The sequence below is a fragment of the Emydura macquarii genome, unplaced genomic scaffold (genome assembly GCF_026122565.2).
Source record: "Emydura macquarii macquarii isolate MOO-44397 ecotype Brisbane River unplaced genomic scaffold, CSIRO-AGI_Emac_v2 contig_3390, whole genome shotgun sequence".
NCBI lineage: Eukaryota > Metazoa > Chordata > Testudines > Chelidae > Emydura > Emydura macquarii.
Genome location: NW_027133527.1, coordinates 7278708 through 7333477, shown reverse-complemented (window position 1 = coordinate 7333477; position 54770 = coordinate 7278708). Strand labels below are relative to the sequence as shown.

Genomic DNA, 54770 nt, shown 5'->3' with positions numbered 1-54770 from the left:
GCAGCCGCACGCGGGGAGTTGTGCTGGGGGGAGGAGAACAAGGGCTCGACCTCTCCCATAGACCTGCCCCGGAGCCGAGCCGAGCCGCCCGGGGCCCCCCTTCCCCCTGTTACGGGGCCCAGGAGCGGCTCATGGCGAAGACGGGCACATGCAGTTGGATTTGGTTTGCAATAACGTGCTGGGCTTTGACCCACCACTTTGTTCTCAGGGGGAGGAGGATGTGCCAGCCCCCAGCCTGCCCCCCTGCCCCCAGCAGACCTAGGAGCAGCGGAGCCCTCCCCAGGCCTCTTCTAGGTTCAGGGGAGAGCATGGGGCACAGGCAGCTACTCCCGCTTCCACAGCCTGCCCTGGCACCCCTGGCCGCTGGCCCTCTGCTTTCGGGAACGGAGGGTCACGCGGCTCCTTGTCTGGGAAGGTATTTAGTGCGTGGTAATTCATGCTAAGCCCCCGATCCGTCTCACACCAGCATGCATACCGTCCAGAAAGAGTGTAGGAAAAAAGAGTACAATGGAGGGTTTTAAAAAAACACTAATTAGATTTTCTTAATTACCTGCATGGACTAGGAAGTGTTGTACTTGCTACATGGATTTTTCACAAGAACATCAGAGCCCTCAGTCGTGCAGTTGTCAGGGTGACCCAGCTGCTCAAATTCATCCTGAAAAACCAAACACTTGTATGTTGCAGTAAGAATCCCCACCTGCCACGTGTATCTTGGCTTCTGGTTTTTATATCATATACATAAATAGATGGCTTCTCACTGCAGCTGCTGGCACATGGAGTGAAGAGGCAACACGTGCCCACACCGAGGGAGTTATTTGGATTTAATAAATCAGTTGAACTTAAAATCAGAGTCACTGTGCACACTTATGTTGCAAGTGCAGAATTTGCTTTCTATTAATATTCCTTAAGAGCCACATGAAGTTCTTGGCATGTGCAAGCACTCCTGCCAACATTCACCAGTGCGTACGCACAAGGTGTACCCAAATGAGCACAGAGCCAGCCAGAGCAAACTCTGTTATTTAGTTCAAGCAAAAATTTTGAAGTGTTAACTCAGCTAAGACAGCAAATGTGTAACTCAACTAATTCAGATTAGCCAAGTCTGAAAAACTTGGCTGCTGCCCCATCAGAGAGTATTACCCTCATATGATTTGTTCTGATGAAACATCACACATACCACTAATACGCCGATAGAGGTTTCTGTCCCAGGCATGGCATAGATACCCAGGTCTTTAAGAAACGGGAAACTCTTCTGTTCTTGCAGCATAAGCCTAGCCTCAGCGGTAGATGTGAGGTAGGGAATATAGTCTTGTTGGCTGATGTCCAGAATTAACTTCAGCCCTGCAGGCACCAAACACAATATTCAAAACCCAAAACATGAAGTGCAGAATTTATATATAAATGTGAATCTTTAGAGGAACTCTCTTGCTATGCATTGAAATCCCTCTCCACGGAGAGAGGAGAATAGACCCATAATCCTTAGACTGACCAATGTTACACGTTAATGCTTTGAACGGGACGTCTCCATTCCGGCCAACGTGTGGAAAGGAAACACCTGATTCTGTGGGCGTTTTCCCAGGTACTCAACCTAAATGCACTTTCTCTTACTCATTCAGTTATTCCTACTTATACCCAAGCCTTGATTGGGGTTCCTCCATGCCACAGTAATACAAACTACAACCACCGTAAGGACAGGCCAACCCTTCTGCTTACATCATCTTTTATCTGGAGCCACCTGCTGCCAAGAGCACAATTGACGCTGGACTGACAAGGCTCAGCTGAAGAAAGCTAGTCTGGGTGAATGGAGAAGCACACGTGAGGTCTTCGTAAATGTGCCCATTACTGCTCTTCAACAGCTGCGAGAGCTACTGCTGCCCCCCCACCCCGGGGGTCCAGCTACGAAGAGACAAACGGCTCGGCATGCGAGTGGCTCAGGCCTCCCCCACCCCCATCGTGGCACCGGCCCCAAGTGAAAAAACTGCACCTGCAAGTCCATACCAGGAACTGGCCCAGGAGCCGTCAGCCAAGTTCTGGGCCCTTTCCTCCTGGCTGGCTGCCCCCCCATGGCTCTTTGCTCAAAGACCAATAACATCTGTGGCCTGGAAACAGAAGGCAAAGAGCAGACACAAGAATCCCAAGTGTTTAATGACAAGGCAGAGAGGGTGAGAGAGGCACCGGGAGAGATTCCCCCCTCGCAGACTGGGCGAAATTGGAACAGCACGTACTTTGCCAAGAGGTGGGGAGTTTGTTACTGCAGAGACGGCGTGTTCAGAACAGGCGTTTGCTACACAGGATGGTTAGAAAGTATCTCAGGCAGTAGGCGGCTGCTCTCTCATGTGGTTAAATAAGGCCGGGAGCAGGGAGTTGAATTGTGAAATGTTTGGGCCTTAAAAAACTTGGGGATAGAGGAAGAGTCAGGCAGAAAAATATGTTAATAAATTGGAGGAGCAGAAAGCTCTGGGCCAGAAAGGACCAGCTCACAGTCTGACCTCCTGCATATCCCAGGCCACCACACCCAGCACCCGCCTACGAAACCCACCAACCCCAGTCAGACCAAACTACGACAGGCCGCAGGCGATGACAGTAGGATGTGCCAACGCCAGGAACGGGCCTGTGGGGCCCCTGCCACAACAGGGAAGGGAGTGAGATAAAGCCGGGTAACCCTGGCATGGGACTCTCACTCACATGCTGCACAGGAAAGCAAATCCTCCCTTCCACGCCCTGGTCACTGCCAATCTCACTGGCGGTGCAGGTGTGAATTCCTTCCTGACCCCACACACAGCAGTCAGCTAGCCCGCAGCACGTGAGCAAGAACTAGCCAGCCAAGCCCCTGAGAGAGAATGCTCAGTGCTGCTCAGTGCCACTTGGGGCCCTGGCCCACCCCCAACCAAAGTCCCATCTCCAGCCGTGGTCAGCAGAGGAAAGTAAGGATAAAACAACCCAAACCAACCCAGAATACGGAGGGCCGGGGGTATGGAATGCTGTCTGGACCCCTGCAGCAGTTGGCCCAGGCCAGAGGTAGGCTGGGCAGGGTCGGGCTGGATCCAGCACTTTGGGACCATCTGCACCTTTCCTTGGGGTTTGATTGTCACTTCAGTGCCAATATTAACAATGATCTCTGAAAAGGGAGGGTCTGGCAAGGTGCAGAGGGGGAGTGGCATGAGAGGGGGGCTTGGATGGGCCAGCTGTGGACTCTCTGAGACCTGTGATGGACCCAGGCTGCCCCGGGAAGGAGCGAGGGTGTGAAAGAGGCACAGAGCCATGAGGGAGATGAGAAGAGAGGACAGGAGGAATATGCTAGAAAGCCAGGGAGAGCCTGTCTCTCCTCCGAAGGCCCTTCCAGCAGCTCCCGTGCCTACCAATCACTGCTCGGACCCAGATCGTGCCATAAACCACACATCTGCTGTCTGCTTCTAGCCCTCTCTCCTCCGCCTGTTCCTATCTAGAGCAGATGCTCCTTGCAACAGGAGCCTTGTCTTCACCTCTGTCTGTGACATGCCCTTGAACAGGTTTGAATGAAATGGGAGGACAAAGGCCAAGTGCCCCTCATCCCCCACTCAGCCATTCTCCAGCGTGGAGAAACCTGGCACGCAAACCCAGGAACCACCAGCAAGCAGCACCTGGCAGAGTAAAGGCTGTTTATTAGGATTGTACATGGGAAGGGAACAAAAAGCTGTAACAGCGCCCCCGCTCTGGCCAAACTCCACCGAGCGGGGGATAAAGAACTACCCTGGCATTTCAGTCACTGGCAGAAACATGGACAATCAGGAGTCAAAAATACCGTGATTTAAAAATGTGCAAGTTCAGCATCATCTCAAACCTGCAGCACGGGATGCTGGGTTCGCTCCTGGCTGGGCATGTTCCATTAACAACAACAAAAGGCTCCTTTCTCCTCTGCTTCTGAGCACAGAGGGAAGCCCCAGCCAGCTGGGCAGGGAAGGGCAGAGAGGAAGCGGAGAGCTGGCCTCAGGGCACACTGGCTCTTCCATGGGAGCCGGGGAAGTCCCCACTTGTGATCCATGGGGTAGTGGTGTGGGGGGAGGGTGGCTGCAGGCTCCATGCTGCCGGAGGAGGAGAGAGCCTCTTGAAGCTGTCCTGAAACACTCCCCATGGATTGCAGGAAGCTGGTGGATCTGGGGTCTGACCCCTACACATTCCTCCTGGGACTGCTTCCTTCCCGGTCACTCGTAAGGGAAAGACTATAAAGAACCTTCCTGATGCACAAGTGGAAATGTGGATCAAGTATTAAGGCATCTGAGCTGCTCCATGGGGAGAGCTTGTCTTGAGAAATCACTTGGCACATCAATGTCTATACAAACCGCTGCTTGGACCAGGGGACACTGGCAAGGCACCAGTCCCCAGTGTCCAGCTGCGGCATGGTTTTTAATTTGGTTAAAAGCATGTAACACACACACACAGGCACAATACACACATTAACACCTCCCAGCAAACCTGGGCCTTGCAGACACACACAAGGGCACCAGCTCATCTGGGATGTTAGGATTCACACGACATGTGCCATTGAGCTGTAGCATTTCTACCCATCCCATCTGAGAAGCAAAGTGACAGAAAAGGGCAAGGGGACAGGGAGACCTGGGGGGCTGGGAGGCACAAGGCAGCTGGCTGATGCCTTCGCTCACAGCTGGCCAGGGTGACTGTTCAGTGCAGCTTTCACTGTGGTTGTGCATTGCCCACTGAAAATCCTTGGCTTCGTCATTTTATCCGACCATTAATGTGCGACCCCGGGGAACAACATGGCGGACAGGAGCGTGACCAAGGGGCTGGTGCGGATGGGAGGCAGGGTGGCTAGGCCAGCGGTCACAGCCCCGGGCCACAAGGCCCGAAAGGGCAACTAGCAAGTGGCTCTTAAAGGAAGGAGCGAGCGCATGGCCTTAGTCCAGGGCAAACTCCCAGATGTCCGTCCACAAGAGCCACCACCACAAGTGGGCCCCAGGTGACCAAGCCAGCACTGGAGCCCTAGAGTCCGGGCTTCCCTCTCATGCCTAGAGAGGGCGCCACCCTGGCGGGAGCCACGGGAGCAGGGCCAGGAGAGAGGCTGCCCATCGTGCACTCAGTCTGGGGACACTGGCCCCACACAGCTGTCCCTCCAGCACTTTAAACCAGCAGGAAATTCTCAGTAACACCCCCTTCCCCGCATGGTAACACGGATGAGCATGGGGAAGTTACAGGGATTTTTTTTAACACCTGAAGACTCCACAGTAGCAGAAAGCAGCCTTGGAGCAGCTTGAGCTTTGCATAGACGTGCACCCACATGCTGCAGGGGCTCTGCCTAGGAGAGCTCCCCGCAGGACGCTCCCCAGTGCGGAGGCTGCCTTGGAATCACTGTGAGGCTGAGAAGGCACCCAGGGGTGCGGGGCGAGGACCCAGGGCCTGGCAGGGCAGAGGACGTGGCAATCCCCAGCAGATCTGGCTCTGTATCAAGCCACAGTCACTCCATGCTATCCCCAGGTGCTCACACCGCACCCACCGCTGTGACGTCTGAGCACTGACCGCAGACACTGCGGAGCAGATCTCTGCAAAGGAAGGCCTCCTCCCCTGGCTCGTAGGGAGCCTGTCGAAATGAGATCCCAGCATCAGAAGCTGCTCTGCCCTGGGAGGAAACAGGGCCTGACTCAGGGACCTGTTTTCAAAGAGGCCAGCGGGTGAAATGGCTCAAAAAGCAGGAGAAAGCAGAAATGCTGGTAGGAAAGGAGCATCCAGCCACCGGCTGCAGGGCGATGGGGTGAACGCTGCCTCCCGCACAGAGTCTGAGCTCCGCAATAAGGCAAAGAGCTGGGAGACCGGACCCTGGGGAAAACTTTGGCTTTGTGGGGGCCGGACACCTCCCCCCGCCACACACACAGCGGAGAGGTCCTCACTCCTCCCCAGGCGATTCCCACGTGGCTGTGCTAAGGCGACGCGGCAGTGTCCAAGTTCCATCAAACCAGCCATTCAGCTCCTGTCCTGCAGCTCTGCCTCCGGGAAGCCAGTCACCTCCCCCGCTTCGCTGAAGGGCCGCCCGCCCTGCGTGAACATTAACTTGTACCGTAATCGGATGGGGTCCTGGATGGGGCAGAGAGAAAGGTTACACAGGCAGGTTATGTGGCCTGCTCCCCACCACCCCATCTCTGCTGATGCCAAGGGACTGACTCGTTCCCGAAGCACCAGACACAGCAGTTATTCATTCCCTCCCTCCCTGGCTGCGGAGATGGGTGGAGAACCCACAGACCCGCTCTCCAGGGTCGGGCTAGCGGGAGGAACACACCTGGGGTTGCCTCCTGTTCCAACAGGAAGAGCCAGCAGTGTTGCAATGGCCCGTCAGCGCCAGAGAGCCTGCCGGGGGCCACCCCTGCATACAGGCTGCAGTGGGGTAAGGCAGTGAAGCAGTTAAAGCTGCAGCCCCCGGCACAGCCCCGCCACAGCTCCCCCAACCTTGAGATCACCAAGCCCCTCAGCTGGAGTCTCTCCTTTCTCACCTGGCTGAGCCTCCCCCACCCCCGCCCTACAAAAAGCTCCAGTTGTTACAGCTTCAGATATCAATGATTGCCCACAGGATTCAAAGCTCTCCACTGCCAGGACAGCCCCCCATACACACATCTGCCATTGTTAGCTCTTGGCACGTCACTGCCACCTACTTTGTGTGGGTTGGCGAGCAGCAGAACTTGGGATATCACGGCTGGAGGGAGCAAAGGGCTGAAGGCAGGAAGCTGAGAACCAGAGGCCGGCTGCAGCTTTACTTTCATAGCCTGCCGGGAGAGAGAGCACACAAGAAACAAGTTCTAACCTCCATCGGAGTTGGGCCACATGTCTAGTGATCTACTACAAGACTCGTGCACCAGGAGCAAAGGGCAAGTGCTGAGAGGAGCATGCAATGCATCCGTACAGTGGAAGCCACCCTCAGTGTGCAGAGGAAGGAAAGCTATCCCCTTAGAGCCCCGGGGGCCGGGTGTCCTGGTTCTGTATCTGGGTCCCTGATATTGGCACAGAAGCTTAAGACCAAGGCTTGCATGTGGCCTCTGGTCAGTGCAAGGGGCTGGCTGTATGTGGGAGCAAAAAACTCCAGGAGTTCAGGGGAAGGGGATCCATGTGATCCTGGGAGGGCAGTACAATGCAGAGCGAGCCGGGGGACAAAGACAGAGAATCCAGGGCTTTGTCACGCTGAAGTAAACCACGTGTAACTGAGAAGAGATCAGGCCCCAGGGGCCTCAGTTACACCGCTGTGATCCCAAAGGCGTATAACATGCCTTGGCTTTCCCCAAAGCCCAGCACAGCGAGGGGGGCATTCGTTGACTAGAAGCAAATGCACGCCCCGTCAGTAGGATTTTACCAAAAGGCAGGGCTCCCTGAGCACAGGCACAAAGACAGGCTGTGTGGCTGCCTCTGGTGAGTAACGCGCCCAGGCCAGCACTCAGGCCAGGTCTCCGGGGAAGCCAGGTGCAGGGCTGCGCATTGCACAGCTGTCGAACACATCACCTGCCTCGTTGCTTAGGGGAAATGAGCAGTGTGCTCCTGGAAACGCCTTAGCTAGAAATGGCAACACTTTTACTTGGGGCAGTTTCCAAAGGTTCTCACCTTCGGGACGGCGGCCTGGAACACAATGTCTGTAACCGGCTGAGCGGACGTGCTCAGCATGGAGAGCACCATCACCAGCACATCAGGTCGGCCGGGGGCTGGGTCTCTGGAGAAATGGATCATGGCCTTGAAACCATTGCGATCATACACTGTCACTGGAGGGATGCTGCCTGTCAGAGACAAAATACGCACGAGATCGAGGAGAGGATGCAGAGGCCACCTGCGAGGGGGAACCACCCCTTCCTTCTAAGAGCACAGGAGAGAGAGAGGAACAAAGAAACGAAAACACTCACACCAACTCATCTTCCTCCAGTAACATCACAGCTCAGCGCAAGGCCCAAAGGCGCCTGTCTGTGCCCCTTCCTGCTGCTTGGGGACAGAGAGCAGGGAACCTGAGCCTGCAGCAGCTCAGATTAACATCCAGCTGGGACTTCACTGTCCAGAGCCTCCTGCTGAAGTCCCTCATGTAACAGAGGGAAGGCAGAGCCCAACAAGGGAACAAAGCCTTCGAGTCTGTCTTTCTAGCTCAAGGAGCAGTAACGGGCTTGGCCTTTAACATGACACTGACACTCTCCAACCACACCTTGCTTTGCAGGACCCAGTATCACAGGGAAAAAGCAGAGGGAAAGGAGCACAGCTCTGCTTAGGGAGGAGACATAACAATGGCCCCTTTATCCCCAGACGCACCAATGGAGGCAGACTCTGGCATAGCCGGTGCCCAGGCCTGGGAGCGAGCTGCTCAGAGCTATGCGGGTGATGATGACACCTGTAGGTTTTGAAGCCCACTGTACAGTTCATGGATCAGTACTGAAGGAGCAGGGGGCAGCCTGGCCATTGGATAGGGAGGGCCAAGTAGATCTCCAGGGCTGGATTCCCAGTGTTCAGACATCGTAAGTGCTAGGCAGAGTCACCCTAAAACCTGTCCAGCTGTCCTTCCCCACCACATACAGCAATCCCAGCCTTCAACTCCATACAGAAGCCGCCCGGAGCAGAGCTGGGACACAGAGATCAATCCACTTACTCAGCGTAATTGAGATGAGTGGCACAAAAAGGTTTGCCAAGGACGCATCCTGGGAGGCTGGCTGTGAAGCAGCAGCAGGTTTCAACTCATAGGCCAGGTCAGAGAACAAAGTGTCTGCAGCTGAGCTGCTCGGAAGGCCTGCCAGGGACAATTTCACTGGTGGTAAGTTCCTGGAAGGAAAAACATTTAGATAACGAAAATTAACCAGAGAGATCACATATGGGATCTTATCCCATCCTCCTCCACATCTGCCCTGCCTCCTGAATCTCCCACCCCCTGTAGGGTACAAAGAACCTGTATCAGAAGACTTAAGGGAGCTGTTGTCACACTTGGAGGCAGCCACTATTTTACACTGCAGATACTGCTGCTTCTGCATTCATTAGGCTGAACTTTTGTCTCTGCCGTAGTGAGTAGGTTTTGTTACAGGGCACTGACAGTTGCTCTCCGTGCAGACAGGCTCCACTACAGACCCTGCTTTCAGTTTCCTGGTAACGCTGGAGCAAGATTAAAATGTGCTCTAGTGCAGCCACTAAGTAAGGAATTGGAGGTGGAAATCACTGGGTGAAATCCCTTGGCCTGTGTTATACAAGAGGTCAGACTAGATTATCGCAATGGATCCTTCTGGTCTTCCAATTGATGGAAGATTAATTTGACCCGACAGCTGTGACATTTTTTCTGATGGCCTCGGGGACCTTGTTGGCCACATATGAAGAAAGCTGCTCAGAATGTCATTTGAGTTACAGACTTAAAAAAAGTCCCAATTTTAAATGATGCATGCGCGCGTGTTGTCCTCTAGCTCCCACGGACATAAGAACAGCCACACTGGGTCAGCCCAATGGTCCACCTAGCCCAGCGTCCTGTCTGCCGACAGTGGCCAGTGCAGGTGCTTCAAAGGAAAGGAAAGGAACAGAACAGGGCGTCATCACGTGATCCATCCCCCGTTGTCCAGCCCCAGTTTGTGGCAGTCAGAGGTTTAGGGACACGCAGAGGATGGTTTTGCATCCCTGACCCTCTTGGCTAACAGCCATTAATGGACCTGTCCTGCATGAACTTCTCTAATTCTCTTTTGAACCCAGTTATACTTTTGGTCTTCACAACATCCCGTTAACGAGTTCCACAGACTGACTGTGCCTTGTGTGACGTATTTCCTTATGTTTGTTTTAAACCTGCTGGCTATTAATTTAATTGGGTGACCTCTGGTTCTTGTGTTATGAGAAGGGATAAGGAACACTTCCTCATTCACTTTTCCCACAACAATCATGATTTTATAGACTTCTATGATATCCCCCCTTAATCATCTCTTTTCTAAGCTGAACAGTCCCAGTCTTTTTAATTGCTTGCTCCTAACCCTTGGGATGGTCCATCCAGTTAAAACTCCTTCAAAACTTGGCGCAGACGATATCTGAAGATCCCAGCTTGCAATTCAGCAAAACCAGGAATGACTATTGTATCCAACTATAATTAGTTACATTGAGCCTCCGAGCAGTTTACCCTCTACTGGCTGGTTGCAGTTTAATGGATAAGGGGTTTCCCATACTTGGCTGCCATAACAGAGGACTCCCCTTTTCCAAACCAGTGTGCTATACAGTTTGCTTACAGTGCAAACGGCTTGGTCACAGGAGGTGGAGACAGCTGCCCTGCCAAATCCTGAAGCGCGTTCTTCTCTGGTGAACTGCCCTGCCAGCTATTCCCCAGCAGCAAGGTTTGATGGGTACCAGCATTTTCCGTTGGATTATATCCATTGTGCCCAGCACTCTGCCAAATAAAGAGGTTCTGATTCATGCAAGGCCACCAGCAAGCAGCTGACGAATGCCAGAAGAAGCCCCGCACATCCTGCTGAAACAGCCCGTTTTTAAACACAGGTTGCAGTGGGATGATCATAGACAATGTAGTGGCAAGTCCCCTCCCAACAACACTGCCACTCTCAGACTAAGGCTGGGGAAAACATGAGCATTGCTTCCTCTCCACCCTGCCATCCTGGTGGCTCTTGATCCGCAGATACCTACAGACCCCAAGAGCGTCTCCTGCCCTCCTGTGTTACAAGTCACAGGGAGCACATGGCATAGTCTTCCGCTACAGAAAGAGGCCTCTACTGCCTAAGCTGAAGGAGAATCTCCCTTAGCTATCTACAGTATTAGGGCTCAGAGCTTTTTCTAACCCCTCCAACCCTTGCAGGTTAAGATCAGAACACTTGCAGAACGGATTCTCTCCGGTAGGGGTCAGTGGTGCACACACCAGACCAACTCTCCCAGTGCCTGGACTTCCACGTCAATGAATATTGATTAGTGTATTATTGGGGGTCAGCGATTATTATTTCTAATTCTATGCCGCTAAAAGAGTAGGGAGAGGGTGGGGGGAGGGGGATGGAATTGCAGCTAATGCATGTTGGGGCAGGCTAGGTGGCCAGGCAGACTATAGATCGCACGTCCAGGACTGCACTGCCCGGGGATCACTCACCGGTACTGAGCTGCAGTCAGCTGATGGTCTCTGTTCAACAGGGGAATCACTGAGACCTAGGGCAGGTAACCAAAGCACAGATCAATCAGAGCAGGCAGGGCACCACTCCCCTGTGCCAAGTACCTAGAAGTCTAATAACAGAGTTGCACCAGGCTTGGACTCCCTGAAAACTCCCGGCATTTGTCTTGATTCAGAGGGATCTGGGTGGGTCAAGACAAACATCCCAAAGAAAGCTACAGAACTGTCACTATACACCGTAATCTCTAAGGGTCAAGGACAACCCCGCCGCTGAGCCCCAAGTACAGACCTAGTGACATTAACTCCTCATCGAGCAGGCAGGCGGAGGTGCTGCTGTGCTGGGCGGCGGCTGTCGCATTCATGCTCTGCTCCGGGAGAAACTTGAATGTGGAACCCAGCTCAGAGAAGTCGATCAGCGTGTAGCTCTTCATTTTACCCAGCAGGGACTGAGGTGCTTTGGGAGTGAGAGAGCCCGTTTAAGAACCACCCAGCTCTTGAGCTAAGCCACGGACACTCTGACCCATGCACTATCTGGGAGCTGAAGGGTTTCGTAAACATGTTTAAAAATAAAAACAACCCTAGAAAATCTCAGCTGGACCAGCATTTTCCTAGGAGCACCAGACCCCTTTCAGCTCGGAGCCTCCATCAATGCTAGCAGATCTGATGCAGATCTGGATGGGGTTTGAGCATGGTTAAAACACGGCTCATGGCTACACGTGACCAGGCTGGCCAGGGTAGATGGAGCAAAGCTATTTCAAAACTCGTAAGAACCAGGCATGAGCTGGTGACACTCCTGAGGGCATTTAATTAGCTGCTTCTGTGCTACCTCTAACACTGCTCCACCTACATGCAGCCAGTAAAGTTTTCAGTGTCACGGGAACTGAAGTGGTCTGTGCAGCACATTAACCAGTCAGAGAATGGGGGGCCACAGCTGCGCTACTCCTCCACCGAGTCAGCTGCTATTTGACAGGTCGGGCCCAGTTTTTAAGGGCGTCCTGCAAAAGATTTTGTAAGAATTGGGATTGGACCAGGCCCTTTTTTGCTTCTTTTTGGTGTAGGAAGAAACCTAGAAGGGTTTCCTGCTTGTTTTATACCTTAGAAATATCAGGAGTATCCACTCCAGCTCTCCCTGGTTTTGCTGGAGGACTCGGTAAGTACACTTACTTGTGTACTCTCACCTTAACACAAGGACAGCCCTTTAACAAAACACTTCCTATCTCCCATATTAGCCTCTGAAGTTAAAGAGATATTAGCAGAACCAACATCTGAGAGAGTCTAACTAGCAATCCTTTCTCCTCTCAATGGCTCAGCCTCCACTCTCTTGGCTATGGTTATGTCACCATTTCACTGTTTCCAGTCATCACAGAGTCTGCCCGCTGGAGTTTCTACTGTAATATAAATGTTTTAGGCCACTCGGATATATCAGAAAGAAGCAAAAAGAGGTGCAAAGCCATTTTGTGTTTCGCTTTGCAGGTCTCTTTAGTAAATATACAAAGCTAGAGTAGCCACCCACCCACACACCTGCTCTGCCTGAGGCAAGGGGGAGGCCTAATGTAGCTACACCCCAGTAACCTCCCTGGCTCCCCGAGGACTCACTGAAAGGTTTGGGAGTGTCTGTGGGAACCCCAAAGTCCTGTTCTGTGCATTTTAGGGCTTTCCCCACATTCTGTCTCCAGGCCCCTCCCACCTTCCTTCCAAGCCCCATTCAGACACTGTAAACCAGCCCTTTACACAGGAAGCCGGTTCCTTTGCAGCTGTCGGGGACCCAGCAGGATCCTTTCTACCTGAGACATCAGTGGGGCTGGTCATCGAACTCCTGCTGCCCTGGTCATGGCCCACTACAACCTGCCTGTACAAGCTGAGCGCCTGGGTGAGTTTGTCATTGGCCTGGAGAATCTCAGCTGTGGAAGGAGGAGGAGAAACAAGTCATTAATACTCTAATAAGAGGGCTCAGAGTGCCACGTTCCATGCTGGCCACGACAGAGCCAGTCTGTGTCTGGAAACCTGCCATAGACAGGGCAAAGACCAGCTGGCCACTTGCGTTTTTGCTGCAGGGGAGAGATGCAAAGTAGTGTTATCTCAGGGCTAGGGACTGTGTCAACAACCTGGACAATAAGAAAATGGTTTCTGCTTTTTTCTCTGGATTGGGATTTACTGGGCTTCAGACATTGCATTTTGTTGCACATTCCCTTCAACTGCCACTTCCTCTGTTACTGTCTGGTTTGCTTAGATCTGAGCCTGATTGAAGCCTGGGGCGCGTGGGACTTAGCCTGTGTCTGAGACATGGGGGCAGGGAGTCAGGATATCCATAGGTGGGAAGGTAGAGTGCTGATGGACTGACCCAAGGGCCTACACGCCTCCTGACTCCAGGGGGTGCCATTCAAAGGGAGGGAACGCTCCCTCCATGATCCAAAACGAAGATGGGAGACGTTAAAGGGGAGGACCACCAGAGGATGGAGATGGCTCTTGGTTAGATCCTGTCCTCAAAAGCACAGGGAGTTTTTGGATCTTGACTTATTCTCTGGAGGTCAGTTTACATGTCCCCAAAATCACAGTCTTTGATACGTTTGCTCCCCTGCTAAGGGGGCTGGTGTTGCGGGTAAGGAAGGAGGTGCATTTCCAAAGCTGTGGGGGCTCTGAGGGGAATAGCAGAGGATGCTGCTGGCTAGGAATGGGTGGGCCAGTTCAGCACCATCAGAAGAGTCCCCACAGTACCTGCTTGCACGAATACCCGGAGTTTAGACAGTAGGACGGGGAGCTAAAGCGGTGAGGAAAGAGCACCAGCACCGTATTTTGTTCAACAATACCTAAAGCCTCATCATCTTCAACAGTCTCGCTGGCAAAGCGAAAGAGCAATGGCCTGAGCTTCTCACAGCGTTCAAACAGGCTCTGGGGACGAAAACAACAGCCCGTCAGGCCATGTGCTTATCAGATCACAGGTCCTCAGAACACTCGGCCCACTCTCTGGGACCACAGAGACACACTACAAAATCTCAAGAGGAAAGGAAGTTAGCAATACAGGCAGCCCAAATAAAATGCAACCCCGCTTTCTGCTCAGGTCCAGACCAAGGCTTTGTTGATGCCAGAGAAGACAGTTCAACTCCTTAATGCACCTTTCAAATAATAAGTTGTAGGTGCAGAGATTGTGATATGGGAAATTTCCCATCTGGCTTCCCACCTAACCTCATTCCTTTCTACACACACATGGGTCTTGCAGGACAGATTTTACTGTGCAACATTACCCAACTTGAAAGAAACAGACTCCAGGAGTTTGTGGATTTATCTTCGAACTCACTGTATAGTAAGCAGCATAGACACTAAAGATGACACTCACCCAAGGAAGCAAATGTGCAACTTGTGACACTGCCCAACAGCAGCACCATTCCCAGCATTTCCATTTTGAGGACAATCTCTCATTGCAGTGCGAAAGTGTAGCTTCCTCTGCCCCCACAACCCCACCAGCCCAACACCACATCTCATCGTGTTGCTCTCAGCCAAGGGAGGAGACCTTTCCACTTACAGTACATTCAACCCCTTAAAGTATTCTGCTTTTGGAATATGTTTGAGATGCTGGTGGATACTCAGGTGTTGGGGGCCGTGCAGCTTCTCTACCAGCCCCATGAGCTGGCTTGGATGTTTCCTGAACCTACAGTTATTTACACTCAGAAGTTAAATCTAAGTGGCCAATGGGCCAAGAGAGGGAGAGTGCAGACACTGCAGCAGGAGCAGAAGAGCTGACAGGCATCTCTAGCTTTTAGCACCTCCAGTCAGGTCTGGTGGTATCCATCTAACAGCACCTGGACTGGAGGGAATCCCCTGGGATTTACCCCACCCCAAGGGAGGGGGAGCCATTCCTCCGCCAATTACGACACTAACATTTACAGATAAAGAGGCAGCTCTGCCCCCGTTTGCACATCCAGTCACTGCCAGAGACCACCAGTGACATCCAAATCAACCAGCCTCCTAGCCAGGAGGAGGAATCATTCACCTGCAGAGTCTCCAGCTCACATTTGGGTAACTCCTGCTTCTTGTAGCTAATCAGCATTTCATCCAGAAGGTTCACGTTGCTGTGAACCTCATCAATTGCGATCAGTCTTCTGGACACCTTGGCAGCTTTTTCTTGTTCCTTTGAGACAATATAAAACAAAGGGAGAAGGGGATGAAATCCCTGATTTATCCCATAACCGCATCACACATTATGCTCTGATAGTCTGGACTTTCTCAACATGCCATTGCTTGGCCAGTCCTTTCTACGTGTTTCGTAAAACAGAAAACCATGCTCAAAAGGACCCATGACACACCTCCTTGCTAGACGCTGCAGGTGACAGTCACTCTTTAGAGTGCAGCGCAAGGCTTGCACCTTCCCTGAAGTGCCAAGGGTTGAGTGAGACTCCGCAGCACACACAGACCTTGGTCTGGCCCTCTGCCCGGGGTGAAATTCACACCAGCTCGTTCTGCACAGTCTTCAAACCCTTGGCTCTCTGAGAGCGAAACAAGTTGTTTTCTGACCAGGCAGCTCTGCGAGCTGCCAACAACAAGTCCAGCCAAGCTCCGCCTCATTGTGAGCAGCTCTTCCAAAGTAAGGTTCAGGGGTTGGTTGCTTCTAGCAGTAGGAACTGTAGATTCTCCCCACATCCCTGCAAAGTGGCTGAAGGGATTTTGCTTAAACTTTGAACAAAAACTAAAGCAAGTCTCCTGTTCATGCAGGACATTTCGGCTCAAGGGGGGAATGAAAAGCAGCCAAGGATGCTGGAGCACATATGCCCAGCACCTGCAACAGCCAGGCAGGTCTGTGCAGAGGGGCTCTACAGTTTTCCCTGGGAGTTCAGAGTTATTCATGGCACTCTCATTAAAGGAGGTTTAAACATTATTGATTCCAGGATCCCAGCAGAGGGGTGACTGATCAGGGGCTCCTGGTGCAAATGCACCCTCTCTTCAGGCAGTGACAGATGTTAGTGGAACATGGAACGAATAAAAAAGAGAAGAATCTGTACAGCTTCAAAACTGAACCCTTGTCTGGTGCATTAAGAATTGCAACTGTTTGTCTGGGCCTGACTTCACAGCCAGAACCCCATTATTCACCTGGTCTAGTTTCCCTTCAGACACCAAATGCAACAGCAGACATTATGCAGACAGTGCTTCAGACCAAAGTCTGAAACTGCCTCCCCTCCCCTCCAGCCTCTGTCTCTCCCCCCACCTGCCAGGAGCACAGGAGCTGTTAGCTTCACATGGTGCTTACCTCTTTAATCATGCTTTTGATCAGCCTGTTGGCAGCCTGCAGGTCTTCAGGGTGGTTGCTCTTTAGAAGTCTTGCTAAGAGCTGTTAAGTGGAGACCATCAGAGGACAGACAACGTGAGCAACAGCCCCAAGACACCCTAATGCAGCCACTCACCAAACGCCTACAGATATGTCCAGGGACCGACTGTCCTAGCTGGGTTATAGCCCTATGAACATGTGGACCCAAGTCTCACAATCTGATCAGGGTTACATTGCTGCCCCACAGACTGCCAGTCTCACTCAGTTTGTTTTGCTGCCCGCACATGTCAGCAAGAGAACAGAAGGAAACTGTAGTCAACAATGCACATGGAAAACAGGTGACAAATACAAGCCAGCTTTTTAGAAAAAAGCTCTCTGTGGCATAGGGTAAGTTACAGAATCCTTTGTACCTCTGCTTCCTCATCTCCAAACAGAAAGAATAATACTCACCTGTCTGATCGGGGGGGAATAGGGTTAATTATTAGATCGTCTTTGTGCAACATGAAATGTGGTAAGTATCAGCATTATTCTAAGGGGCTCTTCTGCCTGGAACCGTAAAGCCCAAAATATGACCACCTGCACTCTCCTCCCAATACAATCTAGCCAAAGGAGGGCACAGATTTGAAAATATGAGATTTACCTTGGATTTCTCTTCATCAACATCAAAAATAGAAGTTTTAGGTCTCGGCGATGGAGGTGGTAAAATTTTGTCTTCCGGGAGTTTGGGGTCTCGTTTTATGATTCCTGAAATGAGTGACAGAGAAAGATATTCTACCAGCCCCCATGCAGCACTCCACAGTGTTCAGCTGGGTACCAGAACTCTGACCTCCACCATGTCTGCTGGCAAGCGAGTGCCCTTACCATGATTTTAAGGAAAGAGGAGAAACAGCAACCAGTGGCCATAGCGTGTACCCCAAAACCAGGAGACCCAGAAGACAAATACATAACTTAACTGGCTCTCTGAGATCAAGCGGGGGGGAGTTTCAAGACAGGAAGATGGGGGAAAGAGGAATAAAAGCCTGGTGGTTTCCCTAGAGGAGACTTTCTGGCACCATCTGATAGAAAGGGCTCTGTTTTCCATTCATTCATAGTTAGGCAGGTCAGAAATCCAGCACCCAGAGCCATAAAGCACAGGCCAGCTCACTAACAGGAATAAACAGCAGAGACAGCCTTAGCGCTGGCGTGTTTCTGTGCAATTCTCCTTCGCTCCCCCCCGACACACTGCCTCTGCATGTGTGGCAGACTGAACCTGCTGCGCTCTGCAGGAGACTGCAGCCACTCACACATCAGACTGTGGCCAGAGCCCTGCTGACTGGTATTTGGGAAGATCTGTGCTGCCCAGCCAAGTGACTGATTAACTGTCCATCTGACCTCTGCCAGGAGCCTCAGCGCCAGTGTGAACATGCTGCACACACTTTACCCCATGCTCCACAAGACAATCACATACCTGAGTCACCAGATTGAATCGGATGTCAGGGAACCCACAGGCTGCCTGGTCTGCTGCCTCCCAGCTCCTGCCTGGTGCTGGCTCCCCAAAAAACTAACCCATCCCAGCAAACACTAGCCCTGGCCACTGAATAAATCCTCTTACAAGTCAGGGTTGGACAAAGTGGTCCATGGCAGGTTGGATTAGCCAGCTGCCATATCCATCAGTGCCAAGCCTGCCCAGGGACAGAAAATCCCAGGTTCCCGGCTGCAAATGGCCTCATCTGGAAGATGCTTTGGTTGCCACTGGCAGGTCTGGGTTCTCCTCATTCTCAGGACAGGTTGCAGTTCCTCTGGTCCCTACTGCAGCTCTGTGAACAGACACCTTGTCTGCCTTGTCCTTCCCACCCATCCCATAAGATGGCACTTTGCTGCACCCCTGCCTGCGCTTGCAGCACATTCTGTACAAACCTCTCTCTAGCCCTACCAAACTGCTAACCATGGTGGGTTCTCCTATTCCAGCCATCCCAATCCCTGGCCATTTCCACATCCTCCTAATCTCGTTAATACACATGCTGTCCTTTGATAGCATTGCAGTGCTCCATTCACTGGAAGACAGCAATGGAATCCAGCACATGGCAGAACCACACAAATGGCTTCCCAACAGGTCAGCGTTTTAATGTGCCTGTCAAGCATATAAAAGATTATTTTTGCCAGAACACGGGGCCAGGTGGGAGACAAATATGCACACCTACAGCAGAAGCTTCTTGTAGCAGGAGTCAGGGCCAGACTTACAGACCTAGTTAGGCATAACGGTCATTAGGAAGCTATTTATGTACTGTAGGATGGTATTTAGGTACGTAGGAAGCATGGCCATGGGATAGGGCACTAACCTAATACTTGGGAGATGAGAACTTGAGTTTGTTTCCCTTCATTGCCACAGGCTTCCTGTGTGTCCTTGGGCAAGTCATTTAGCCTCTGTGCCTCAGTTTCCCATCTGTACAATGGGGATAACAGCCTTGCCCTGCCTCACAGGGCTGTTGTGAAGATAAATACATTAAAAGACTCTGAGATGCTTTAAGATCAACTGCTGAAAAATGGCTATGTAAGAGCAGGGGATTCATTTATTATTATAAGGTTTCAGGTAGGCACCTAATGGGATTTAACTAGCTGAAGTGCTTTTATTGATCCCATAGTTGCCTACAGGCACCTTTAGGTGCCCAAACCCCTTTGTGAATCTGTCCTTTAACCTTCATCTTGTACAAATCATCGTTTATGGAAAGGTCAAATCACGTGGGATGAGCTTTAAAACAATTACTCAGTTATTTGTGGTTTGAAACCACATGACTCTGACAGGGCAAAAGGAAACTGAAATAACAGAACTAAACCTTGTTTCTTCAGCATGTGATAAGCGTCTCGGATTTTAACTTCCTGAGGAAACCAAACAGTCCAACTGAACATTATTTCTATGATTCTCGATTTGACTTTTTCTGCAGACCAGGTTCCAAGATACTGAAAACAAAAAAGTAAGAGATTAAAAGTAAGCTAGCTCGGAGCCAGGGATTCGGCCCAGAATGTTCATGCTCAAAGACTGGAGTGCAAATGGGTTCCCAAAGCATTATTCAGACTGCTGTCAACTGTACACCTTACAGAAGTTAAAATTCCACATACAATTATGGCTCTCTCTCTATATATAAATGTTTTATATTATTAAATATGTAGTAATTTTATATAAATAATATATCACTATAAAAATGATGGCACATTCAGCACTGCTTTGATCAGGTTTTACCAAATCCAGGATCAATATAAGTATTCTTTTTAATTACACTGAAAAGTTTCCTGCTTGGATTTAAATATCCCTCTTCTGCATTACAACCTATCAAGACCAGCAGTGGCCTGGGCCAGAACAAAACAGACTGAAAACTGACCATAAACAAAAGTGAAGCTGACTAGTCTGTTTTCAGTGCCCAAGTTTCATCTTTCTAGACACTTCTAAGTCCCCAGCACCACAGTATCTGAACACCTACTTGAATAAAATGCAAAAACAACCAGGATGAATGGTAAAAAGTAAATGTGAGTTTTAAAATTCTTTTAGTATGAACCCAGAGACAGACACCTGTTTAAAAATATGAGGTTCAATTCTTCATGGCTTTACACCAGCTTTGAACTGGTGTAACACCACTAAAACCAGGTTTTCCTAAATCCATACTCAAAAGAAGCATTTGCTTTAACCTGTTTGTTTTTTACAATGAAAACAGCTTCATGACTGGATTTAAACATTCCCATGAAACCAATGGAGGCCCCCTGCCACAGAGTTGGTGCAATGCAGAGCAAACCAACCCCATGATACTTAACCTAACAGCACCCCTGCAATTGTTAAAATATATTACGAGACCAAGAAAAAGATCTTGAAAAATGTCCCAAAATTTTACTTTTTGATTAAAAGAACAGAGAGAAATGTGATGATCATCCACAGTAAGTGATGTAAATTGTTTTCCATTTCCCACTATTACAGGAAGTGTCGGTGCACTGGACAGCTTATTCTCTCTGCGCATTAACCTTGTTCAGCATTTCAAGCTAAAATTCATACTCCTATCAGTTACTTTTCCAAGGAGATATGGAGACTACATCCAGGAAACAGAGTGTCCAAACGAGAGGAAAGCAGCAGGCTGGGAGAAGGGTGTAGCCCACCCCCAAAAAGAGAGACGAGCAGCTGAGAACGCATACTGCAGAACTCAAATGAGGTCCTCTCCAATCTCTCACTTGAAGCAAGTCAGGGTACAGTCTCCAGCGCCACCTTCTTCTCCAGCTGCCTACTGGGAGTTTACAGTTCCCTACCTGGGCTTTTGGGATGTTTTCAGAGAGAGGTATCTGTGGCTCTCACGGGCCTGTGCTGTGTGTAGCATTGAAGACAAAAGCCTAAGAATAACAGTTCCAAAGGTTGGAAAGCAGGAAGGCAGGGGAACGGCCCTATGATACAAGGCCAAAACGCGGCCTGTGGGCCAGTCCTCCAATATGGCGTCCTCCCTCTTACTGTGTGGTATGAAGAGCCCAACACCACAAAGCACAAGATGGGGAATAAATAACAGGAACAGAATGGCTCTTCTAGGGTCACTGACTGATTCCAATAGAGCTCAGGACAGTAAAAAGAAGGAAAGATCCCCCAGAAAGAGACTACCAGGCATAAAACCCGCTGTGTTTACCAACACTTACTACCAGGTGACCCACACCAAACACCTTCCTCACACTTGCCTTCTGGCAGAGCTTATCAAGTTGCTCAGTGCTTTTAGACTTCACCCCTACTTTGTGCCCATCTCCCCTCCCCCTTTGAACTCTAAAGAGACGTTTCATTTATTATGCTGGTTGCTGGGAAATTCATAGCTTGTTCCCTGCCATTCATCGCCCAGGGAAGCACAGCAAAACAGCCACGCTCAATTCCTATCTGGAATTAGTATGAAGTTCACGTTTTCTCACCTGAGTTTAAAAGCACCTGGACTTGCTGGGCACCTACCTTTGGGGAGAGCACTTTTATCAGTTCATTCAGAAATCTGAATTTCGACACTTCGCTGTAAAACCTTTCACCACAGTTATTCACACACGTCTCCAGCACCTGAGGAGGAAAAAAAAAAAAAGCACAAGACATAAATCAAACTTACCAGGCAACTTTAAAACCTCTTCCATCAAGACAAAAATCTAAGAACCTGTTAGCGGCACAGACACAGATAAAGGAGAGTATCCTAGGTGAAACTGCTAATTAGGCAACACGTGTCATTTTACTCAAACCCATCAATCATTTTCACCCATTCAAAACAAATGAGCAAGAGCAAACTGACAGTGCTTCTCAGGTATAAATACAGACAGTGACAACGGCTAAGACATTCCCTGTCTTAATCACCACACACAACATTCAGGCTGGAAGCTTCAGGGACAGAGTGGCAAAGGGAGCTGATGTGTGAGGTCTTCTTATCTCCAAAAGCCAGCCTCCAAACCTGTCGTGCTTAGGCACTGATAGGAAAGGAGGGCAGGGGCCCCAGCCTAGTCCCTATCAGACATTGGTTTACATGAGAAAAACAACACACATTGTGGCAGAATCAGCAACCTCCACATAAAACATGCCTAGGAGCACAATAGCAAGACGCGCAGTAGGTCAGGAACAGGGGCTGGGAAGAGCCGGATGGGGCACTGGGCCAGATTAAACAGTAAATTGGGCAATTATATGTGACATGAAGGGGATTATCAAGGTGTATGGAATCACTGAGATGATGGGAACTTTAGGGCTGTGACTGCACAAGAAATCCTGGTGACCATGTGGAGTGACAGGAACAGGGAATTGAAGTTTACCCAAGCCCAGAGCTGGACTAACTGCAGGGGTGGGAAAGGGGCTGTGGATCAGGACAGCGAGCCATCAGTAGAGTTTGGAGGGCCCAGGGCTGGAGCAGAAGGGCCTGCATGTGGGACTCAGATACATCAGCAGAGCTGTACAGGAGGGAGGAGTGATGGTTATTCCCTTGGTTATGCTCTGAATGGCTTCTCTGATACAATTTTGTACGCAGAATGAAGGGTTAAAAGGAGAGAGACTCATTTTTTACAAAGCGGCAGATACAAACTCTACCACAAGAATTGCATTTCCGGTTTATCGCAGCCCACGCCTGTGTGCCGAGCGTGAAAGCACTCACTGTTAAGGCATGAAGAGCTTCCATCTCCTGTGGCGACTGTATCTTATGCGCCAGCAGCCTGGGTGCAGTGGACGGGCTGGGGAGAAGGAGAAGCAAGTCAGACCATGCAGAAAGTCTCAGGAAAAGCAAACTCTGCTACTTTTCCTGGAAAGAGAAGGGCAATCACCACGTCCACAGACACACTGCATCACAGTGACCCTTCCTCTGTCACAGCGCTGGGTTGGGCTTACATACCCAAGGAAGGAAGAGGTTAATGCAGGAATAAGATGCCGGAAGTGCCCTGGTGGGAGCTGCTTACTGCTGCTTTTAATGGTTGTCCCCTAGAATGGAAATGTGGGGGACGGGATTCTTTGCAGGAGAAGCATCACAATCGCACCCACTGGGCCACTGAGCATTTAGAAGACGGGTTCAGCTTTCGTGTTCACCACAGCTGACCCTTTGGGTGCTCGTGCACTCAAAGTGCATTCACAGCAAGAATGTCCACAAGGCAACAAGTTCTGTAGACAGAAATTGTGAGCATCTGCTCAGTAGAAATGCTAGCTCGGGGACCTTTGTCAGCCCTTTCACTTAATCGGCGCCTATGCTTTGCTGTGTGTATCAGAGACAAGCCCATGAGCTGGGGTGGGTGCGGAGGAGAGAGGAGTCCTGGTGGGGACCTCACCTCCCAGAGAACAGCACACCAATAGCTAAGGATACTCAGGTCTTCTCTGCAACACAGCCCAGCAGAAATCAGCATCCCACTCACAGCACAGGAATTCTGAACAACAGAAGATGGGATCTGACCATCCCTGAGCCGACGAGGGGGAGGAGGTCCAGTCTTTGCAACGTCCTTACCTCTAGCTCTGCCATGTTACTACAATGGTGCAATAGTGTGGCCACTCTCTCTGGACCCACAGTAATTAATTGCAGTAATTAACCAGTCACTACATTCCCCGTAAGGCTTTACAAAACTGCGATTTACTGATGATGATCTTTCCCCCTCTGCGATTAGAAAAGCTCAGAGCCAGATGCACATTGCGGAAAGAATTCAAAGAACCCTTCTGTCTAGCTTACCCTTCCGGGTCTGCGTTCACCTGGTCACAGAACCGCTGGATACATTCCCAGTTTTCTTCAGGGATGCTTGAATCAGTGGCTTTATCTTACAGAGAAAAGAAAAGACCACCTCAGTGTGAGATGTACACAAGTGACTGAAGTAAAACAGAACACAGCTCAAAACACATCCTCCCCCATTGTAACTCCTTAAGGCTCTGTACACACTTCCACTGCGCTGTCCCCAGCTACGGGCCTGTTATCAAACAGGCCAAGCTGCTGGTTAATACTTGGCTGGACTCACAGGGTGAAGAGTACAGCATCACTGGGACTAACATACAAGTCAGACAAACATTAACTATGAGGCAGCACATTTTCTGAGAGATGAGGCTTGCTTTAAATAAAGTCCCAAAATTCAGTGCAACAAATGGGAACCCAAAACTGAAGATAATCCCTGGGCTGAGGAGCACTCTCCGGCTAATCACGATGCCATCTTCTGCACTTGGCCCAGCGAGCCCCGGCTGCACACTCAACACAACGGCATTTCTCTGTCTGTAATGCAGCAAGGTTTGCTTTAAAAAAAATCTTTTTGAAGACCTGATCCATTAAAAAATTTCAGAAAATACTTGAAGTATCAATGGGCAGAACCCTATACATTGTGGAGAAAATCTGAAAACCAGTAAAGCCTGATTTCCACTAATCTAACTGTTTTGATTTCATAGGCTCTGGATACAAGAATGAAGCAGTGACCTCGGGGTTAGATTTGGAGCACCAGCTTCCTCTGTTTGCAGCACCATATGGGCATTCTGTGAGCCAGATGGATATCAGTACAGCCCTACGTGGATACAAAATCTGTACTGCATCCAATCCGCCAAAATCAGATAGTCACGGATTTGCAGGGCTCTAGATATCAGGCTGTTGGAAGCAGCCTCTTGCATCCCTACACCAGTCAGCCCCCTTTAGGTGAGCCCTTTGCATACACCCCAGTCAGACCACCCCCTGGGACGAAGGGGTCTGGATGGGCGTACAACTCAGCCTACATAAACAACAAAGTGTGAGATTCTCTAGTTTGTTACAGCTGACATTTGCTTCCAGGGCAGACTGCTCACAGCTACAATTTGCAGGGCTGATGGCTGACTCGGGTTTAAAATAACTGTGGGATTGACTCAGTTTTTCTGGGATGTGCCTGAAAACCAAATGGTTTAAGATGACCAAGCAAACACACGTTGCCCCTTCATGATAGCAGCAGTTCCCTGGCCCGAGGTGTCTGCAGAACGGCATTGCTAACAGCATTCGCACAAGGCTGCATTTTACAACCTGAAACTTCGTGAAGCAGGGATATAGGCGGACTAGCCCAGTGACCTTCGGTAGCGCCACTAGGACGACACTTCAGTCAGTACTTTTGTGAACACGGCCGACACGCAGAGGTCTGGCCCTGGCTGCAGTTTCACAGGCCAGCCTGTTACTTCACTCTCTGGGAAGACATTATAAAATTTAAAGATAAGTTACCAGAGGACTGTATGCAGGAGTTTGTGGTAATGGTGGAAGAGGGTAAACTGGTCGCTAGGACTACTCTCCAGGATACGTTATATAGTGCAGACTAGGCTGCTTGAACTATGGCATCAGCTATTCCTATGAGAAGGTGTTTGATTGCAGTCGTCTGGGCTGCCCGTCCAGGACCTTCCTTTCAAAGGTCCCTCCGTTTCAGAAGAAAACAGGCAACAAGTTCAATAGCCTAAAAGATTCTAGAGCAAGAGAAAAATCTCTTGCAATCTACAATCTCCCCGCTCGCTCGGTGCCAGGTGCGACAGGACAAGGCCAGCCCCACAAGTAACTACCCGGGGCAGCCGCACGGCGAGTCGTCGCTGCTCTTTGAATGTCTCCGCGACATTCGCCCCCCATTCGAAGACATCCCAAAAGGCAGACCCCATTCGCCCCAATTCCCAGCAGCCCAGAGCTGAACTCCTGCCCGGGGGCAAGGGGCAGAGGGCAGGGCAGGGCAGAGCAGAGCAGAGGGCAGAGGGCAGAGGGCAGGGCAGGGCAGGCCTGGCCTGAGCAGTCTGGTTCTGGGCTGAGCCGGGCCAGGCCCCCCAACACACAGCACAAGAGGAGCTGCTGCTTCCCCGGCCGGCGGCGGTGCGGGGCTGGCAGGCGGGTCAGCGGACCGTCCGTGCCGAGCCGCCGCCTTCCGCCTGGGGCCGGGCCGGGCCGGGCTGGGCGCGCTGCTCCCCACACACACCGAGGGGGGCCGGGGGAGCCGCTATCGCCTGCCGGGGGCAGCGCTGGTAAACCCCTGCTGCCGGCACTGGGTGCCACGGCCGGGCCGGGCCTAGGGCTGGGGGCGATGGAGAACCGGGCCGGGCACCAGCCCCCCCGGGGCACCCACCGACCCGTCCGTCCGTCCGCCCCCACTTACTGAGCCACAGCTCCAGCGCGCCCAGCGCCGCCCCCCCCGCCATGGAGACTCGCCCGCCCGGCTCCGGCCGCAGGCAGCGACCCGCCGCCCGGGCCCCGCCGTGACGCAGGAGGGAGGCGGTGCCGCAGCCCGGCCCGGCCCGGCCCCCCCGCGAGTCCCCCCCCCGCCTGCAGCCAGGGCGCGGCGAACGGCTCCCGGCGCGCGGACCTGCGGCGGCGTTTCCGGCCCCGGGGGAGGGGCTGCTGCTGCTGCCAGAGGCTCCTTCCCCCACGTGCAGCACCGGGGGGGGGGGGGGCGTTTGCAAGGCCCCCCGCCATATGCAGCCACCTCTGGGGCGGGGCGCAGGGGCTGTTCACACACGGGGCCAGGTAGGGAAAGGGCCCCCCAGCGCAGCCCCAGCCGGCTGCAGACAGCTGCCCTCCCTGGAGTGCAGGTCCCCCCCCCACAGGCAATGCCATGCCATGCCATGCCATGCTTTCACTCGCGCCCCACGTCCTCGCCTGGCCAGCAGGCGCTGGGAGCTGCGCTCTCCCCAGGCCCCTGCCTAAGGTCTGCACTGAGTCACCCCCACCTTACAGGAGGGAGAGCACCAGGAAAGTTGCAACATCCCTCCCCCCCACTCCCAGTAGAATGCTGCGCAAACCACAAGTAAAACATCCCTAAATGACAGCGCACACCTTCTCCAAAGGGAACATTTGCAATCTCAGCTCCATGAGCCCCATTTCCTGATGGACTACAAGTGCACGTCTCCCAAGGGTTAACGATGACCATACAGCTCACATGTAAGCATGTGATAGAACACGTTTGAGTGGCCATCAGTGCTCTGAAGATCAAGTATTAAATCCATGGGACGCACAATGCTGTTCCAGGCTTTCCAAGTTACTATATTCAAATTGTCTCACTTACGCTCCTGTAGCCCCTTGACTTCAGAACAAACTGAGGCCTAATCATTTTCCCATAATCAGTAGACTCACGTATGTTTGAAATGCAACATTCGGGTATTGAGAGGGAGCACACAGTAGCTTGAGGTTTCCAAGAAAGTACCTATCCATGATAATCCCATACTCCCAGGGAGAAAGCTACTACTCCCCCCTCCTGAAAACTTGTCATGATTAACAAAAATCCCCAGAGCCTTCTGGTCTCATCATCCAGCATCATATCCACATTTAAACGTTTTGCAGGTCAAATTTCAAATCAGGACTTCAAACAGTATTTTTGTATATTCTCTTACACAACCCCCCTACACATTCACACGCTGATCACTCAATTCCCACATTTATGGAAAACCAACTACATGTAAAACCAAGCAGGGCCCATGTATAGTTCTTAAAAGACCTGGACAATTCCCCACCTCATATGCACTCCAACTGCTGAGAGAAGGCCACAGTAAAACATTTACAGATTTTGATTATAGGAAAGAGTTACACAGTCACTTCAATTTACACACAGCTGTACAAATATGCACGTTTTTCTTTACCACATTAATGAGAGGGTATTGGGGGAAGGCAGGTAGGATTAACTGCAAGGAAAGGATCCACTATCCCAATTTCACTTAAGAATGAAAGTGCATGTCCAAATTAATTGTATGGTGGAGGGGTTTAAATCTACATTGTCCATTTACATGTGACTTCTCTGCTCAGACTGCCAAATAGGGGCTAATTAGCATCAGCTGTGATGGCTTTTGGGTCATGTGGGACACCACTCCAAAATGAGACCACCACGCTGGTACCTTATAGAAAATCAAAGAGCCATCAGAAGTAACCACTTTCAGCCACTGCCAAGCAAGGCTGGACTTCAATATACAATGCAGATGAAGGGCTCTATGTCCCAATGTGAAATGCCAGCCTAGTCCCCCCGAGATGAAGACAATGAAGCAGATTTGAATCTGAATTCAATTGCACCCCCTATATGAACTAGATTACACCTCATGAAGACACACAAAGATCTGCAAGTGTGCTCACAAATTCAGCATAGTATTAAGGCCCAGTTCCTCTGAAATACTGTGACCACAGAATCGAGGTCAGGCATACTGAAGAACACATGGGGCTCAGAGTATCTGCCGGGGGAGTGCCTTCTGCTGGTGCCATTTCCTCTGGGAAGCTTCTTGCTAGTTGGCGAGCGCCTTCTTTATCCGTTCACACACTTCTCTGGGTCCCAAGGAAACCATCATCTCAGCAACGCTTGGTCCTTGCTGAAAACACACACAAAAAAAAGACACTGCACAAGCGGAAGCCGGCACTCTGTTGCTCTACTCACATTCGCACACTGCACGCATCACAGCACTATCTGACATTGGAGTTTTTGATGTTTTTCCATTGGTAACATCCAGAGGATACAAGTCTGTATCACTCCGTACTGGAGGTGACAGAATGATTAGTTGTCAATCACCCTGCGATTAAAATATCCTGAAATTTCTAAGCCTCTGGTTCTGTTCTTTGGAAAGAAAAATCCCCATCATCAGACCAACTTCTCTTCTAAGGTAGTGCCATCAAACTCAGTGGAGTTATGCCAGGAGAGAACTTGCCCTGGTTTTTAACAATCATTTCAGACCAAAGGATGAATGTATTGTTTACATTGTGAACCATGACACACACAAGAACCCAAAAGCTGACAACACCCCTTACAGACAAGTCAGCTACTTTTCCAACCACATTTGTGCAACTCTAGGGGGATGATTTAGTCCCTCTTCCCTCCCTTAGCATCTCTCTCCTCTTCCAGGGAGCTTTTTCACATTAGCACATTCACTTACTACATTAACCGAGGCAAACACATGCAAGATTTAGAACCCAAAAGCCAATGTCTTGTGACCAAGCTATTATTACTGGATGGGAAGGTCTCAACTTCAAATGGCTTTTACCTGCTGTCCACTGAGGGCCAAGCGGACGAGTTTCATCATGCTGCTGTACTTGGTCCCTCTCGTCTGCTCCTGCAGGCCTTTCAGGTCTTTATTCAACCCCTCTGTAGTCAGAGCAGCAGTCTGCCCTTCCATCAGCCTTTGGGAGAGAAGAACCTTCTCAGTCTAGTGACACATGGGAGTGAGGAATCCCAGTCGACAGCAGGAGGTGCCCTAAATGAAACTGTTGCATACAAGCAAACCATTGCTTTTAGATTAACCACTACCTCAGCGGCACTAGAAAAGCAGTTAGCTCAGACAGGCAGGGGATTAGCTTTAGATTATTATAAAATGATGCCAGAGATCTGAAAAAGCACACACCAGGTCAGACATTTTTTACAGACGTGATCTCTAGAGGAGTCAGGGACAGAACCGGATACTAATGTTACTCCAAGTGTAAGTGCAGGCCCAGCATGCTCTGCATATTAGCTGGATGTTTCTCTTGGCATTTACATTGCCACGGTTATGGCCAGTTATCATCCCACTACAATTAACAGGCAGCTCGCACCACGCAGAATCTGTTTCCAGCTGTCTGTCAAGGGTCTGCACACACTGCTGCATCAGTTACGCTCAAAATTTAGCTTTCAGCACAGCTCTGCTCAGAAGAGGCCCTTGGTCCAGAGTAGCAGGGTTTGCTGAAGTTTAGAACGGAGATCTGGGAAGTCTAGGATCTGAATTGCAGATGATTGTGAAGGTCCACATTATGGTGGCTTAGCAGAGCTGGGAGAAGGAGATTTTAGAAGTGGAACAGAGGGCAGTGCAGGTCAGGACTGAAATGCACTGGCAGAGCTGTGTGAAGGTCAGAAGCATAAAATAAAGGAGAGAGTGCACAGCAGAAGCTGGGTGGACTGCCCTCCATCCCAGCACTGTTTCTGAACAGGGAGGATTGTGGAGCACTAGGTGGAAATGCAGACATAGGGGATGTCTTCACTGACGGCAGCAAATTCGCCACCGTCAAATCGATTTATCCGGATCGATTGAGCGGAAGTGAAGACCCGCTCAATTGATCCGGAAGTCGATTTAGTAAAACCACCTCCACTAAAAGCGTAGCGCTGCATCAACAGGTACACGTTTCCCATCACCGCAGCATAGTGGAGATGGCATGCAGAACAGACTTTAGGAAGTTACACAAGCTACGCAGACTCCCATCGACTGCCACCAAATTTCCTGCTAAGTATAGACCAGGCCATAGAAACAGCAGAGGTCCCCTCCTGGAACAGGAACTTCAGAGGTGACAGTTACTCAGATTATCTGAGAATTAACGTAGAAGTTCACAGTTTATCACACTGATCTCTTGCATTCTGCAGAGCCACAAGATCCCAGATTAAACTCAACACCACCACAGCCTTCTTGCTAATAATCAGAATTGTTTTAACACCCTCCCTGCACTTGAAAGTTTAAGCCAAATCTTCTTGGATTCTTGAAGTTAGAGAGTACAGTTGGTGAACGGCACCACATGGAATAGCAGCACGCTCTGATATACCCCACATGGACAGTTGGTGTGTGACAGGCTACCGGGAAGTAGACTTGCACCCCAGCTCGCTGTGCACTAACTGTTCATATAGACAAACCCTACATACAAGACAAGAGGCAACAGATGGATACCGACAGACAGATAGTGGAGTACAAATAAACAGTGAGCCACAACTGATCAGCATGAATGGCAGTGGTCTCTGCTAGGGCCCAAGCATAATTTTTTGGGGCCCAGTACAAACTTGTAACATGGGTCCCCTGCCACACACATACCACAATCCCTCATCCCAGACATACAATCTCATGAGCTATGAACAATTTTTTCCTCAGGGTAACGGGAGTTGCAGCCTGGGCCAGGCCCCAGTAAAGTGTACCGCTTTCTTCCCCCTCCACGTGGGTCCCTGGTCTCTGCACACCAGCAGCCTAACAGTTGTCCAGTTTTTTTGCAGGCATCCTGGCAGAGGAGAGTTTTAAGGTGAGAATGAAAGGTGGACAATTGAGATGGCTTTGTGGATGTTTACAGAGAGGGCCCCTCCCCACGCATGTGGGGCAGCATGCGAGAAAGCACAAAGGTGCTTGTTTGAAAATTTAACGAGTGGGTGATAGAGGCTGGTGTCATGGGCCGACGACTAGAGCGGAGCATCCAGAGCGGACGAGAGGATAGCTAGGGTGAGGACTGGATGTGAAGGGCCTTGAAAGTGAATACACTTAGCTTCTCGATGTACACGAACAGCAGCACGTTTTCAAGAGTTTGTGTCTGCTGTCAGTACAGACGGAGCAGCAAGACCTGCTGAAGGGGGCAGGCAGGAGAGAAGAGAGCAGGGGGGAGACACTTACCCTAGGACTAGCTTTCCTATCTCATCGACTTCTGCTGAAATGGTTTGCAGCTGCTCTCGGGGCACTGAGGGCCTGACCCACAAGTAAGAATATTCAGGCAGCACCAAGTTCTTCAAGTGGCTTATGTGACCCTGGGGGAAGGAAGGAAGGAAGGAAGGAAGGGTTGTCAAGATCAGGCAGTTGAGGGAGGGACAAGATGGACTCTATTTCCAACAGGATGTCACTCACCGCTGCCCTGCACTCTGTCTTGTCACGCTCTCCGATTCAGAGGGTAAAATGCTGGCACTTGGATTGTGTAGCATTTTACATCCTCTTTGCACTGGCGTAAATGACGACGCAAGTGCCGGGTAGCAATGAGTCTGGCCCAACGAGCCTCAGGAACAGGCTAGCGACAGAGCAAGCAGGCTTCCCTAACTGCCCGGCCTGCAAGCCCTGGAGATAAACCACCTCCTGGGTGAGATAAGGCCCGTCCAGTCCCCGGCCTCTCTGCCGAGACTGCCACCAGTGAACGATGCTGGGTTTGGTGATACCGACGGCTGCTCACTAGCCCAGCGAGGCCATTTTGGACAGACACTCGGGTGTGCAAAGATAGTGGCGATGCTCCGAGTGCCATACCTGCAGCTTGGGCTGGCTCCACCGCACCATACATTGGCACTAGGCAAGGATGCCGGTACCTGGAACTGGCAGGACAGGGCCTTTCACTGTTTGCGTCTGAATGTTTGTGGGCTCTTGGAGGTTTAGAGCTGAAGATCTAGCATTGCCCGGAACCCAGCTGGGTCAGCATCAAAGTAACCTACAGAGCTTCTGCCCTCCCCACTCTAGTCCTCTCCCAAAGAACAGCACAGCTTTAATGCTCGCCATACTTTTCTCAACAGGAGGATTTGTTCCACATAATCCTTCTCTAGAACCTCTCTGTCGACGAGCCGATCACCATAGACCTGCTCCACCTGCATCTGCAGCTCCGTCACCAGTGTTTGTCGTAGCCTCTGATCGCCAATCCGCTGCTCCAGGTGAATCCTGCACCGAAGACAGAACCATCCCAATGGCTCCAGACCTCTTTGGCTCAGACTAATGAACTTTACCACACAGCGTTTACAAAATAAACCCACAGAATCACACTTAGAAAAATCAACTTTACAGTGAGTGTAAATACTCAGTTACCCTCAGTACATGGCTCTGGGAGAAGGCAGGGCACTTCACAGAGGTGCACCATTAATGATGACGATTTTTAAAAAGTAATTTCTCACCCAGATTTAAGTCCGTGTATCCTCCTCGCAACGTGGCCCATCCAGTGAGGTTTTCCTGCCATGCCTAGCACCCTAGTATCCAAGCATCTAGCACACGAATGCTATAGTGATTTAGGTGGTTGGTTCAACTCCCCCCATTTGGGATCCATCCGCAGCAGAGCGGATTCCAGGGCCTTGCTACGTTAGGGGAAAGACGAAGGGAGCAACTGGGCTTAAGCTTCCATTGGGTGCAATGGGCAGGGTGCGTCTACGGAGCTGCTGGAAAACTATTTGCTTTACAGCAGATGGAGAGGGGCTCAAGGGAAAGATGGACCTTAACGGTGGAGAACAGAGAAGCAGCCACGACTGGAAGAACAGGCTGGGGAGGGGCAGAGTCATCAGATGAAGCTAAGTCCATGCAAGTTTTAAGAGTTGGTTTGTAGCACCTTCGCTACAGCCAATTGTCATACCTGTTGAATTCTGGGAGTTTGTCAAGATCCAGCAAGGCTGAGTGGGTGGTTATTCTGTCCAAGTCAAATTCCAAGATCAGCTCCTCCAGCGTCCTCCCTGTCTGATTCCCTGCAAAATAACCCAAGAGCAGTGTCACGCAGTCACTCCCAGGGAGCGCAAGTGTTACTGCTGCTCATCGTTACCAAGGAAACAGTGACACGGGGGGGGGGGGGTGTCCCTCCGCACCTGCTCAACGCCAACACAAACCAGGGGACAGTCTTAAGAAAATGGCAGAGCCCACACAGCACGACTGTGCAGGATGCCAGTCTCATTCTGAGAACAGGCTCCACCAACTTTTCTACCAAGCCCCAGCTACAGACAGTGCCCAGGAAGTTCCTGCTGTTTTAAACGGGCGACACTGAATGAGGCGTTTGAGTAGAAGTGCCGTTACATTAATAATGTCCCTTGGATCGCTAACGCCAGTCCGTGCAGCCGTCGGCCAGGCAACATCAGTGCAGGGTCCCCCGGCCATGTCACAGCAGCACTGGACTGTTACAAAGGTTGAGGGGAAAACACTGATTAGGAGCATTACTGCGAAGCTGCATAGAACAATGCTGCTGCCTCTATGCACCAGACAGCCTGGAGAGGCCCCAGGGCTGGGTGGAGGCAGGGACTTTTCCACCTGGCTTTTTGCCACTCTGAGTCAGTTCTTAAAGAGAAATCATCGTCACGTTGCTCAGCCCAGCAGCAGAAGTGTTCAGAGGGGGGCAAGTTTCATCCCCTGGGAAGGGGATAATTCCTGAGGCACATACAGGAACAGCTGTCTGGCTGAGACATGACACTGTCCATGACTCCTGCAGAGTGAGAGTCCGAAGGGGAGTGACTGGCCTGGGTTCCCAAGGACTCACAGCTTAAACAGGCAGGGAAAATCTTTAATGTCATATTTTAACTTCTAATCAGAAAGCGGAAGCATCCCCAATAATCCCCAAAGGAGCCTCTGCTCTCATGACACCCCACCTCCAGCTCTTAATTTTACAGTGAATCTGGTGCTGAATGGACAACCATGGGGACTGAAATCCTCTAATTATTGACAGAGACGGTCTAGCGTGGGTAGCAGCAGGATAAGCTTTCCCTGCTCCAACCCTCCCACGCTCTGGAGGGGCCACCTTCAAGATGGTGTGGGGGAGGAGAGGGTTCATCTCCACAGTCTAGTCCCTCTCTGCTGAGACCGTCACTGGGTGGCCACAAAGATCTGGACCTCTGCCCACTAGGAACTAGACTGAATTTAAATGGCTCCCCAGAAGTATCCTGACCCTCGTCCCTCTTGTGTGCCATCCAAACCCTAGGCAGGGTCTTGAGGAGATGGCAGCATTTTGTTTGTGGAGACCCTTTCTGACCAGTTCTGTGACCTCCCTTTTTGACCCCCTCCACAGAGAGCGCAGAGTGCTGAAAGATTAATATGCCAAATCCTTCCACAAGCAGCAAACGTGTCAAGTATCCAGACCTTGAGGCAGCTCCCAGTCTCCTGCAGTGCTAGCCCCCCGTGTGTCAGGCCTGTCCCCATTACCTGCGAATCCCGAGCCGCAGTTGGTGATAATGTCCAGCAGAGCTTCCGGCAAGCAGCCGTCCTGAACAAAACGTTCTAGAAAAATGTCTCCCTGCCTTTTGGACAGTTTACTGCCATCTTTGTTCAAGAGCAACGGAAGGTGGCCAAACCGCGGAGGGTCCCAGCCAAAGGCTCTGTAGATAAGAAGGTGCTTGGCTGTTGAAGTAAGCCACTCGGTTCCACGCAGCACGTGGCTGATTCCCATGTGGTGGTCATCCACCACATTTGCCAGGTGGTATGTGGGGAAACCATCCCCTTTTAGGATCACCGGGTCACCTTCCACGGTAGCCACTTCATGCTTGTTCCATCCGTAGACCAGATCATGAAAGGGCTCCACACCTTCCCTCAGTCGGAAGCGGACCACGTAGTCAGAGCCCTGCGATAGCTTCTCAGCCACTCGTTCCGAACTCAGGTGCCGACACCTATTGTCGTACCTTTTGGGACAGGAGAGCAATGGTCTTGGTTCAATACGACCGGCAAAAGGTCAGCTTCTTCAATTCTGAGTTCGCATCTCAGCTCTGGCAACGAGTCACTCAGGGGCTGGGTCAAGTCACTTCACCTCTGTACCTCAGCCCCTCATTCTGTCAGATGAGGATAAAGCTCATCTACTTACATGCCTCACTGGGGGGTAGAGAGGATTGTGCAGCTTAATCAGTTAATGTGCCATATGAATACTAAGCATGGTCATTTAGGCTAGAGACACAGCCTCTCTCTTCAACAACAAGATACATCTGGAGGTAAAGTTAAAGTGATAAGTGAACTCTAACTATCCTGAACTTTTAATGCCTTCACTGTCCCTATAGCTGGGCAGCTGGTGTCTCAGATCCTAATGCCAGAGACTTCTTCATTGGTTCTGCATGCATGCAATCCACAGGACGTGCGCTAGGTTAGGAAGGAAGCCCCCTACCGTGGTGTGTGCCGATTCCGTAGTGCTTCCTTCTTCAGCAGTTCCAGGCGCTGAGGGGTGCAAAAGCAGCGGTAGGCAGCGCCATTCTCCAGAAGCACCTCGCTGGCTCTCTTATACAGCTCAAGTCTGTGCGACTGTTGGTAGGGCCCGACAGGGCCTCCCTGGCGAGGGCTTTCATCGGGTGGGATACCTGGAATGCCAGAGTTATGGGATTTAACACACACTCAGTCTAAGATAAAAGTCTGATGACAGAGCATTCAACAGGGATCAGAAGGCAGGAGTTCAGGGTGTCCCCACAGAGCACACTGCTCACACACGGCATGGGACTCTACCTGATGAACTATAGAGGAATCTTCCACAGCGATCAATAGTGTTAGAATTTATATTCTCTTTCAGGTCTCCAGCACCTGGCAGGTGAGACCATCACAAACCTGCAAACACTTGACCAGGTCTAATACATTTCATGTAGCAGAGTGTGGCGGAACATGTGTGCGCACATGCATACGCACCCCTTTCTCTGGTAAGTTACACTTTCTAACTTCCCAGAAATGCAGCTGAGATTTTAGAACCCATTATTTTCCCACTGTAAAGTTACTTGATTACCAGAGTACTTGGAATTCTATCTTTAAATATAAATATAAAGATGCTAAACAGAACACACAGCAAGGCCATCTTCTCAAACACCCACCGTCAAAACTCATCCAAGCACAAAAAGATGCAAAGGGTGCAGCCTGCGGACTGGTGTGTACACAGATGACTGGCCATCTCGGAATCTTCTAAGACACATCATAGAACCCTTTTTTGCAAATTACTCACACACGCATTTATTAATTCATGCTGAGTTCTCTCACTTCCAGCTGTTGGCCTTTTCATCAACCTCCCACACACCTCTTTGTTAGGGATGCATCTCCTTCCAGTAAACATGGTTATCCAGTGCAAAAGGACCCATCCAAAGGACCCTCAACTAATCATTAGCTAACATCTTACTATAGTGGGACCCTTCTGGCACTTTACAATAACCACTAGATCAACATACTGAATAGCAAGGGACAGTGCAGATGGGCATTTGAATTTTAAGTGAGGTTCTTTTTAATAGTCTTACTCTCTTCATGGTGTAGATTGTTTCAGTGCTTCAGAAGTGAAGTGTACAGACTTGGAAATTACCTGCCCAATCCAACATATCCTCTATTCCTTCTGCAGCCCCAGGCACTACACGACTTTGATCCGTATCTTCCAGTCTCAAGATAAAAGCCCCTTGGTGTTTTTTGGCAAAAATGTAATTGTACAAAGCTGTACGAAGGCCGCCCAAGTGCAGAAAGCCTGGGTTATCAGAGCAAAAACAAAGTCAGGCCAAATGAAATACAATTAACAGAAGAGGTTTTTCAATCGCAGCTGTAAACTATTGTTTATCATGGCATTTAACACATCATCACACCTGGGCAGCACAGAAGGAAGTTGTGCAGTGAAACACCAATTGGCTAAGTAGCCCATTAAAGCTCTGTCTACACTAGAAAACTGAAGCACTGAGGACTGATTCTCAGAAATGGCTTCCCTGAACCCATGCTGAATATGGTTTAAATGACAGCATCCACTGGAGAAAGCCATTCTCAAAACTCTTTTGGAAGGGAGGACTAGCCTCTGTCTTTCTCTCAACACTGAATTGTTGTGTGTGGTCTGCTCTAGCACTGACACAACTTTTAGTACCGGTTCAGGGGACCTAATACTGAAAATTATCAGCAGCTGTTCAATTTCCTATTACAGACAGGGCTTCAAAGAGTAAATATGTGACCTGACAAGCCCATAGCAAAGGTATGGTAAAGGCACAGTGAGCTGTGTGATCACAAGAGCCTGCACGAATTGCCAAATCTGCCCAAGCATTTGCCAGTTTGTAATTACCCCATCCCCTAGCAGCTGAGGCCATGAAGCAGGGCTTTCAGTCAGAGTGGCAGGAAATTGCCCGTATCTTATTATTTGGGTGACCTGTGCCACTGGAGCAGAACACTGCAAGTTCTCCTCCGGACTAGGCACACAACCTACCTCGGAGCAGTTTAACTCATGATTAATGCAACCAACGCACAGTGCGATCAAACCGATCTACACAGGGACCACGTCACACAGCGCGGGTGTAAAATGCAGATGGTTACAGGTATTGAAGGCGCTTTGGGAGCGGTCACAGATGAGGCATGTAAGGCCAGGTATCGCTAACGTTTACAGAAGTGCTGTGATGGATGCCCCGTTTCAGCTCAGAGGGTTTCCCCTGAGACCCAACCCTCCTCATCCGAGTTACTCCCCCGTGTCCCCGCCAACCGGGCGAACGCCCCCTGCCCCACGGCAGCCCGCTGTCCCGCTGTGGGGCGGGGAAGGGTAACCCCAGGCCAGGGCAAGGAGCTGCGTGCGCGGCCCCCCGCGCTTACCTGTGGGGCTGGGCGCGAACCGCACCCTCACCCCCGCCCCCGTCCCGCCGGGCACCTCCCCCGCCCGAGAGGCGGCCCCACGGGGCGGCAGCCACCGCGGCGCAGCCCGCAGGAGGCGCGCAGGCGCCATGGAAGCCCGGCCCGCCACCGCCACCCCCCGCACGACCGCCCGCCGGCCGGCCCAGGCGAGTCGGCAGCACGCACGTGGGGGCGGAGAACTGCTTCCGGGTTTGCACGGCCAGCCGGAGCCAATCAGCTTCACCCCGTCATACGGGGCGGGGCTTCCCTTAAAGGCGCAGGGTCCGCTTCATCCTACTCTGGGTCCGCTCCCGGTGTCTGGAATCTGTGTCTACACGGCGCCTGCCTAGTTACAAGCCACCACTCCGCATTGGCGAACCCCATCCCCACACCCTGAATAACGCGCTGCCCACTCGGGTCCCCGGCGTGGGGGTGAACTGGCAGCGTGGCACCCACCTCCCCTTCCCGCCAGCCCGATGTCTGCCCAGCCCGCCTGCAAACGGGCTGCGCTATTCCGCTCCCCGCTGCGAGCCATGCCGAGAGAGAGCCGCAGAAAACCGGCCTTAGGCGGACCCGCTGCCCTGAGCTCGCCTCTCGCTCGGGGCAGGGAGCTGGTGTTTGGAGCGGGGGCGTGTCACGCGGCGGCAGGGCCCCCCGCCCGGGCCGCAGGGAGCCCCCATGCTGCCACTCAGCCCCGCTGCCGGGGCTGCCCCTGCCCGGTGCCCGCCCGCGGGGGCCGCCAGCACAGCGCTCGGCAGCGAGCCGGGGGCGTCGGGTCGGGTCGGACCCAGGACAGGACAGGCCCGGCCCGGCCCTGGGGCGGGGGGCTGCCGAGGCGCTAGGGGCTAACGGGACGGACCGGACCGGAAGTTGGAAGCGCGGCCGAGGCAAGTACGGCGGCCGCCGGCCGGCCGGCCTATCCCGGGCGGGGTACGGGGGCCAGTGAGGGCCAATCCCAGTGCACGGCGTTTCCCGGCACCCTCCGCGGGTGGATTGTACACAATCATCATGGCCGCCGCCTCTGCCTCCTCTGAGGGTGAGAGCGAGCGGCACCCGCGGCACGGGTTCGGGGGGGGGAGGGGGCCGAGGCCCGGGGGGGACGGGGCACGGTCGCGGTCACGCGGGCGGAGGGCCGGCCTGGCCTGGCGGCTGCCATGGGAGGACGGAGCCCCGCGAGGCGCGGCAGAGCCCGGGCAGCGGAGTGCCTGGACCCGGGGTCGGGGGAGCCCTGGCAGCTGCCCCCCGCAGAGCCTGCCGCGGGAGGGGGTGCCCCTGCCCCGGGAGCCTGGCCTTGGCCGAGGGGCGAAGAGGCTGTGTCGGTGCCAGCGTCTCTAGCCCCGGAGAGGAAGGGGACGGGGACGGGGGCAGCCAGCGCCAGGCTGCACCGCGGCAGCGTGAATCGCCCAGCGGGCCTTGACTCGGGGGTTTGTTTGTTTCCTTAGAAGTTGATGAGCCTGGCATGGAAACAGAAGCTGAGAAACTACAGCTGAGCTGTGGAGATGCTGGGGAAAGCAATTCCTCGTCTGCTGGGAAAGACCTGGACGTGGACCAGCTGCAAGACGCTTCAGCCATGTCACAGGCTTCCGTCAGCAACGGCGGCGATTCCGAGACTGGGAAGGAGCTAGTAGAATTAAAAATCATTTGGAACAAAAATAAATATGATGTGAAGTTTCCGCTTGATAGCACAGGAGCTGACCTGAAAGAGAAAATCCACTCGCTCACAGGTAAAATGTTGTGTACGCAGCATGCCGGCGTAACTACTTGCCACGTATGTTTGTTTCTTTTCTGACCAAAAGTATACAGATGGGGGTTTAAAATGCTCTTTCATTTTCGCCTCTTAGGCCTTCCACCTACTATGCAGAAAGTGATGTTTAAGGGACTTCTACCAGAGGAGAAAACGCTACGGGAAATCAAAGTAACAAATGGTGCAAAAATAATGGTTGTTGGTTCAACTATCAATGATGTGCTAGCAGTAAATACACCCAAAGAAGCTGCTCAGCAGGAGGTGAAATCTGAAGAAAATAAAAAAGAGCCTCTCTGTAGACAAAAGGTAGGTGATGTCTCGATAACTACTGGCATAGGGTAAGGAAATTTGGTCCCAAAGAGTTCTTGTGTAACATTGAGTTCTAATCCTGGGGTTCTATTCTACTCTGAAGTACACTTTTTTACTCACAATCCGTGTTAGAAGAAGGGCCCACCATAAATGCGTTGTAAAAGTAGAACATATTGTTATCTAGTCCAGTGGAAGCCATGGATTTGCAAGCTCAGTGCTGCAGTGGTGATTGATGGAGCACAGCAACTCAGCTAAAGACAAATGTTAGTAACAAGGATTCACAAGAGACAGACTTCATATTAAATTTTTAGTCTCTTGTAGGTCAGATGAGCAAAAATTGATGGCTGTTCAGTCACTAATGTGAAACAACTTAATGATCTTAGTCCCATTCCTAGCAATCTAGTTTACATTTCCAAAACCACCTTCACAGTTGGTACCAAGTGATCCCTTTTTTGGCAGCTTCATCAGCACAGAGAACACTGAACTCCTCTCATATCTAAAGCTGTTTTTCCTCCATAAGAGAGTTCAGCTGCAGTGTAAGGAAGCATGCTTTCATTGCTGTGCTGCATATGTGATAGGAGCTTTTAATTCTAATCATTATCAGCCCCATACCTTTCATCAACAACAAATTCCATTAAAAGTTCATGTCCACTGTTGGGCTGCAACTCTTTTATGAAATATGCCTTTATCTTTCTATAATCTATCATAGTTCACATTTGCTGTAAATTTCATCATTTTTCAGAGGTACTCGGCAAACTTGTCAGTTGCAAGCATGTTTTTCCTTGTTACTAGTTCTCTAATCTATTCTGGTTTTGTTGTTGTATTACTTTATTAAATCTAGGGCGTGTATTTCTGACAGTCATTGAATACAACACCTGATTATTACAATTGTCTTGCTAAGGGATAACTCACCTGTGATATTAAACTGGTGCCTGGCTTCTGCACACATGAGAAGACTTTTTTTTTAACCTTTTTTGCATCTTATTTGGGTTTTGATTCTCACAGTATTTCTTTAGACTGTCATAAAATCCTTCTGTTAACTTTTAAAACTAACCAGTTTCTGTATGATAAATGTCTCTTTTACCCCATTTTAAAAAAAACATTACATAGAGCTATTGTACGGTATTTCAGAAAGGGGTCAGAAGTAAATTAAAAGCTTTGTGTCATGTTTCAGTACAGTCTAATTTCTGGTTTTTTGTTATAGCAACACAGAAAAGTATTGGATAAAGGAAAACCTGAAGACGTGATGCCTTCTGTTAAGGGTGTTCAGGTAAGTTAAATAACCACTTGGACCACTGTTCTGATCAGGAAATACACTAGCAGTCTATTGTTCATGCTTCCTGAGGCTTTTTCCAGCTTCGTTCCCCCTGCTTTCTTAGTAAAATATGAACATAAGAATGCCCATACTGGGTCAGACCAATGGTCCATCTAGCCCAGTATCCTGTCTTCCAACAGTGGCCAATGCCAGGTGCTTCAGAGGGAATGAAAAGAACAGGTAATCATCAAGTGATCCGTCCCCTGTTAAACAAAGGCTAGAGATACTTCAGAGCATGGTTTTGCATCCCTGCCCATCCTGACTAATAGCCATTGATGGACCTATCCTCCATGAACTTAGCTAGTTCTTTTTTTAACCCTGTTATAGTCTTGGCCTTCACAACTTCCTCTGGCAAAGAGTTCCACAGGTTGACTCTGTGTTGCATGAAGAAATACTTCCTTTTGTTCATTTTAAACTGCTGCCCATTAATTTAATTTGGTAACCCCTAGCTTTTGTGTTATGAGAAGGAGTAAATAACACTTTATTTACTTTCTCCACACCATGATTTTATGATTCTATCATAGCTCCTCACAGGAAAGCTGTTTCATATCCCTAATCATTTTTGTTGCCCTTTTCTGTACCTTTTCCAACTCCAATATATCTTATTTGAAATGGGGTGACCAGATCTTCACACAGTATTCAAGATGTGGAAAAACCAGGGATTAATAAAGAGGCAATATGATATTGTCTGCCTTATTGTCTGTCCCTTTCCTAACGATACCCCACATTCTGTTAGCTTTTTTGACTGCCACTGCCCATTGAGTGGATATTTTCAAAGAACTATTCACAATGACTGCAAAATCTTTCTTGAGCAGTAACAGCTAACTTAGACCCCATCATTTTATATGTATAGTTGGGATTAGGTTTTCCAATGTGCAGTACTTTCATTTATCATCATTGAATTTCATCTGCCATTTTGTTGCCCAGTCACCCAGTTTTGTGAGATCCCTTTGTAACTCTTCCCAGGCTGCTTTGGACTTAACTATCTTGAGTAGTTTTGTATTATCTGCAAATTTTGCCACCTCACTGTTTATCCCATTTTCCAGATCATTTATGAATATGTTGAACAGCAGTGGTCCCAGTACAGACCCCTGGGGGACACTACTATTTACCTCTCTTCATTCTGAAAACTCACCATTTATTCTTACCCTTTGTTTCCTATCTTTTAACCAGTTACTGATCCAGGAGAGGACCTTCTCTCTTACTCCAGGACAGCTTACTTTGCTTAAGAGCCTTTGATGTGGGACTTTGTCAAAGGCTTTCTGAAAAATCTAAGTACACTATATCCACTGGATCACCCTTGTCCACATGCTTGTGATCCCCTCAGAGAATTCTAGTAGATTGGTGAGGCATGATTTCCCTTTACAAAAACCATGTTGGCTCTTCCTCAAAAAAATTGTGTTCATCTGGGTCTGATAACTCTGTTCTTTACTATAGTTTCAACAGTTTGCCTGGTACTGAGGTTAGGCTTACCGACCTGTACTTGCTGGGATCACTTCTGGAGCCTTTTTAAAAAATTGGCATCACGTTAGCTGTCCTCCAGTCATCTGGTACAGAAGCTGATTTAAATGATAGGTTACATACCGCAGTTAGTAGTTCAACAATTTCACATTTGAGTTCCTTCTGTACTCTTGGTGATTCCCATCTGGTCCTGGTGACTTATTACTGTTTAATTTATCAATTTGTTCCAAAACCTCCTCTAATGACACCTCAATCTGGGACAGTTCCTCAGATTTGTCACCTAAAAAGAATGGCTCAGGGTTTGAGACTCTCCCTCACATACTCAGCCCTGAAGACTGAAGCAAAGAATTAATTTAATTTCTCCACAGTAGCCTTGTTTTCCTTGATTGCTCCTTTAGGACCTTGATCATCCAGTGGCCCCACTGGTTGTTTAGCAGACTTCCTGCTTCTGATGTACTTAAAAAAAAAAAAATTGCTGTTACTTTTTTTAGTTTTTGGCTAGCTGTTCTTCAAATTCTTTTTTGGCCTTCCTAATTATATTTTTACACTTCACTTGCCAGAGTTTATGCTCCTTTCCCTTTTCCTCAGTAGGATTTAACTTCCACCTTTTAAAGGATGCCTTTTTGTCTCTAACTGCTTCTTTTACTTCGTTGTTTAGTCACGATGGCACTTTTTTGGTCCTGTTATGATGTTTTTTAATTTGGGGTATGCATTTACATTGTGCTTCAATTATGGTGCCTTTAAAAAGTTTCCATATAGCTTTCAGGAATTTCACTTTTGACACTATATTTTTTAATTTCTGTTTGACCAATTTCCTCATTTTTGTTTAGTTCCCCTTTCTGAAATTAAATGATATCAAAGTGGGCTTCTTTGGTGTCCTCCCCCACCAGAGATGTTAAATTTTATTATGTTATGGTCACTGTCACCAAGCGGTTCAGCTAAATTCATCTCTTGGACCAGATCCTGTGCTCCATTTAGGATTAAATCAAGAATTGCCTCTTCTCTCTTGGGTTCCAGGACTAGCTGCTCCAAAAAGCAGTCATTTAAGGTGTCAAGAAACTTAATCTCTGCATCCCGTCCTGAGGTGACATGTACCCAGTCAATATGGGGATAGTTGAAATCTCCCATTATTACTGAGTTTTTTATTTTTATAGCCTCTCTAATCTCCCTGAGCATTTCACAGTCACTATCACCATCCTGGTCAGGTGGTCAGTAGTATATCCCTACCCCTATATTCTTCTTATTCAATCATGGAATTACTAGCCACAGAGATTCTATGGCACAGTTGGATTCATTTAAGATTTTTACTTCATTTGACTCTATGCTTTCTTTCATATAGTGCCACTCCTTCACCAGTACGACCTATTCTGTCCTTCCAATATATTTTGTAACCTGATATTACTGTGTCCCATTGATTCTCTTAATTTCACCAAGTTTCTCTGATGCCTGTTATATCAATACTCTGATTTAATACAAGGCACTCAAATTCACCCATCTTAGTATTTAGACTTCTAGCATTTGTGTATGAGCACTTTAAAAATATTGTCACTTTTTAACTGTTTGCCATGATGTGATGTAATTGAATGGGACTCTTTCATTTGAGTGTCTCTCATCAGATCCTATCCATATTTTGTCATCTTCCATCTTCTACTTCATACTAGGATATAGAGGATCTCCATTAATAGATCCTCCTATAAAGAAGGTCTCTCTCTGAACCACATGCTCCACCGCACCTGTCGGCTTTCCTCCAGCCCTTAGTTTAAAAACTGCTCTACAAATTTTTTTAATTTTATGTGCCAGCAATCAGATTCCATTTTGGTTTAAGTGGAGCCCATCCTTCCTGTATAGGCTCCCCCTTTCCCAAAAGGTTGCCTAGGTCCTAATAAATCTAAACCCCTCCTCCCTACACTATCATCTCATCCACGCATGGAGACATCTGAGAATAACATAGCTAGCCCTTGTACTCCACAGCTTCACAACTGTTTCTTGCGCATTTTAAGTCTTGCCTTTTCACTCTTATTGCGTATTTTTAGGAGCGCCTGCCAACAGTGCCCTTATCTGGCATGTACAACAAGACAGGGGGAAAAGTGAGGCTGACCTTTAAACTAGAGCAAGATCAAATATGGATAGGCACTAAAGGTAAGTGACTCAGACTGTTACACAACTAGTCAATACCTGAGATATATACGGACTAGACTCATCGACTAAGATCAGATGGGACCATCGTGATCATCTAGTCTGACTTCCTGCACTTTGTAGGCTGCAGAACCTTGCTCACCAACTGCTGTAATAGACCCATAACTTCTGGCTGAGTTACTTAAGTCCTTAAATCATGATTTAAAGGCTTCAAGGTATGGAGACTCCACCATTTACACTAGTTCAAACCTGCAAGGGATCCCTGCCCCATGCTGCAGAGGAAGGCGAAAAAACCGAAGGATCTTTGCCAATCTAACCTAGGGGGAAATTCCTTCCCGACCCCAAATACAGCAGTCAGTTAGACCCTGAGCATGTGGGCAAGACCCACCAGACAAGACACCTGGGAAAGAATTCTCTGTAGTAATTTAGAGCCTTCTCCATCTAGCATCCTATCGCTTCCTGTTGGAGATAATTGCTGCGAGCAGTCGCAGATCGGGTATATCCCATCATAAAGGTCAGTTTCAGTCAAGAATAAACTTTTTTATTAAAGGAATAGCTCCTGCTCTTTTTATATTAAACATTTAAAATCAAATTTTCACTGTTTCTTTCCCGGGTACACTCTGTTCAGGTGGTTGAACATTACAAAATATTTTACTTATTTGTACTTGGAAAGCTTCAGTTGACGTATGTAACTATGCCATAACTCTCTCTTGTGGATTATAATACTTAACGTTCATAACATTTCTTATCTTCAGAGCACTTCATTAACAATTTAATCCCCACAGCACAGGGAGGCTCAGTGATTTGTCTAAAGCCACAGAGGATCTCTTAGAGCTGGAATATGCTAGGAATACTGGCATCTCTCTCATTATCTGTTCTAGGAATTGAAATGAGTTGGGTGATTTGTTTCAGGGCTGTGCAATTGTGATCTAGTTTAGAGATGATCGCTTGTGCCACTTCAGAGAATTCAATTTACAAGCCTGAAGACGGGCCAGCAGAAGCAGCAAGTGCTGGGGAGGTAGTACGGTGTCCTGAGGGTATCACTCCCAAATAATCCCTTTGCTTCCAAATCACTAAAGGGACCCAGACTGTGCTCCCCTTGGCCAGAACAGGATGATGCTGCAAATAGGGGGAGAGGAATGGGAGGGACTTGTTGTCTGAGTGAGAGAGCTTAACTGGACTGTAATGTTAGCTTGGATAACAACTTTCTGCTGCAAAATAATAATGAATACTTCTATTGAGCTTTGCAAACATTAGCTCCCAGACAGCGCGGTGTTTTTCCAATGCCCAGCAGTAATCACTAGATGGGTTCTGTGGGCCTGCGATATCCAGGAGGTCAGACTAGATTGGTCGTAATGGTCCCTTATGGATTTAAAATCTGTGTATTTGTGGCACCAATCCTTGTGGCAATGCTCAGTGCAGTGATTTCATTTTTGTTGGGCTCGATGATTGATGGAGATCTAGTCCTATGACAGCATGGGCTGGGTATTGCTGCAGTAAAGTCAGAGCTGCCTTCTGTTTCATTATTGATAGGTGTGTTCTAATTGGCTAATTAGTGTTTGAATAATTACCTTTCCTACAGGTTGTGAGCGTTAATCTTTCTAAAGCACCTTTTGCTCTAGGGCAAGCAATTTCCCCTCGCTGTGCCTCACTTTCTGTAAAGTAACAGATTTCCATTTCAGAGATGTGAGGAGTAATCAGTTCATGTTTAGAGGATGCTGAATAAGTGCCAAGTAATTTGCTCAGTAAATGATCATCCTTCCACCAAACTGGTTGCAATAGGTCTGTGAGAGCCATAGGGTCAGTGTAATTATTGCATTAAAATGGAGAATATTGGTTTATATTTTTATCTTCTCTATGGTGTAAAAACAAAGTGCCTGTGAGCTGCAGCATTTCCTTACGTGACTTTTCCAAGCAGTTGCTGCCTTCTGGATTGCACTTCTAAAAGTGCTCCTCATTTAAGGTGTGCATTGCTTGCCTTATCTTCTATATTGAAGCTTGTTTTTATCAATATCCTGTTCTCAAAAAGATGAATTTAGGATGTCAGATTGACATGGGTGATGGAAGTAGGAGTTAGAAGGAAAGACCATAGTTAAAAGTCTAAAGGAAGAAGTGACGACATATGTCATAGTCAAGAAATGAAAAAAATCCATCCTGAGTCTATGCTTTAATAATTCCTCTTAGTCACAGCTGACTACCTAATCCAGCAGGAGGAGAATGGTGTCTAAAGTCAACCTGAAGCACTGTAGCAAAGTACTGCTGATATATCCAACAGAATTTTTATCCATTTTAATGTAGAGCGAACAGAAAAAATCCCCATGGGGTCCATTAAAAATGTGGTGAGTGAGCCTATTGAAGGATATGAGGATTATCACATGATGGTAAGTAATTCCTCTGCTTCAGTAATAATGGACTAATAACTTGATGCTAATACATTGAAACAAGGGGTTTAAATTAGAATAAGGCCAAGGCTGACAGTCTTGCAGGCTTTAGATGCTTGTAAAAGACTCACCCTTCAATTTTGTCTGCTATTACAGAGTAAATATTCTGAGCAATGTGAGCTGAATGCTGGACATGTCTTTGGTATACTGAACTATTTCTACATGGGCTTTAAAGCCATATAAAACCCTATGGCTTAAAATGACAGCACATCCATGGTCAGAAATGTTTAAATTTGGAGTATTTCCTAAAATGGTGTATCGTTATACTTGGGGACAGATTTTTCAGAAGAGCTCCGCTTGTTGGATGCATATTGGGTGCTGAACTCTTTTGAAAACATGGCCATAATCTGATCTGATTTTATGCATATTTAACATTTGTCTTTTTAGTTTCTTTCTTTGTTAACAACACTTGTGTCCCAAATGTTGGTGCCAGTAAGAATTCTACATCTTCAGCATTATGTTCCACTAAAAAAACTGTCAGAACAATCTTTAACTCAGTAAGAACTTAACTGACAGTTACAACAGCAGAAAATTAGTAGTCCTAGAGTGAACCTCCACCTGATCATTTTCTAAAATAAACACTTTTTGTGGTGAGATTCCTTTGTTAGAAAAGGATTTTATCTCTTGGTAGGTTACTGTTGGTATTATTTCCCCATATCTGGTTCTGCATTCATTTCTGTTGCATTCATCTTCCCTACCTGCCTTAGTAGAGGTAAAGAACTTTCCTACTCTCCATTTTAAATGTATTTTATTGAATCTCTGAAATGTTGGTATTGGGTTTAGGAAAGTGATACATGTCAGAAGAGGATAATGCTGATTCTGGTATGGGGCTTTTTAAAGTCCAAGAGTTCCTTTTTCAGTTCAGGCATTTCTTTAAAAGAATATCAATGTAGGTGAACTTTTTAATGTAGAGAGAAGTTTCTCAGACAGAAATTCCACTTCTCTCTTTGTAGGAGGAAAGGAGGAAATACCATGAGTAAAAAATTATCTTCAAGAGGAAAGTGTTCCAGACCTTGTCCAAATGTTCCATTTGTAATCACTCAGGTGGAAGAGCGAGCAGCCTCTTCAGATTAGGGAATAAACTATTACTCAAACCGCAAAGATAGAGATTGTTGTCACTTCGCTGTTTTCCCATTTGCATCAGTCAAAATAAATAGATAATAGTACTTAACATTTAAATATAAAACTTTACAAAGTACTTACTGAAACTTCAACTGCTACAGTGCAGCAATCTGCCTCAGCCCTGTGCACTGAGTTAACTGATTTTTTTCTAGGAGTTGTGCTGCAGATTCTGCTGTCAATGCGAGGCAGGGGCATTTGGAGGAAGCAGTAGTCGCAGTAGATGAATTTAATTTCAAAGTAAATGAATTGGCCATCCAGATTGTCTGACACCACCTGTTCTGTTTGTTTCCAGTCTGTAAATGCTACCTGTTGTCCTTTTAATTTTGCAGGCATTTCAACTGGGCCCTACAGAAGCATCTTACTACTGGGTCTACTGGGTACCTACTCAATATGTTGATGCAATCAAAGACACAGTACTGGGCAAATGGCAGTATTTTTGAAAGCACGCTCACCTCTGGCACAGGAGACTGACACAAAACTAAGGACACTGCTGGGAGAGGCCTCCAACATCCCTGGATGTGACAGTCCTGGAACTTTATTAATAAAATATGATATAACGAGGCATTGATGGAAGCCAGAGGTGATGTTCTTTCACCATTAGTTTACTTTTAACTTAAAAATTTCAGCATCCCTTTTCTGCAGTCAGCTTCAATCATATTTAAAGCAAATACAATGGAAATCAATAAATCTTAATTCATAAAACGTTGTGTGTAATACACTTAAATCTGCTGAGAGTAGATCTTCCAATTTAGTTTTCAAAAGAAAATATTACAATGTATTATTGAGGATTTTTTACGCGATTTGAACAAAAGACAAATATTTTCATAATTCTTCAGTTACAAACAGACTTAATTTAGTTATTTGGTTGTGATTGAAAGTTTGAAAACAGTTTTTTAAATAAATTTTAAACAGTATGCAAAATTGGGGTTTAGTAAGCCATATTATGCTGGCCCTTTTATTTCAGGTTTGACTTCTTTTAGTAGCAAAATTTTTACTTTTTTATTTTTATTTTTTTTAAACCTAACGATGCCCTGCTCCTCTGTTTTTACACCAGCAGCTCTGGGATGATGCTTGCAGTGTTGCATATTGGGAGCAGGAAGATACCACTGTAGACTTTCTGTAGCCAAGATGGCTTGGTGCTGTTACTGTCCCATTTCATGCAATTTCAGCCATTCTGTGTTGCTTGCTTATCTCTGCCTCTTTGTCGGGGATTCTGTTTTTATCAGCATCTTCTTTACCTTGTATGTTGGGGTCCAAAATCATTTTGCAGCTAAGTCCTAACGCTGACTTAGTTGGCTGAGTTAGTATATCTTGGAATCAGTGCAAATTGTAACAAAGAGGATGCTAAAGGAAGTGAACCAAAGAGACCTTCCTATTAATTGTTGGGAGAAGGTGGCCAACATGCCACTTTATTTGGATACTGCATAAATAGGGTAGAATAGTCAGTCCTGTGCGATCTGGGTTTGAAAAGTCCTACTGATATAGTTCAGTGAGGCTTATGAAGTTTCGTACAGGCACCCAACAACTGACCTTTATCTTTAAGGGTAAAGATGGTAAAGCTAAATTTCAGCTTTTCTTTCTCCAAGTTTCCAACAAGTTATTTTAGTTCTTTACCTTTGTTCTTTCTGAAGTGACATTCTTCATCTGTGTCTCATGACATTCTGCCTGTCAATTTAGCAGTTAAGTTCAAGTGCCATTTATCTCAGGTTTTCTGAGTGGACCCTCTCAGTCTTGGAAAGGTTCACATCCTTAACGGATTGTATTGCACAGCAAGACTGAATCAGTCCTGCTAGCCATTTAACCTGCATATAACAGATCACTGTTCTGATTTTTATCTCCTGGGTTTTTTTTAAAACACTGAACACTTCATAGTATTGCTTGATATGTGTAGCTCAACATTTTTTGAAATTGGTAGGGAAACATCCCTCTTTAGCAAAGGCTACATTTAACATTTTCCTTGTCTGTATTTCATTTTCTCTGAAATAACTGTGGTGAAACTCAGCAGATACAATTTCCTGAATGAGTATTTTTATAAAGATAATAGGGGAGGGGAGTCAGTTATGGTGTGGGCTCTTTTCAAATATTGTTGAGAGGCAATTTGGGTTAAGATTCTCTATCTGCCTGTAGACTATTAGTGACAACATAATGTGGTTCTGGTTTGTCTTTCCATTTTGAATATCCCTGCAGTATAAATCAGTTTTAAAGGTGTTCCACTCCCCACATTTATAAATTGGTCATATGCTTGTTATACTTGTAACTTGAGATACTTCCTTTTCATATAAAAACCAATAGTAATGTGTCTTGCCATATAATATATGCAGTGTAACAGGGATTGTTCTGAAGTAGTACAATGTCAGTTTCCTAGGACAACCTATGAAAGCTCTTAGCAAGTGCATTCATTAATTCCGGTAATAGAGTTGCTGTCAGTTCCATTACCCTTGGGCTGTATGTAAAACTTAAATGCAGATATCATGCTTTTTATTTTCTAATGTCCAATGTTAGTATTAAGGTTAAAACTGCATTATATGAAGGAAAGTGTATGTGCTGTACCTACACCAGACACTACTGTACCATACACCAGTGCATAGCAAGAGGCAATGACACACATGTAGCATTTTCTGTCCCTTGGATACTCATTCACCTATATCCTTACCCAGTCTCACTGATTCAATGACTATCAGCTTCCACTCACTGCCTCTCTTACCCCTGAACTTGTCCACAAACCCACTCGTGCTTTTATTGCCTTCTCATTTGAAAGGCCCCCCTGAATTCTGCCATTTTGCAACTCCTTCTAAACGCTCCAATGAACTCAGTGTTCACATTCAGTAATGAGACTGAGCGCACACTACCACTAGTGCTTGTTGTTCCTACTGTGATAGTGGTGCATACACCATCTCATCACTTCCAAGAGAGCAAGGGCACCTAGGACACGGAATCCAGTGTAACATTTAATGTTCCTATTAGCTCCTTCCCTGAGGGCTTTAATGATTCTACATCCTGTGCCAGGTAAAATAGATCACCAATATTTAAAAGGACTCTGTCAGTTAAAAAATCCTAGATCTTGTGTTACAAACATCTTATATTCTTACAAATGAAGAAAAAAAATTAAATTCAAATGTACTTGTCCCAGTTTATGTATCTTGTTTCCTTTGTACTTTCATTTGATTTAGAATATGAAATCAGTTTAATTTTTGTCCACCCAATTTCACTTTCAGATTCTAGGGGCAGTGTTTGGGTTACAACCCAGCAAAGTGATATATGTCTAAACTGTTTTTCATTGGGTGTTGGCTTTGGGGTTTTGGCTATGTTTATTGGCTTGGGGTTTTATGAACGTTTATTCCTAAATTTGACCTGAAGTATTAATTTTAAAGTTGACAATGTCCCTTTAAGTTATCTCAACTCTATTTGGAGTGACATGGAGCTTTGTGTCTTCTGGTATTAACTAAAAAAGTAATGTAGTTAACTTTGTTCATAAAAGCCTAAGAATACACAATAACTTCAGCATACATTCTACAGTCTGCTGAGTCCAAGTCCTAGACCCATTTGCTACGCTGTGTATTTACACTGAATTCCCCTTATGTAACCATGTGAAATTCCTTGTTGGATCCAGGATCTCTATTGGTCCCAAGAGCGCAAGGAGCACCAGTGAGGAATAAAGAGCGTTGGTATATCCTTAATTCATAGAATCTTTTATTGCAAAATGAGCGTTAGACGTAAAGTACAAATAAAATCTATATTTCTAAACTGGCTGAATAAGATTAGTTGAAGATCATTCATATAATCCTTCCATAGGGTGTTTATCATATTCTCAACTATGCTTATGAACAATACAAAGGTTGAGTTCCTTCAGTTATTTTCACATTAAACTCTTTCATAGGGGATTCTGTTCCCTATTCTAAAAGAATGTAATTCTCATTAGCATTAATAGGATGTAGCACCCCACAATTTAGTAGTAGAGTAGGTGCTTTGCCCCACTTTTATGGTTACCGGCAAGCAGTGAAAGTATCTGGAATACAGTTGGGGATATTTTTGGCAGGAATAAGGAAAATATTTCCATGCGCACAGATCCTAGATGCTTCTCATGTGTTGTCTGGTTGGTAGCTATTCTAGGTGCCAGTGCTTCTTTGAATTCCACTAGCACCAACCCCTATAAGTGAGGAGCCCCACTGAAGTCTAACACCTCAAAGTGCTGGAATCGGTTCTAGCATTACCAATGTAAGAGCAAGCCTCTGGGCTGTATCACTCTTAATCTTTCCTTGCCTGGATTTCTCATTTATTTCTGCTTGTTCTGAATATAGTATCCACTCCATAACACTCTGCATCCCAAGTGTAAGCACCTTCCTGATAGTATTTGCATATCAGTAAAACTTCTGTTTTTAAATTTTTGCTCAAACATCAGCTGCACCAACTCTGATGCTCAGTCATTTTTGTATGAAGAATTTCCCATTTTCCAGTTCAACCTTAAAGTAAATCATGTATTTTTCTTAGCAACAGTAAGTACGTCTCATGGATAATGTATTACTAGGATAAGGATGCTCTTGTGGTGATTAGTTGGGCAAGGTCACAAGAGAAAAAGAAAAAGTGGTTCAGGGGAAGGATTAGTTCAGAAACTGGTAACATGCAATATTCTAACATGGAGCATGTGCACACAACCTGATAAATTATATAGACGTTTCCACACGTATCCGTGTCATATTATAAGGGCCAAAGATAAACAGTTCATTTGCAATGCCATTTATTTCAAATGTGTCATATTTTGGTGGTGGTTTATTCCTTTTTGTTCTACTGGACTCCAGCTTTCCCTCAGAATAATTGGTGATGCAGCTATCAGGGCTCTTGCATGCTCTCCTTAGAGCACACGCTCAGTACTCTGATCCAGTTGGTTGGTGGTGCAAGGTTTGCTTTCAAACTCTCCTTCCCCTGTTTACTCCTTGCTCTCTCTGGCTTGCTCTGCTTTCCAAGAAACCTGTTTCTTTGGAGCTTCGTTCTCTAGACTTTCACTGCCTGAAAGTTGATTCTTTATTATGTTGATTGTCAGGGTCACTTTTTATTATACTTGAGGGAGGCCAGGATTGCTGTATAACATGTGGTCATTTTATCTTCCAGCAAAATATTTGCTTTGTGTGGCTCAAAGAAGTTTACTGTGTCTTACCCATATTCTAGGCAATTGATTCTTTGGTTCTGTATGTTTTTTAAAAAAAATTGACCATGTATAAGTTTTCACTGCAGAATTATTTTAAAATGGCATATGTAAGTACCATATTTATGGTATTTTTAAATAATCTATTACCTATTTTTGAGGAGGGAGAGATGACAAATATTTAGTCTTAGAGTTGCACTGCTGGATTTTTTTAAGTGTAACCTTGACTGGTTATTCTATTGTTTTATTCTGTAAAATTAGTCTTATCAATTAAAGTTTGATAATTAAGCATTCCGTGTTCGTGATTTACATTCTACACACTTCCCTATAGAAATTAGTATTAAAAAATCATCTCTGTTGGAGAATGACTTCAGGGGTCCAAGGCCAGAAGGGGGCCACTGTGATCACCTAGTCTGACCCCTGTATAACACAGGCTGCAGAACTCCTCCTCCCTTATCGATTGTAGTGTTGTTTTTTGATCCCTTATTGCACTCTCCGCCTCCTAGTTGTTTTCCCTCTTCAGGTTTTTGTGTTTGCATTCTATTTTTCATTTTTTCTTGTCCCTTTAAATTTCATAACTTTTTTATTTTAAAGAAACTGTGTTCTTACCAGTCACCTATAAATTCATAACCCCCCAAATTGTAGTAGAAATTATCCTGCTACCAAGAATCTAGGTGTAAGTAATTATCCATGCCAAGGGCATGCCTGTGGTTTACAGCATATGGATCATGTCACAGTTTCACTGCTGCTACCCTTTGACCCCCTACGAATTAAGCAGTCAAACTCTGCCTATGGACAGCGTTCCCGTGCTTGGTTGCCTGATGCCCAAGAAGTCAGAATTCAGAGATACTGGTTGGCATGTCTATAGTACAATGTCTGAATGGGATGCTGGCTGGATGAATTAGCTATGTAATTTGTTCCTTGTGCTATTTCAAACCCAAAAAAACCCACCCACCTGTGAATGTATTTAGGGGGCATTACATTTCTACACTTGTGCTTAAAACCATGTGAAAATAAAACCTCAGTGAAGGAATGTGCCTGTGTACTAAACACAAATGTACACACACACACACACCGTATCATCGAACCGTGTCAAAAGTCCCACGTTCTCTCTCCGCCCAGAAGTGGAAAGTGACTGGCTGAAGAGGACGTGCACCGTGCACGGGGGTTGCACGGTCTCTCGTGCACGGGTGTCCTGGCCCTGACACCCGCTATCCCCGCCTACCTTTCTGCACGCCCGTGTTCCCCCCCGCCGGCGCTCGGTGCTGCAGTAAGCAGAAACTCGGCTCGGAAACAGTTCAGGTGCAAGGCCGGTGCCTGCACCCAGCCGCTGCCAGGGGAGGGGAAGGGGCGTGTGGTGCAAGCGTGTGCGTGTCTGGACCCGGCGGCGGGGGACAACGTCTGTCT

General features: G+C 48.1%; 3 protein-coding genes across 7 annotated transcripts; 1 reads left to right on the top strand and 2 right to left on the bottom strand.

The window, feature by feature from the left end:
- Positions 1–2728: 2728 nt before the first annotated feature.
- GGA2 (golgi associated, gamma adaptin ear containing, ARF binding protein 2) lies at positions 2729–26104 on the bottom strand. The gene is made up of 17 exons (XM_067534108.1): positions 25872–26104; positions 23480–23564; positions 22427–22502; positions 21262–21360; positions 19136–19259; positions 16963–17066; positions 16305–16385; positions 15054–15191; positions 13873–13954; positions 12850–12966; positions 11355–11519; positions 11048–11103; positions 10188–10345; positions 8591–8760; positions 7570–7739; positions 6633–6743; positions 2729–6060 (listed from the first exon to the last, which is right to left on the bottom strand). Exons 1-17 carry the CDS (start codon positions 25912–25914, stop codon positions 5950–5952), a joined length of 1890 nt encoding a protein of 629 aa, XP_067390209.1. The 5' UTR covers positions 25915–26104; the 3' UTR covers positions 2729–5949.
- Positions 26105–26346: 242 nt separating this feature from the next.
- On the bottom strand, positions 26347–38405 carry EARS2 (glutamyl-tRNA synthetase 2, mitochondrial). 3 transcript variants are annotated; one of them, XM_067534281.1, is made up of 9 exons: positions 37882–38405; positions 36428–36583; positions 35264–35453; positions 34318–34790; positions 32771–32879; positions 31938–32091; positions 31075–31205; positions 28729–28864; positions 26347–28062 (listed from the first exon to the last, which is right to left on the bottom strand). In XM_067534281.1, exons 2-9 carry the CDS (start codon positions 36441–36443, stop codon positions 27979–27981), a joined length of 1293 nt encoding a protein of 430 aa, XP_067390382.1. In that variant the 5' UTR covers positions 36444–36583; positions 37882–38405; the 3' UTR covers positions 26347–27978. The 3 variants fall into 3 exon arrangements, with proteins under 3 accessions (XP_067390382.1, XP_067390381.1, XP_067390383.1); XM_067534280.1 differs by lacking the exon at positions 37882–38405 and adding an exon at positions 37678–37864; XM_067534282.1 differs by lacking the exon at positions 37882–38405 and adding an exon at positions 37301–37578.
- On the top strand, positions 37379–53652 carry UBFD1 (ubiquitin family domain containing 1). 3 transcript variants are annotated; one of them, XM_067534285.1, is made up of 7 exons: positions 37379–37409; positions 39138–39419; positions 39537–39745; positions 40953–41018; positions 44558–44663; positions 46959–47041; positions 48553–53652. In XM_067534285.1, exons 1-7 carry the CDS (start codon positions 37394–37396, stop codon positions 48661–48663), a joined length of 873 nt encoding a protein of 290 aa, XP_067390386.1. In that variant the 5' UTR covers positions 37379–37393; the 3' UTR covers positions 48664–53652. The 3 variants fall into 3 exon arrangements, with proteins under 3 accessions (XP_067390386.1, XP_067390385.1, XP_067390387.1); XM_067534284.1 differs by lacking the exon at positions 37379–37409 and adding an exon at positions 38611–38731; XM_067534286.1 differs by lacking the exon at positions 37379–37409 and adding an exon at positions 38742–38759.
- Positions 53653–54770: the final 1118 nt, after the last annotated feature.

Bases quoted from the DNA above. Each gene is read 5' to 3' on its own strand.
- GGA2 (XM_067534108.1), bottom strand. From the start codon at position 25,914: ATGGCGGGGGGGGCGGCGCTGGGCGCGCTGGAGCTGTGGCTCA. The intron at 16,386-16,962 runs GTAAATCTCATA...TCCACTTAACAG, and splicing joins TTGATGAAGAGAAATCCAAG to CTCTTAGCAAGACTTCTAAA. The intron at 10,346-11,047 runs GTGAGTGATCCC...TTTATTTGGCAG, and splicing joins CTGACTGCAGCTCAGTACCG to AGTGCTGGGCACAATGGATA.
- EARS2 (XM_067534280.1), bottom strand. From the start codon at position 37,807: ATGGCGCCTGCGCGCCTCCTGCGGGCTGCGCCGCGGTGGCTGCCGCCC. The intron at 36,584-37,677 runs GTAAGCGCGGGG...CTGATAACCCAG, and splicing joins GTTCGCGCCCAGCCCCACAG to GCTTTCTGCACTTGGGCGGC. The intron at 28,063-28,728 runs GTAAAAGCCATT...GTGTGTTTTCAG, and splicing joins TGGCCCTCAGTGGACAGCAG to CAAGGACCAAGCGTTGCTGA.
- UBFD1 (XM_067534284.1), top strand. From the start codon at position 38,704: ATGGCCGCCGCCTCTGCCTCCTCTGAGG. The intron at 39,746-40,952 runs GTAGGTGATGTC...TTTTTGTTATAG, and splicing joins AGCCTCTCTGTAGACAAAAG to CAACACAGAAAAGTATTGGA. The intron at 44,664-46,958 runs GTAAGTGACTCA...ATTTTAATGTAG, and splicing joins AATATGGATAGGCACTAAAG to AGCGAACAGAAAAAATCCCC.